At 43.9% G+C, this 60,446-nt stretch overlaps 1 protein-coding gene across 1 annotated transcript; it reads right to left on the reverse strand.

Annotated features, from left to right (window-relative positions):
* Positions 1-3,013: 3,013 nt before the first annotated feature.
* Positions 3,014-43,707, reverse strand: ACP3 (acid phosphatase 3). The gene is made up of 11 exons (XM_037519841.2): positions 43,551-43,707; positions 36,549-36,644; positions 34,738-34,824; positions 33,991-34,143; positions 29,324-29,422; positions 26,520-26,612; positions 24,410-24,542; positions 21,420-21,502; positions 19,367-19,470; positions 15,460-15,629; positions 3,014-3,915 (listed from the first exon to the last, which is right to left on the reverse strand). Exons 1-11 carry the CDS (start codon positions 43,668-43,670, stop codon positions 3,797-3,799), a joined length of 1,257 nt encoding a protein of 418 aa, XP_037375738.1. The 5' UTR covers positions 43,671-43,707; the 3' UTR covers positions 3,014-3,796.
* Between the last annotated feature and the right edge of the window lie 16,739 nt (positions 43,708-60,446).

Raw genomic sequence — 60,446 nt, forward strand, 5'->3', positions numbered from 1 at the left:
ATGAAAACCCAGTTAAGGAAATGTTGTAGCTGTGAGCCCAAGAAGGTAGGTTCTCTAAGTAACTCAGGACCACACTCCTTGTGTCAAGTAATGGAACCTGCTACAGAACCGATTTTTTGAAAAATAATTTTTGAAACTGAAAAGTATATTTCTTGAAAATTGTTTTGAAAAATATGAGGGAAACTAAGGACCCTACTTCGTTGGGCCAAGAGTTGCAAATATAGCAAATGTTTGTGAGATTAAGTTAAATGGTATCCCTAGTGTTATGTCTGGTGTGTTTGTTTTTCCTTTCCCTGAATGCTTAACTATCTTTCTTTTACAGATTAAAAAAAACAGAAAAGCACACAGTTTCCTGTTGGGAGGGGGGCACGGGTGGGAGGGAGCAGACAATCAAGAATGGGCCTGAGATGACCACAATGCTGCAATTATTAAAAGGATGTTTAATGCAATTATCAAGATGTTTGTTGGGCAAAATGTTATTGATAACTGAACTGGCCACCCCTTCTCATCCACAAAGCCCTGTTTACGGACTCACAAGAATTTGAGATAAGCCCAGGGCATGAAATACATCCTAGTGAAATTTCAGGACTCTGAGATTAAAAAGAATATCCTAAAAGATTTAGTAATAAGTAAATAAAACAAGCAACGGTGGATTACTTACATTGGAATGAGAATCAGACTGATACCAGACTTCACACCAATAGTCCTGTAGGCTAGGAGACAACAGAATACTGCATTTAAGTTCTGGGGAAGTGATTTTCAGCCCAAAAATTTATACCTAGCCTATTGGTAGAAAGTGTGAGGGCAAACTATAGACATATTTGGATAAGCTTGGATCAGAAACTTACTGCTCATGCATCATTTTTAAAAACATTACTTCAAGATGGTGAACAAAAAATATCAGGGGAAATCATGGGATTTAAGAGCATTGAAAGATGTAAATTTTGGGATAGTTCATAAAATTCATGCTAATCACTACCAGAATTAAGACCAGGATGACACTAATGATTAGAAGTGGGTAGAAAGGACTATTACTCTGTATTTTATGCTCTTCTGTATTATCTGTATTTTTGTTTTGAAAACAATTACTTACAACAAAAATATTAATAAAAAAATTACAAGACACCCCCTCTGTTGTGTGTTCTCAAATTCCATCTTAAGACATTAATAAGAGTACCTGTCTATACAGTTTAGGATCATTCTGGAAAAAGTCTAGGGAGATGCTGTTCAGACAGGTTTATACTCCAGATGTTTCAGAAAAATATTTTATCAGTTCAGCACACACACAAATATAGTAAGATGTAGACACATAAAAAGATGATTTTTATTTCTTCACAATAATCTGGAAATAGATCTTACAAATTATAACAAGGACTACATATTTCTACTTTAAAATCTCATCACTTACTAGCATATGTTATTGTAGTTTCATTAATGACAGAATGGGCTGCTTTAGGGAGATGGTAATTTGTCCTTTGCTCTTAGATGTTTTTCTCTTTCTCATGCTGAGAATGTAGTCAGTTCTTGAAATTCTTCGCTTGTGTGCCTTATAGCAGGAAGTTGCCAGGCAAGAGAGACAATTTATAGGGCCTCCCTGGTGGCGCAAGGGGTTAAGCACAGTGCTGTGAAGCTATCCACTGCCTCTGCAGCACTAGTTTGATCCCCAGACAGCCAGGGAGCTATCCACATGGTGCAACAGACCTCTCCTGTGCCTGCTGCTCCCCTCAGCAGTATGTTTTCAGTCAATCTGCCTGTTCTGAATTCTTTCAACCCTGCACCTTTGGCCTGTACCCCAAGTCTTGTATGCATAAATAAATAAATCTTTAAAAAAATATTTAAAATCTAAAAAAAAAAATCTTAAAAAAAAAAAGAAATACAACTAATAGGCTTTTTTTTTGCTATTGCCTTGGCTCGTGAGAGGTAAATGCTTAGACTTAAACAGGTGGAAGCTGTGGGATATAAGAGGAAAGGAAGATTCCTGAGACTAAGAAATGGGGTAGGGCTAAGTGGTGATTCAATGCTGGGCAAAGAGTCCAGGTTTGCTTGCAGATATCACCCCACAGGTAGGAGACACAAGTAGACTAGTTTGTAAACTCCAAATGTGGGACCAATGGCCAATGATAGGGTTGAACCCTATCCACCTTCAGAAGACCACATGGGAATGGACAGTGAGTTTATTGGGGGCCACCAATGACAGCAGCCGAAAGGACCCCTATGTGACTTTTCCCATCCAGTACATTCTGGAACCTTTAATAGTACCCAAGTGGGTGAGGAATGCTATCAATGAATGAGATTGAATTCCTTACCATCCAGATGGCTGGAGGCTAAGTGCAGAATAAAGTTATTTACAGTAGATTTCAGGCTGCCAACAATGGTACCATTCATGAAGGTGTCTCCTTGGGCAAGGAACAATCCATAGCATAAAATGAAAAAAAAAAATAACTTTTACAGAATATGAGACCTAGATGTGACTTCTATTCTGAACATCTAGCTGAAATTCTTCATGTCTAGGATATGAAGTCAAGGTTTAAGATTTAAAAGAACTTGTTTCAGGTTGTTTGCATAAAGTCAGCAGAGTAGAGGCTGTGGGCCATGGCCTTTCAGCTACTTTCCCTTCTACCTTAGCGCTTGAAATGTTCAGCTCTATATGTAGCAATTGAAATACATTATTATTTCATTGTGGCTATAAGTCTTGTTATAGTTAATGTTCTCACTTTTAAAATGAAATAAAGAAATCAGGGCCTCCCTGGTGGCGCAAGGGGTTAAGATGCAGCACAATAAAGCTATCCACAGCCTCGGCAGCACAAGTTCGATCCACACTAGAGAGCTACCCACATGGCGCAGCAGACCTCTATTGTCTCACCCGCTGCTCCCCTCAGCAGTGTATTTTCAGTCGATCCGCCTGTTCTGCTCTACACTCTGTCTCTGGTGGATCCTTTCACCCTCCACATCTCAGACCTGTGCCCCAGTTCCTGTATGCATAAATAAATAAATCTTAAAAAAAAAGAAGAAATCAGAACCATAAAAATATCCAGCTCTAATAGAGGGGATAAAAACAAAACCAAGCTCTATGGATTTTCTAGTTACACTCCATTCAAGTAATTGTGGGGAAAGAGGTCTGAGATGCAGTAGAACACCTGACATTAATTACACCTTCTGAAAATTAAATGTCGCCTCCTAAGTCTTTTTCAAATGAGATAAGTATATGTGTATTTGCTAGTATATGGACATATATCCAACAAACTGCTAGCTAGCAACCAAACACAGGGTAGAAATTTCTTTGCAGAAAAATGTGTGTTTGTATTAACCTACTTCATAGCCAAAGAAGAGGTTTATTTATGCCTTCTGATTGGGTGTTAATTCTTAGGAATCATTCTACATGATACTACTTCTAGTCTAGTTTCCCCCACTATCCAGTTTTCTTTAATCTATGTCTTTGTCACACCTTGTAACTTCTTTTCTTCTTTGCAGGCAGAAGGCTGATTGGCATTTAGCTTCTTATCTCTCTCTTTGCAGAAGAGCTACATTCTAGCTGCATGAGAAGCCTGTGCTACAAGAAGTTCAAGGACGAGAAGACCTGTCTAAATTGCCTGGGTGCTCATCTATCAGTCAGTCAAGCACGGTCCCTGGGTCACAGTGACATAGATCTTGCTTTAGCCAGACTCAAGAGCAGAGGTTGGTGGAGGGGTGGGATGATGCCCACAGGGGAAAGCCTGTCCTATGAGTGCTGTACCACCGAGAGACGCTGCATTGCAGGAGGCCGGCCTGGCTTGTCTGCCCTTATTCAGCCATCTGTTCAAATGTTCTGATAGGATTCTCTCTGATAGCAGGGCCCACAGCGAATGAAGGTAAATAGCAGCAGCACGAGGACACCGGACACCATGCCAAAGGCAACGGCAAGGATGATCTTTAGAACTGTGGAAAAAGAGGAAATGCATTAATGTAAAAGTAGTCCATTAAGAAAATAGGAAGGTCACACATCAGTGTTGCTTTCAGCACTAATTGTAAATTTCAGCAGTATTTCTGAAGCAACCTTGAAATCAGCACAGTGTGGTGGAAAAGAGCACTAGACTCGGTTCTGATTCCAGCATGACCTTTGACCTTAGGGCCTCAGAGCTTCCACTGGGAAGGTAATCGATTGAGGTATTTCTAAGGCCCTCTTGCAGCATTGCCTTCATGCATTTTTCTACACTTAAAACGATCCATTGTTCATGATCTCGGGGTCAAAGAAGATTCTGAGTCCTTGACTGCAATCACTAATTGGGTTTAGAAGAAATGGAGTATCATCTTTGAATCTGGTTTTTGTAAATATCTTTAGAGAGGAAACTTGGAGTGTATATTAGCGAGGGTAAGCGTTTTTTAGGATAATAATGGACTATTGTTACCCTGTACCTTTCTGCCGGCTAGCTCACCAGTTATGAAACAGATCTATGGGGCTGTTTTCTATGAGATGCTATTCATTATGTCACCAGGAATATTACTATGCCCATACAGACTAGTCCACTGTAGTGTCACATCATTGTCTCAACTCTACATGAATGTCTCACCTTCATTTCAAGAATATGGTGTTGCGGTATTGGTTTTGCTCCCTGGTGGTGCAGCGGTTGAGCAGCGGTTGAGCACTGGGTTGTGAAGCTGCCTGCGGCCTCGGCAGTGCCAGTTCGATCCCCGGCTGCTCCCCGGCCACTGGAGGAGGGTCCCGCATGGCGCGCGCAGACCTCTCCTGCCTCGCCCGCTGCTCCCCTCAGCAGTGTACTTCAGTCCTTCTGCCTGCTCTGCTCCCCGCTCTGGCTCTGGTGAATTCTCTCACCTTCCCACGCTTCTGACTGTACCCAGTACTTGTATAAATAATAAATAAATAAATCTTTTAAAAAAAAAAAGAATATGGGGTTGCTTGTTGACTTAGGTGCCTGGGAGCAAATATCTCTCTAACCCAGGAAGTTTTGTCTACACAACACTATTGCTCCATGGAACACAGTTGAAAGTCACTGATACAGTCTCAACTATCACAAAAGGAGTCAAAAGGAGTAATGTGAGAAGCAGAGAGCTTATATAATTTGGCTAAAGTTAAGCAGATTAACCTTGGCCCCATGGCGCACATGAGGTCTTATCAGTTTCAAGGTTTTAAAACCACCCACCTATTCACGAATGACTTTCAAATCAAAATCTCCCCAAACTCAGTACTCTTATAGTCCACTGTGTACTCAACCCTTGGATGGCCAATGAGCATTGCAATCACAACAAGTCCCAACAAGTCCCATCACTACTTCAAATCTGCTCTCTGGTCAACTGATGAAACTTCCTTATTCTAGTGGCTCAGGTGAAAACTCACCTGACTCTTCTCTCTCTCTCTCTCTCTCTCTCTCTCTCTCTCTCTCTCTCTCTCTCTCTCTCTCTCTCTCTCGCTCACATCCTTTACCTAATCTGTCAGGAAATCCTGTCAGTCCTACCAAAAACTGTATCCAGAGACCACTGACAACTCTCCTTCTTTGGCCTCACTCTCCCCAATCATGCTGTGCTAGGGTTACACCAACACCCTCCTGACTTGCTTCCCACTTCTATCCTAACCCCCTACAGTTTCAATACAGCAGTCAAATAACTTCAAGTCAAGCCATGCCATTTCTCTAAGTAAGTCCTCAATAAATACTCATTTCACTCAGAATAAATGCCCGAGTCCTGATGATAACAGCTTCTGAGGTTCTTTGTCATTTGGCCTTGTTAACCCCCTGGATTTCTTCACCGACCACTCTCCCTTCAGTTATTGTCTTTTGGCCACATGTGCCTTCTTGCTGATGCTCGAACATGCCAGCACATTCCCCCTTCTTAACCATGGCCAGGATCTCTGCCTCAGGTAACTCCATCACCTCTGCTCAAGGCTTATCCTCTCCATGAGGACAGTCTACTTAAAATACCTATCCTCCACCCACCCCCAGCTTGGCACTTGTTACCCTTGCCTTCCAAAGAACTTATTTATTATTTTCTTATTTTCCCACCTTCCCTCTAATAGAATGTAAGCTTCAGGAAAGCAGGAACCTTTGTGGTTTTGCTCATGAATGTAACCCAAGCACTTACAACAGTATCTGGCTCAGAGCAGGCACTTAATAAATTTTAATAAATTAAAAAATTAATGATAAAACTGTGTTACAACTCTTATCTATTATTTCAGAATGCCTCTCAGCATTATGAGTTAGTGAATATTAATAAAATTAGATCCTGGTGGCTGGATGCCCTAGCATACAGAGTTAATGTAAAGTTGGAGGGAAATAAACAGAATCGAGGAAGGAAGAAAAGGAGTAAATTAGAAATGAAAGGAGAAGGCCGAGATGATGATTCTTAACAATTAGGTTCTTTTATGCTGACTTTCTGCATTTGGAATTTATTTTCAATGATTTTTTTTTCAGTATTTTAATTGGCTATGTTGTCATGAGTTCCTACTCTTTTTCTTGTCTAGACAGTGTGTACATCCAGGCCAATGTGTGCTGGGTTCCAGAGATCCACAGAACCCTGCTCTTGAGAAGTTCATAATCTAGTGGGAGAAGCAGATAGACAATAGCAAAATAGAGGTGTGAAGACTGGAACAGGGAAAAAGCTGCAATTAACACAGGGTGTTCCATTTGGAAGAGCATTTGAAAAGTCTTCTGAGAAAATGAAAAGATTTGAATGGTCTTTAAGGTGAACAAGAGTTTAAGATTTTTTTCCTTGAGACAGAACGAGGTAGGTTTGGGATATTAGCACCTGGATGAGGTTGGAGTATGGGTTACGGTGAGGTGAGACCAGATATGTGTTGGGGCCTGAGTTTTATCGGGTCTGTTTTCTCCTGGTACAAACGGAAGTCCTCAGCAGTTACCACATGTGTAAGTGACATGAACTGTTTATGCTAAACAATAATACAAACAACCAACCAAAACACAACAACCCAAAACTGTGGGAAAAGATGGCATGGTAGTGATAGATCTGTTAGGAAGGTATTAAAATGCCTTCAAGGAGCCTCCCTTGTGGCACAGGGATTAAAGACAGCGCTATCAAGCTATCACCAGCTACTGAGCACGAGTTTGATTCCCCTGCCAGCCAAGGTGCAGCAGACCTCTCCTGTCTTGCCTGCCACTTCCCTCAGCTGTGTGTTTTGGGGGATCTGCCTGTTCTGTTACCCACTTTGTCTTTGGCGAATCTTCTCATACCTCACACCTCTGGCCTACATCCCAGCACTTGTATACATAAATAAATAAATCCTTAAAATTAAAAAAAATGCCTTCGATAAGATTGCATTGGAACTCTGGTCCTGAGATTACAGATGAGAGGATTTAAGATTCTCCAGAAATAGACTTGATAGGGTTTCTGACGGACTACATATATTGGCAAAGGTCAAGGATACCCCATGGGCTCTAGCTTGAGTGAACAAGAAGATAAACAGGCTGTGAATTGAGACTGTACATTAAAAAAAGGGTCAATTTAGAGTAGAGGAGTCCAAAAGATTGATTCAAATATAGGATTGAGATGAATTTTTATTCATATATAATCAGTGGGAAAAAAAAAAAAACAGGCCTAGAATTCTATATGTAGATGTGGAAATAAGGGCTATGGAAACAGAAAATGGAGCCTGGGTAATACTGGCTCTTGGTGAGTGTGGAAGGAGGAAACCAACAGGACCCTGGGACACAATCATTTGGGGGCTGGTAGGAAATCAATATCTCTCTCTCTCTCTCAGTTTTTAAACTATATGCTTCCTTGCACTGTAAAAGATTTTGTGAGTTTGACAAAATAACTTTCTAGATCTGAGGGTGAGTAATCGGTTGCATCTTACAGCTAAGTGGTCTAGTGCAGGAACCATCTACTGCCTGGGAACACGTGAGCTGCTATAGGCGGCGAGAATTGATCCTACTTTTCTGAAAATGATTCTGGCCATCCATTTCCGAAGCCTCTTCCTCTTGCCATTAACCCTTAAGTCCTGTCTACTCTTCTTTTCTCATTCACTTACCCTAGTCCTTGGACTATTAGAACTGCCCCCCAACTGTTTTCCTTGCTGTCAGTCCCACTGCTTTCCAGCCTACTCTCCCCACTGAAGCCAAAGGGGTCTTTCTAGAACAACAAGCCAGTCACCTTGTCTGTCCTCTGCCCACATTGTTAATGGCCAGAACCACTCAACCTGACCTAGGAGACACTTAATGCTGCCTCTCGGGCCCCTTTGCATTCGCACAGACAGACTTTTCCGGTTCCTAAATGTGCATGCTGTCGTTAACCTCTCTGCCTTTGTACCTTTTCTCTTGCTTGTAATTCTTTCCTCTCCTCACCTTCATTTGCCTGGTTAATTCCTTTTTTTCTTCAGGTTTTGTTTAAACATCACCCCCTTTAGCAGCCTTCTCTGACCCTTGGCCTTAGGCTAACAGCCTCTGCTGAGTGTTTTCTGGCTCTGTGTGTCCAGAAACACACCAGACTTAACTGCCAGGGCCCGTTTAGCTCCTGTTCTCCTGGCATGCTCCCCACCCCCTGCCAAGGTCTATGGTCACACCAGTGTAATCTTCTGGCCTCTTTTTCCTCACCTGCTACATAGGCATAGTGAGTGCATAATAGGTAGTCAATGCGTATCTATCGTTTAGTAAATATTCACATACTTAGATGCACGAATCCTGTTTTGGGGAATTTGGGGAATTTGTCCTAAGGAAATAGTTCACAAAACAATGCAGGTTGGAAAGGGAATAGGATATCTGGGAATTAGGGCATTGGGGAGGTTGGGTTTGAGGCCTCACTCTCTTGCTTGTGGCTTGTCACTCTCCCAGTTTAGTTTTCATCTCTGTAAAATGGGGCCATTTATAGCTACTTCACAGGAAAAGGAAGAGAGTCCACTGAACTAGCTTCTGATGACTTTCAAAAGGGACATGTCATAAAGAGATGAAGGATGAACATCACTTTGCAGAATAGTTCAGGAGGAAGAGGGAGACGAGGAAATAGCGAATGTACATTATTGGTTTAAGAAAATCAGAATTGAAGAGCATGAGATGGCACAGGCACTGAGGATGCTTTCTGATGAGAGAAGATTTGGACACTTTCACAATAGAGGGGATGGTGCAAAGAAGAAAGCAAAGCCACGTTTTGGAGCTTTAACTAACACTTAGTCCTAAGTTTCAGGACTAGATACACGAAGTCTCTCACACACATGAGAGAAGGAGCTTGGTCACTCAGAGAGGAACAAGTGGAGGCAGAAAAAGCAGGTTAAAGCCGTATTCTGAAGTTGTGACTGGAAAACTTGAGAGTTTTTGGTCAACTGTCTTGCTCTTCTCTGGACATCTCATGAGAATAAAAAAAGCCAGATGGAATTAGAAGCCTGGGGAAAATAACAAGATCTTCCTATAAAAAACAGACCCCAGGAAGGATGAATGCATTGACCGGACAGTGCTGAAAAGTCCTGCCAAGACTGAAATAGAAAGTTCGACTTTCCTAGTTGGAAATGGTGACGGTAAGTTTCCTCTCCACTCGGCATATCAGAGTGGAAGACCATGAGGTTGATCTGATCTAGAGTGGGATACTGGTGTGGTGGGCAGTTCTTGAGGTGGACCCTTATTATGCTGCCTGAATTGTCTAGGTTGAGGGCAGGAGTGGGAGTACAAGAGTGGCCCAGCGTATACCAAAGGGAAACTGACAATAATGGCAACAAGGATGAGTAGAAGCTATTAAAATCAGACTCATCTCTGAGGGAAGAGAGGTGAGAAACAGGTGTCATGTGGGCTCTAAATAGCAATGGCGGGACAAGGTGACTATGCTGAATACAGAGGCCAAATAACAGACATGTTGGTATAAACATATGTAGATGTCAATGAGTGGGTCTTATAGTACAGTCACATTTGGGGTTCATTCATAGCTTTCTATCTCTCCTATTTATTGAATAATTGAGTTCTAGGTTTCTGACATCTGGACTCGACCTTGAGGAAATCAGACTAAGTCAGGAGGGCTGAACATTTATTCAATTAGGAAAGAAAAATTCTTTTTTGTATTACATCCTACTGGCTAAAGGTTCAAGGAGGAAAATGGTATGAATTGTGTGCCTTTAAGAAACTACTGGTTGAATATTGGGCATGTGTATACATCACGTGGATTCTCAACTTTATAAAGGTTATAAAGGGAATCTAGAACTTTCCACCCAAATCTCCCTCCTAAAAAAATTGCAGTTGGAGATTGAGGTTAGGGGTTGGGAGAGTCCTGGAGAAGCTAGTATGGCTCTGTTAGTAAAATTTTAGAAATAAGCATTTTCTAAAAAGTAGAATTGTATTGGGGCCTCCCTGGTGGTGCAAGGGGTTAAGCACTGCACTATGAAGCTGTCTGCAGCCTCTGCAGCATGAATTTGATTCCCGGCCAGCCAGGGAGCAACCCACATGGCGCAGCAGGCCTCTCCTGTCTCGCCCGTTGCTCCCCTCAGCAGTGTGTTTTGGTCAGTCTGCCTGTTCTGTTCCCCACTCTGTCTCTGGTGAATCCTCTTACCCCCCACACCTCTGGCCAGTACCCCAGCTCTTGTATGCATAAATAAATAAATCTTAAAAAAAAAAAAAAGTAGAATTGTATTCTTGAATACAACTTGAATATAACTTGAATTCTTTTCAAGTTAACATGGTATAGACCTTAGTCTTATAATGAATTTTCCAGCAAAGGTTCTGTTATATTTAATTGATATGAGAATTAAATTAATTGTGTGTACTAGCACTAGCTGCTAACATTGCTTATAGGGGTGGGTAGGACTCTGGGGGTAGCAATACCCTAAGGAGTAATGTTGCTTGGTATATATGACATGTCCTGTACTTGTGGTTTTGTCCTGCTTCCTGTATTGGCTTCCTCATGACCCTCTAAATGTCTTGAATTCAGCTATTTTTCAACAAATTACAAAACTGCACTAGTTAGAGCTATTTATCACATTTATTTGGGCATCCTATACTCTAATTCATTAAACTTGGTAGCCCCACAAAGGAGTCATTCAGCCCTACCACCTTCCCAGCTTCACGCAGCTCTATGGTGTCCCTGCCAAGGTGAGCGATCTTCCATCCCAGCAGTCACTTCTTGTCCCAGAAATTTCTCAGAACACAGTCTCTTTTCTTAAACTGTTTATCTGCTGCCCTTAGCATCATTCCTTCATAGCATACATGTCAAATCTAATCCTTTTTTCTTTAAAGTTCAAGTCTTGAATTCACTTTCTTGGGGACCCTTAACAAACTTTCTAGGAGTGAAAAACATTGATTTGTCAGTACAGTGGATCTAGAAAACAAAAAGTCAAACCTCTTGGTTGGTAGCATATGCTGATTTCTGAGGTAAAAATATTCCCACCAGGATACCATGATTAATTGCAAGCTACCAAAGGGAAGTCACTGAACTCAGAATTGGGAAGCAACACACACATTCTACTCTGGGACACCAATTCCTATGTTTTCTTTTTATTAACATTTTGCTGCTTAAATATATATGTGCTGTATATGGATGATGAATTGTTGATACTGATATTGTGTGAACAAGATTTCTATAAACACACTACAGGTAGATTTGATAAGAGGAGGTGACACACTGGCTGTGGAGGATGAAGGAGTAGGTGGGATGAGAAATGGTTCCCATGTTACTGGATATTGCTGCTAATCAAGATAGAAAAGAGTAGGTGCAGGGAGAAAAATGTAACTATACATTCATTGAACAATTACTGAGAACCAATTCATGCCAGACACAAGTGTATTTCAATGAGGAGGACAGATATAACAGGGAACACAATGGGTCAAATCCTTCCTTTTATGGAGATGACATTTTCTTTTATTAGAACTGGCTCTGTAAGGGGCCTCCCTGGTGGTGCAAGGGGTTAAGACACAACATATGAAGCTGTCTGCAGCCTCTACAGCACAAGTTCAATCCCTGGCCAAGGAACTACCCACATGGGGCAGCAGATCTCTCCTGACCCACCCGCTGCTCCCCTCAGCAGTGTATTTCAGTAAATCTGCCTGTTCTGTTCCCCACTCCGTCTCTGGTGAATCCTCTCACCCTCCCATGCCTCTGGCCTGTACCCCAGCTTTCATATGCATAAATAAATAAATTAAAAAAAAAAAAAAAAAGAACTGGCTCCATAAGTAAAATCTGTAGGAATATCTTTGGATTCTGAATTTCTGCTGAGTAACTACTCTATCCTATCCTTTCCAGCTTCAAGCCACTAGGACATCTGACAAATGCCTTTCTAGTACATTGTACCACACTACAAGAAACCGCAATCCAAATGGCTTCGAAATGGTGTAGTTGCCACCTCCTGCAGGAAGCCTTCCCTGATATTCCTGACTGCCTCCTTCCCTCTAAATCTAGGTTAACTCTTGTTCTTATAGCAACCCTTATAGTCATAGGACATAATTCTTGTTATTCCGTACAATATTGATCTCTTATCTCTTTGCTTCCTCACTACATTGTAAATTTCCCAAGGGCATTTTCTGACTAAATTTCCCAAGGGCATTTTCTGACTAAGTACTGCCTTAAGCAGATGAAACAGTCATCCATCAAATTAGTCTCAATCTAAAGTAGTAAAATCCAAACTAAATACATTTTTCCTTTCTCACTTTTTAAAAAAATTGCATTATTTTTATTGAGGTTACATTGATTTACAACACTGTATATGATGTAAGGGCATATCTTCAGATATATGTCACCACAACATACCCACAAAAGCACCCTAATCCTCCACCATAGTCCCCTGGATCACCTCCCCCTTTGCTCCCCATCCCCCACACTCTCCCTCTGGTGGCCTCAATTCTGCAGGCAGCTTTCGAGGGAGGGTTTGTTTCAGCATAGTTTTGTTCTTTCCTTTGTTTTGTGTCTTTCTATTTCACATTTGAGTGAAACCATCTGATATTTGTCTTTCTCCTTCTGACTTCTTTAGTTTACTATAATCCACTTCAGTTCCACCCATATTTGTTGAGAATGGCAAGATTTCATCTTTCTTTTTTGATAGCTGAGCAGCAAACCCCTGGGTATATACACCACATCTTCATTTTCTGTTTATCTGTCACTGGGCACTTCGGCTGTTTCCAGAGTTAGCTGTTGTAAGCAGTGCTACAATGGACATAGGAGTGCAAATATCCTTCAGATTAGTACTTTTATAATCTTCAGCTAGTGCCTAAGAGCGGAATCTCTGGATCACATGGAAGATCTATTTTTAATATTTTGAGAAGCACCCATACTGTTTCCCATTGGGGTGCGACCGTCCACATTCCCTCCAAGGGTGTATGAGAGTTCTTTTTTTCCCCACACTCTCACCATCGCTTTTTGTTTTTGGTCTTTTTGATATGGGCCATTCTCACAGGCTTGAGGTGGTGCCTCATTGTGGTTTTGATTTGTATTTCTCAGGTGCTAAGCGGGGATGAACATTTTTCTTGTGCTGGTTGGCCTTCTGTTTGTCTTTTTTAGAATCTATTTAGATTTTATGCCCATTTTTTTTGGATTGGATTATTTGCCTTCTTATTAAACCATATGAGTTCTCTGTAGACCTTGGCTATTAGTCCCTTGTTTTGTATGATTTGCAAATATTTTCTCCTATTCAGTAAGGTGTCTTGTTATTTTAATGGTAATTGCTTTCATTGTGCAGAAGCTTTTTCATTTAATGTCATTCCATTTACTTATTTTTACTTTTGTTTTCCTGGCCATTGTAGTCAAGTCCCTAAAAACATCACTGAAGCCAATGTTGAGGAGTATTTTGCCTGTTTTCTTCTATGGTTTTAGGTCTTGCATCCAAGTCTTTAATCCATCTTGAATTAATGTTTATGCACGGTGTCAGAGAGTGGTCCAGTTTCACTCTTTTGCATGTGGCTATCTCCACAAACTAAAAACACTTACAATGTAAAATATTTATTTAAACCAGTCAAGTCATTTTACTTTATATTTATATTTTCCCTCTTGTTACTTAAAAAAAAAAAAAAGTATAGCAAAATAGAGGCTCTAAAACCTGTCCTCTAGGAATATTATTCTAATTAAACACACACGTTTCAAAATTCATTATAGAGGTAATGTTTTTGAATTTCCTAGTGGTGACATTATTCAATATTTTACATTTGGATCACTGCTGGAGGAAAATTCCATGCATGGAAGAAAAAAGAATTATTAGATGATGGATCCAAGGCCAAATATTTACTTACAAAAAATGATACAAATAAACACATCAGTCGATGTGTCAATTTTCCCAGTGCTGTGCTCTAGATTCTGCCATCCAGCAGAAATCACCTCCGGGAACCATTTCATCTTTATCCACAATGGCAACTCCGCACACTGTTTCTAGACGTGTTATATTGACAAGACTCAAAAGAGAGCCATTGGAACATAATTTCTTCTCATACAGAGGGTAGTTTCAACAGGATCTATGAGCTTGCTTAAGGTTTCTAAAAAGAACAGCATCAAAGCCTCCCAGATTCCTCTGTCTTCAGAACAGATAATATAGCTACACTTGCAATAATCCAACACCTCTCGGAGGCATTCAGAATCATCCCATCTTTCTTATGTTGTTCCTGCTTGATGAGTATTGCTGTGCTCTTCCCCTCTCAAGTCAATTTCAAATCCAACGTCTCTAGCCATTAACTTCAAGAGAAAGCCCACATGGGGCTCTCAGCTCTGCCATGTCATGCCTGAATCTCTTGCTCTCATCAAATTACTTATTGCTAACAGGCATGTGCTCCAAGAGCTGTTATGTATCATAGACAGTGTTTTGGCAAGTTTGATTTTTGTTTCTTCATAAATCACATGAATTTTCCAGGACCAAAGAGTACAAAGGGGTATTTTTTTTTCCCCCAGCTCTGCCAGTCAATATGTGGTACCATTAGGATACAAAGAGAGGGTATGAGAGTTCCTTTATGGCTGTGGACATTCTCACAGTGGCAGTGGTATTTCATTGTAGTTTTGATTTGTGTTTCCCTGATATTCAGTGTGATGAGCATTTTGCTCAGCTTCCCAGGGTAGATGGTTTCTCTAGTTTGCTCCAAAGTAGCTAGTTTCTTTGCCTTCCCTTGTGAGAAGGTGGGAACAAATAAGTTGTCCTTGGCCCACTAGCCTAGGGTTAAAGTCTTCTCTTCCTTGCTCTCACTCTCAGTTCTGTATTTTGTTTGAAATCTCTTTCAGTTCGGACACTTGAAGAATCACCTCACCCAACCCTGCTCACACAAAATCTGAGCATCCTTGAACAACAAAAGGTCCTGAGTAGCATCGCTATCAACTTAAGTCTGAGCTCTGAGTGTATCTTAGCAATGAAGAAACCAAGTCAAGGTATACAGCAAGTAGAGGCAGGGCCACACGAGAGGTAGGAGTTACCTGAAGTTGGGGGTCCCTGAAACATACAATTATCACCCAAAACCCAATTTTCTCAAAGCCAGAGGACACGGCCATGTTTTACTAGGACAGCACCCTCTGCTCTGAGAGCATCCTGCTCTTTCTGCAGAACTCTGCCTGCATGCTAATGCATAGCCTTCCGAGTACCTTGGTGCTTGTTGCTGGGCATACACTCTGTGGACCAGTCTTGTGGGATCACAGAGGCAACAAGATCAGCGAACTTGGTCAGAGGACAGCTGTGGGTGCAGCCCGGCAGTGTGAGGGGATATGGCTCGTGCCGTGTCTCATTCAGATAGTACATCTCCACTGAGTAGCTCCTGGAGAGAGGAGGAGAGGAGAGCAGAGGAGAGAGCTCTGTTAGTTCTGTGTTTGTCAGGTTGTCCCTGAATTTTTCCACTCGCCTGTAACATGTCCGTTGAAGGACCCATGGAAGAATTTATGAATGAGTAAACATTAGCCAATTCACTTATGGGCATGAGGAGACTGGAGCAGGATGGACAGAACAGGAGGGTGGAATTTCCTTTTTTTTTAAATTATTTATTATTTATTTGTTTGTTTTTGTTTATACAAGCACTGGGTACAGTCAGAAGCGCGGGAGGGTGAGAGAATTCACCAGAGCCAGAGTGGGGAGCAGAGCAGGCAGAAGGACCGAAGGACACTGCTGAGGGGAGCAGCGGGTGGCAGAAGGGGTCTGCGCGCCATGTGGGACCCTCCTCTGGTGGCCGGGGAGCAGCCGGGGATTGAACCGGCGCTGCAGAGGCCGCAGGCAGCTTCGCAACCCAGCGCTCAACCGCTGCGCCACCAGGGAGGCCCCTAGCATATTATTTTAAACATTTGTACTTAACTAAAAATTAAATACATTAAGAATGTTTTCATTGATCTTATCTACAACATTAAAGGTTTATGTACTTTAGGTGGCAAAAATCTAAAACTTGGGCCTCCCTGGTGCTGCAAGGGGTTAAGTCTCAGCACTATCAAGCTATTGCCAGCCACTGCAGCATAAGTTCGATGCCCGGCCAGGGATCTGACCCACATGGCACAGCAGACCTCTCCTGCCTTGCCCGCTGCTCCCCACTTTGAAATACACAGCAGTGTATTTCAGTCAGTCTGCCTGTTCTGCTCCCCACTTTGTCTCTGGTGAATCCTCTCACCACCCCCATCTCTGGCCTACACCCCAGTTCTTGCATGCATAAATAAATAAAAATAAATCTAAAACTCCTCTATTTCTATGCTCTCTTTCTTTTCTTCCAGGGGAGAGTGTGATCATCTTACTCGTGGTCATCTAATACGCAGACATCTACAGTATTTGTTAATTTAAATACCCCTTGTTCCTAATTTAAAAGCAAGTAAGTTGAAAAAGATGTCTGTGACATCAGTAACTGAAAGACGGTAGTTAAGCTGGCATACATTCAAATAAGTGTGATCATTTTAGGATATTAAATATAACCCCACAAAGACATAAATAAAGGGGCCTCCCCGGTGGCGCAGCAGTTGAGCGCTGGGTTGCGAAGCTGCCCTCAGCCTCTGCAGCTCCAGTTCGATCCCCGGCTGCTAGGCGAGGGTCCCACATGGCGCGCAGACCTCTCCTGCCACCCGCTGCTCCCCTCAGCAGTGTACTTGGTCAGTCTGCCTGCTCTACTCCCTGCTCTGGCTCTGGTGAATCCTCTCACCCTCCCGCGCTTCTGACTGTACCCAGTGCTTGTATAAATAAATAAATAAATAAATCTTTAAAAAAAAAAAAAGTTATTGCTGTCAAGTAGCAACAGTTTAAAAAAAAATTTTTATGCTATGTATACTTGTCTGTAATTGAAAACAAAGAACTTAAAAGAAAAAGATAATGAAAGCAATGGAACTTAAACTTTTGATATTTCTCTGGACTGTTAAAAAAATTCCAATATCCTACCTATGAGTGACTTTTGGTTACTTTCTTTGTTTTTTGTCTGTTTACATCTCTCCGTTGAAAATCCCCCCTCTGGATTCATCACATGGTTTTACTCAAGGGGGTGGGGAAAGGGAGGCTGTGGGACAAATGCTGCATCATCCTAAATGAAGCCGACTCAAGATCAGAGACCTCAGAGAGGCGGGAGGTGCCAGTGAAGGGGGAAGCCTCTTTATCCTGTCCCCAAAGAGACAGTGTTTGCTCCTGGAGCTGATCCTGGAATTTTGGCTGGATCATTACCTCCGGGCCGGAGCAGCTTTCCAAGAAGCAGACATAATTGTGATGCAGAGAGCACTACATGTCTATTATCTCGCCTTCGCTTTTCTGTTCTGCCAGACCACTCTCCACGCTGTGGCTATGGTTTCTCTGCTCTGACTCTAGACTTTCGAGAGCAAGGCTCGCTATGACCTCATTTTAGTTCCACCCCACCATGCCTGGCGCAGGGTCAGAGGGTCAATAAATACGACCCCACCCTTGCCTAACTCCCAAGACTCACTTTCTCTGTAAATGTTGACAGCGCTGGTTAGAATGAGGCCTCTGTGCTGCTGTTTTCCCGCTCTGCATGCTCAAAGGGCCAGAAATATACAGCCAGGGATATAAAATTTTCAAAAACAAATACAGGGACTCATGTTTAAAAATTATGATGCATTTTGGGCCTCCCTGGTGGCGCAAGGGGTTAAACACCAGACTATGAAGCAATCCACAGCCTCTGCAGCACGAGTTTGATCCCTGGCCGGCCAGGGAGCTACCCACATGGTGCAGCAGACCTCTCCTGTCTCGCCCGCTGCTCTCCTCAGCAGTGTATTTCAGTCAGTCTGCCTGTTCTGTTCCCCACTCTGTCTCTGGTGCATCCTCTCACACCCCACACCTCTGGCCTACACCCCCGTTCTTGTATGCATAAATAAATAAATCTTAAAAAAAATAAAAATCATTATGCATTTCAAGATGTTGACAGCAGAACATTAAACCAAACATGGGCTGTTCTGGCACAGGGTCCTGGGGACTGCAGAGGTAAGTGGGCTCAGCCTGGGCTGTTGTGACCCCTTGAGAAGAGGGCAAAAGGAACCTCCCCAATTAACCCAGAAATAAGATTCTGGGGCCATGGCCCTAACTTGGCTCCTTCCTGGCTCTTATTTCATCAATTAAAACTGCAAGGTGGTTCACCAGAAATAAATCCTTCTCCTCCTCCCGGTGAGAATACCATGTCACAACAGGTACGCATTTCTGCTATGACCTCGGCTATGGTGGCCAGGTCTGCCCAGGCCTAGCAACCCCTGATGTTATAGACTAATGAGGACATTGGGTCACTCTCACTGCTGTCTTTCTAGAGCATTCAAGCTGAACCTTGGTCAGCTGGGAAGGACCACGCCAGGCCACAGAGTCAACCCTGCTCAGAAGTTGTGCTTAAAATCCCTGAACTGCTAGGTAGGAATCACCAGAAGCTGCATGGATCTGTCTGAACTCTTTAACTAAAAGAACATTATTTTATAACCATTAACAAAACTTAATTTTTCCCACGGCGTCTTCTGTTAGTTTTTGTTTTAAGAGAACAGGATGATGTCTGCATACTTCTTAAACACCTTCATTTTTTAAAATGTAATTTCTGTCATGCAGGGAGGTTTTCAAATTTGCATCTAATGTCTAAGTACTCTTCCCAGTAAAAGTCTTATGAAAACAGGGCCTCCCTGATGGCGCAAGGGGTTAAGCATAGCACTGTGTAGCTGTCTTCAGCCTCTGCAGCACGAATTCAATCCCCGGTTGGCCAGGGAGTACCCACATGGCGCAGCAGACCTCTCCTGTCTTGCCCACTGCTCCCCTCAGCAGTGTATTTCAGTCAATCTGCCTGTTCTGTTCCCCACTCTGTCTCTGGTGAATCCTCTGACCCCCACACCTCTGGCCTGTACCCCAGCTCTTGTATGCATGAATAAATAAATATTTAAAAAGAAAACAAAGGAAAAACTGGCAAAGGTATTATTACATGCTACCACCTTGCCCAGAATATAAAACCAGCCAGGTAGGTAGACACAACAACCCTTAAGTCAACAATGACAATAATAAAATCTACGATCTCCATCTACTGATCCTAATTTTGAAAAGTACCTCTTAGACACTTACCCCTTGTGAAGATACAACTCCATTATGTGGCAGGAAGCATAGGGAGGGATGAGTCCGTTGTAAACCTCTAGCGCCATCTGCAGGCCACTCACAGTAGTGTCATGCTGCAGGGATTTGACACAAAATTGGTTTTGATCTTTACCCGGGTTCAGATTTACATTCAACAGGTGTGTACTAAGCATTTGTAGAACACCAGGAGGCTTCTGACTCAGTTAAATTTCCCATACCCCAATGAATTAAACAGAGAGGGGAAGAACTAATTTTGGTTGAGTTTCTGCTGTGTGAGGGGCAGTGAGGTTTATAAACATATCATTATTTCCTTTTAAATGCTAAAGAAACGGAAACGCAGAGAAATTAAGTAATTTACTTAATGTCATATAACCACAAAATGGCAGAAGGTAAATTTGAGCCAAGTCTTCTGATTTTGTCCCCTGCCTTTTCCCAGTAGAGCAGCTCTCTGTTTTAGCTTGATTTTCATTACATTTTAAAATGTTAGAACACATTAAAATTAGATTTTTTTTCCTATAGTTTACAGTCATCTGTGATTTTCAACTTGGAGAATAGATGAGGCTATAAAGGCATAGAGAGGACAAAATGTTTGGCAGTAGAGAGTGTGACTTAAACATGGTTGTTAGATCTTTATCTCCAACTGGCTGGAAGACACAGAGGACTGGCTTTGCCAGTTTTGCCACCAGTTAGCCACCTACTTTTAGAAAGTCCCCAACCTCTATAGCTACAAGATGAATGTTACATTTGTGTGTCTAAACTATAAGGCAGGGCCCTCCCTGCTGGCCTAGGGGCTAAGCCTCAGCACTATCATGCTAGCATCACTGTGGCCTGAGTTCGATCCCTGGCCAGGGAGGTGACACACATGGCACAGCAGACCTCTCCTTTCTTGCCTGCTGCCCACCTCAGTAGTGTATGTCAGTGGATCTGCCTGTTCTGCTCCCCATTCTGTTTCCGGTAAATCCTCTCACCTCTTGCACCTCCGGCCTACACCCCAGTTCTTCTACACAATAATGAAATCTTAAAAAAAAATAAACTATAAGATCATGTACACATATTCAGAAAGAGGTTAGAACCAATTTACCAGAGAAAGAAGAGTTTCAGGTTGATGAATTACCAGAATCAGAAGCTAGATTATAACTAGAAAAATTGGCAGTCAACTCATTCTAGACCTATGTCCCTCCAGGAAGCACTATACTCTCTTCCCTCCTCCAGTCTATACCCCTTAGCATCCCACATAAAAAGCAAACTTTAACTATCTCTCCCATCTCCTTAAGGGTTGGAAACAAGGCTCTCTGCAGACAAACCACATCTGAGAAATCCTCTGTCATGGAGAAGTGGGTGGGATGTGAGCTGGCACGCTCAGCCCCTCCCCTGCACACCCCAGCCTCCGCGGATGGCCGCCCAGTGCATGATCCGCCCAGGCCTTCTCCCCCACCTGTGTCTCTCTCCCTGCTTCTGTCCCAGATGGAAGTCTTCTCCAAGATCTCGCTCTGTTCTTTCTGCTCCCAAATGTAGCTCCACCTTCAAGTTGTAGCTCCCTTTGCCTCTTCTATCCTCTGTCCCGTCTGGAGTTTCCTGCTCAGATGCCCCTTGGCATGTCAAACCTAATTGTCTCACGGTCACCTGCCTGTTCCAAGACCACCTGTGCTAGTGGCCCCACCTCCTCCATCCATGGAGACCCGACACATCTCCTTCAGCTGACAGTTCCTTCCACGGCTCTGCTCTACACCCACGTTCCAATTTGCCCCCACACCCTGCACACTTGACTTGTCCTCTTCTCTCCTGGCTTAAGTTTGGTACAGAGTGATTTTCCCTTCTCTAAATTCTTCCCACCTTGCTTTGTATGGCATTCCTGTTTACCTAGCTTCTTGTCAGTATTGGATGATAAACTGCTTGAGGCGCAGAACAATGTACTTCATTTTTAAAGTTTTATCTGCCATCTACTGGGTGATCAGGAAACGATGATGAAGAAGAGGCCGTCTCCTGTCCTCAAAGTACTCACACACTTGGACAAAGGAGGCAGAATGGAGCCAGAGATACTTACGGCAGAATAGATAACAAGTTTTCGGCGGTTTATTGGCTCAGTGGCCCTCTTCATTTGGTTGATGATTTCCTTGACCAGGACGCCTTAAAGAAGGACAAATCAGTCATGAGCTGAACCCAAGATGAGCTTATTTTTAGTTCACAAGCTTTTTGTTCATCCTACGGAGCAAGTCTTTCTGGCATAATTCTCAAGAATTAAGAAGAGAGGAAAAGAACTAATTTTGTCCATACCTGCCGTGAGCTAGGGAGGCCAGGGTGCTGCATTCACACATGGGATTCCAAAAGCTCAAGTTAGAGGCTCAGAACTTGGACATGACTTCACAGGGCTTTTCTCAGACTGTGTCAGTCAATGCCCTTCTCTAAGGGTGGCCTGATATGACAGCAGGCGCCTCTCTCTCCACCCTTGTGGGAGGCCGTGGGGGACACAGCTCTCTGGATGTCAGTGTAGGCTGTGGATTAATCTGGGGACCATTTTTCTGACTGTGATGATAGTTCTAAAATAGCATTCAGGGTTTTCTTATGTGCATGCTCACGTGTGCGTGTGTGTGTGTGTGTAGCAGGTGGCTGAGAAGAGAGTATTACTGAACAGGGTCACCCCTAAAAGCAATGGAGGAGACAGAAGTTTTGGCAAAGGGCAGAGGGACGCTGGTCAGGTCTGGAAGATCTCCTAGACTGTGTTTTCTCTGCAGGATTGTGTTCCACACTTCATCACTCATCAGGCACGTGGTTGGCACATCTCTTTATCTAGCCAGATCTGAACAACAGGCTGAGCTTGTGATTTGGCAAGAATCACTCAGGAAATAATCTCCAGTCTTATCAATAGCTGTGGACTTCTCCAGAAAACAGGTATGTTCACACAGGTGCCAGTCTTTGAATCCAAGACCCAAGAGGACACGTTAGGGAATACTGATGGATAGAAACTAGTTTAGTGTACTCATCAGATGGGGAAACTGAGACCCAGAAAGGGGAAGTGACTTCCTCTTACTACAGTCTCTAGTAACCAAAGGAAGTATAAGGAGGAAGCACGAGCAAGTTGCTAGAACAAACCCCACATTTTACTATATACAGACCTGCGCGTCTAGTGTTAGACCATTGTCAGCTTCCACCTGGTTCTCCTCATCCTTTTCTTTACTAGCTCTTGCATTTAGAGAAGTGCTTTGTAAGCTTAGATATATGTATGAAGTTATCTTGGGATTTGACTAAAATGCAGGTTCTGATTCCCCTGGTCTGAGGTGGGAACTGACCTTCTTTTCTAGCCAGATGCTGGGTGATGTGGACACTGCTGGCACCAGGATTGTATTTTGAGTAACAAGAGACTGAACTCCTGAGCCCATGTGACTAGGTTGGGAGACTAAATGGAGAGCCCCGCCTCCACCATCTAAAGGGGTTTGGAGCTGGTGAGGCCCAATGTCCACCCTGCAGCCTCTGCTGTGTAGCACGCAAGGTAGGGCTTGGCCCTACACACAGCCTGTCTCCTGCTCTAGCTCCCCCCGACACAGGTTCCATCTGGGCTCGCCCTGGATGCTCTGCCTTGTTCCCAACCCTCTGACTTCACACCTCACTTGTTCTGCAGCTACAGCTCGCCCGCTATCTGTTGGCTGCGTTTGTGACGATCACTGACTCCCTTCCGATTGCGGGTTTGAGCTCTTTCTCCACTCTGCTGCCCTGAGAGAACATCCTCCAAGCCTAGTTCAGTCCCCAGGGTGTTTTGCCTTCTGGGTTTCTATGAAACTTGTCCTGATGCTGTCATGAATAGGGTCTGGCAATCGTTTGGGTCCCGATGGGATTGTACTGATTTCCTCAAGCTAGAATCCCGACTTGAAAGCCCTCGTGTGGCTTAGAAATATGTCATAGTGGGCCTCCCTGGTGGCACAGGGGGGTTAAGATGCAACCTATGAAGCTATCCTCAGCTGCTGCGGCACAAGTTCTATCCCTAGCCAGGGAGCAACCCACGTGGTGCAGCAGACCTCTCCTGTCTCGCCTGCTGCTCCCCTCAGCAGTGTATTTTGGTCACTCTGCCTGTAAATGTTCCCCACTCTCTTTCTGGTGAATCCTCTCACCTCCACACCTCTGGCCTGTACCCCAGCTCTTGTATGCATAAATAAATAAATCTTAAAAAATAAAAAGAAATGTGTCATAGTGACATCAACCTGACATAAGGGACTGCCTTTTGCTCTTCATCCTTAGTTTTAACATCCTCACTCACCCCTCCAAAGCCGACAAGCTCTGTAGTCCTGATCTGCCCACCCACCTGCCCTAGCAGACTTTGGTATCTTCCCCATCCTGCCTGGTCCTGATTTCTCTCTTCCACCCACCTATTGAGATGCAAGGGTTGGGCGTCCTCTTGCCTGGGTCTAGGGTGTCCTGTATACCAAAGGGCCAAACCCAGCTGAGAAGGGGCATCATTGAGAAATGAATGTCTTTGAACATCAATGGGAAAACTGATTTGTGCCATCAACTTGCCAATTGCCACATGCATTAGTTTTTAGGGGATAACTGAATTTCAAATGATGTTTAATCAATGTTAGCAATAGCCACCACCCAGGGTTTTGGGAAAACTGTTAACTTCTGTGATACCCCCCACTTATGAAATTCATCCTATAGGCCACTAGGCACATTTTCATGATGCTCAGATGCAAAACCTTGATACTTTGATCTGGAAAGGATGAAAAGTAATATTCAACTTTGCCTTAAGCTTTTATTTTCCAGGTGGGAAAACAAAGGCCCAGAGTGAATAATATTGATGATTCTAAAATCACAAAATGTTCATTGACCATGCATTATGTACAAGGTAGTGTTATCCTTAGTCTTAAAAACACACAATCACTTTAATCCTCATTGTCTGTGAAATGAGTGTCATTCTCATCTTCACTTTGCAGAATGGAAACTGGGGCAGGAATGATTCAAGGACTTGTCCAAGATCACATAGTTGATGAGTGATGGGGCCAGGACACAGACCCAGCTCACTGAAGACATCCTTGGAATACTTACCCCCTTGAAGTCTAGATTTCTCTTTCTGCTTGTAAACTCCATAGAGGGACAGGAGGGACAATTCTGATAATTCTTTCAACTTAATCATGGCGTCCTTGGTGGCCCAGGAGGGTAAAGTAAAATTGTGAACACCCTGTAGCAAAGAAAAAGAAAGCAAATGTGTATTTGTGTGTTTATTTCTCAGTGTCCTAACCTCTTTGATCTCAGAGGGATGACTAGAGCCAAATCTTTCTTGTCCTGCCATTGCTTTCTAGGAAAACTTTACATGGTAATAAGGAGGGGTATTGAGTTTCAGAAACACCAATTTGCCACTTCCTACCAAGTTCATAGCTTGTGATTTAACTCTAGAGTGACCTGTATTTTCAGAGTAAGGATGCAGTGTGGCAAGAAGGCACCTCATTTCTTTGTGAAATCTTTCTATTAACCCTGGGGGAAGGCAAAAGCTGACAGGTGTGTGGATATTTCCTTAAAAGCCAAATAAACAGCTTGAAAAACAACTGGGAAAGGTAATATATTTCTGAACCTTCTATCAAATTCTAGGTTGCTAACTCTTGGGGAGAATCTGTACCTTGTACATAGCAGGCACTTGGTAAATATTTGTTAAATGGATGAAGAGCTAGACAGCAGGGCAGGTAGAGAGCTTCTGCTACTCTTTAATATCTGCTATGAAAATTAAGATTCTTTCAGTTTCAAAGGCAGAATTCAGAGAGGGAGATCATGAAGAGGAGACTGAAGCCAAGTGATGTAGAGGGGAGAGTTAAAAAGATACCATGCACTCTGGCCACATTATGGAAGAACTTGGAGATGACTGTAGGAAGGAAGGAAGAAAAAAGTCAAGACACACCCAATATGAGTTCTTGTGTCCACTGAGTACCTACAAGGCTAACAGATTTTCTGAGAAACATATACAATGATAAAATGGAAATATTGGCAATGTAGCTTGTGCTGAATTACTGTGTCATCTAGGGTGGCAAACTGTTATTTGTTACTGGGAAGGAACTAGGAACATAATTGCATAATTCCCCCTGATCTCAGAATCAGAAAAGAGCATATGAGGCCCCCGTGTGCGTAGCTGTTGCCCCTGGACTCAGCAAGGTGGTTGAGAAAACAGGACTACAGCGAGCTCTTTTCAGCCACAAGGTGGAGCGTGGTGAGTGAAAACCACGTTTGTGGCTTTGAAAAACTCAATAGCAATTTAGCCACAAGGTTATTCCGCATGCATTGCACAGCAAGGAAGAGAGTCTTTCCTGACAAGCCAATTTCAATAGCCTGGCTTAAAGTTGGCTTGCTTATTTCTATATATATCCCGAAAGCAGGCAATTTTCTTTTCTCTTTTTGCACAATACCATTACTTTTTCCATTAAAATCCATGACAAGAACCCAGCATTCCTGAGTGACTGAACAATAAGTAAGCAGCAAGACACAGAAAGAAAAGCATTTTCTTTTTTTGCTTGCAATTTTCCAAAGGGTGAAAACTTAGGTAATAGAAGTTGGAATTTTCAAGATAACATGAAGTCTTGAAGGATGTTTCAATGTCAAAGAAAGTATAAGTAATACAGCTGCAAAAAAGCAAAAGAAAATGTATTCATGTTTCAAAATTGGTGTTGTTACTGGGCAACCCCAATGGAAATGTGTTGCCTGACTGTGGGTCCTCACCCGTGCACTTGAAAGGAACTTGCAAAGAGACTCAACTGTAGGTATGCACAAAGGGGTAACATAGGGTTTATTCACAAAAAGTGGAAATAAAGAAATGAATAACTCAGGGAGCAGGAGAGATAAATGGGTGAATGTGTTCTACCAGTTCTGCTGAGCTGGAACCCTCACAGCATGCTGAATGCTGGTGAAAAACCAGGGAACCCCAAAGTCCACATGTCTGGTTATACACCACACCTGGCTGCTTAACTCCACCCTCAGTTCCCAGCTGCCCTCCCTTCGGTGGTGATGACATTATGGGATTTATAGCCCTTGGTGGGTTGGATCTCTTTGGTCTGGGGTGGGAGGGGGTCCATTAAGCCTGTTTGTTGAGTTTGTTCAAGACATACTTTCCCCCCAGCAGCGTCAGTTATAAAATCAACTGCAAGCTAATTTTTGATATTTTTTTCCCTCTTACCTCACAAAACAAAGGGTCGTAGATTTTACTCCAAATTCCAAAAAGGTCCTGGCCATGATATCCTGAAAGTTTGGGCAAGGTTTCCATAAAATCCTGAAACACACACAGAAGAATAAATAATTTTTTAGTAGGGTTCTCAACTTCATCATTATCAATATTTTGGGCTGGATCATTCTTTGTTGTGTGGGGGGGGGGCTTGCCTTGTGCATTGTGGGGTGTTAGCAGTACTCCTGGCCTCTCCCCACCAGCACCAGCTTCATCTCTAGTCCCTCGGTTGTGACAGTCCACAAACTTTGTGCCCAAAGTTCCCTGAGGTATAAACTGGCCCTTCATAAAGAATCCCAGTTTATAGAAAAGCCCACATAATTTAGGGATAATATCAAACTGAAGAATGGATCATTTCTCATAATTACATTAAAAATGTGGGCAAAGGCTGGCTTACTGCCAGGAGTCCCTGGTTTTCCCTGGAGCCAGACCTAAGTGCATTGCCTCCAATTCTTTTTGGGATCAGATGAAGGTTAATTCACATTGAAATAAATGAGCAAGGAAAGCTTGCCTCCAGCTAAGGTATCCCAGGAAAGCAATAGAAAGAGGACTTGGTGACTGATAGTGTGACATTTGGATGCAAATGCCCCTCAGGTTCTGGACCAAGGACCAGATCTGCTACTCAGCTGTCTGCCTGATGAAAATGACAGCAGTTTCTGGGAAATGGTTTGAAGATACTGTTTGTCTGATGGGTAAATTTTCTAGGAAAATATAAACTGCCAATAGTAACACTAATAGATTTCCATTAAAGGGCCTCCCCGGTGGCGCAGCAGTTGAGCGCTGGGTTGCGAAGCTGCGCGCGGCCTCTGCGGCGCCGGTTCGATCCCCGGCTGCTCCCCGGCCACCGGAGGAGGGTCCCACATGGCGCGCAGATCTCTCCTGCCGCCCGCTGCTCCCCTCAGCAGTGTACTTCGGTCCTTCTGCCTGCTCTGCTCCCCGCTCTGGCTCTGGTGAATTCTCTCACCCTCCCACGCTTCTGACTGTACCCAGTGCCAAAGACAGTGTCCCAAGCCAAAAAGCAAGAAATACCTGGAAATGTAATAAAGATCTGCCCAAAAAATTAAAAAAAAGAAAAAAAAAATAGATTTCCATTAAAGAAATAGAATAATTATTGAAGACCACCCCTCTAAAACAAAACAAGAGCTGCAGCTGCAGATGATTTTATGGGCAAATTCTACCAAGTTTTTCAAGAGCCAATCTTTCTAATGCTGTTTTAACTTTTCTGGGGCATCAAAAAAGGAACTTCTGAAATTCTTATAAGAACTAAGTATAATACTGATACTGACAAAGAGTGGTCAGGAAAGAAAACTATAGTCCAATTCACTTTGAATGACAATGCAAAAGGTCTACATAAAATAATGGCAAACAATTCAATATCATGTTAAAAGAAAGTGGCTTGATTCTAGAAATAAAAGATCAGCAATAGTAAATCTATAAACATAATTAATCTTAGTTATTAACTGATTCAAGGACAAAATGCCAACCTTATTAAAATGCCAACCTTTCAAAAAACTAAGCAACAATATTAATAAAACTCTCAAGAAAATAAGATTGATGGTTTGTTCCTTAACTTATAAAACTTTTTCTATTTCAGCCAAAAGTCTGCATGTTTAATAATCTTTTTGAACATAATTTGATAAAATTTCAATTGCCCCAGAATTTCTACTTCTGGGATATTATTCCACAGATTCTTAAATGATTTAGATATAAGCTATTCACACAGACAGTGTAAAAGATTGGCAATGGCCCACATTTCCATGGAGACAGATAAGTTAAATAAATTACGATAAATCCATAGATTCAAATACCAGTTATAAAAAATGAGGAAACTTTATGTACTGATAGAGAAATTATTTCCAAGATTTTTTTTTTTAATGAAAAAACTCAAGATGTCCAACCCTATGAATAGTATACCTGGCTTGTGTAACTAAAGGGAAAACTACCAGAATATATTCATATTTATTTGCATATGCAAATAGAAACTGGAAGACAACATAAGAAAATAACGCAAGGGGTTGGTTACTTGGGGCATCTTGGGACACATATTTTGACTTTTGGTCATGTGAATAGATATTATAGATTCAAACTATTATTTTAATCTTTTTTTAAAAAGATTCATTTATTTATGCATATAAGAACTGGGGTGTAGGCCAGAGGTGCAGGGAGTAATTGGATTCGGAGCAGAACAGCAGATCTACTGAAATACACTGCTGAGGGGAGCAGGCGGCAAGGCAGAGAGGTCTGCTGTGCAATGTGGGTAGTTCTCTGGCCCGCTGGGGATTGAACTCCTGCTGTAGTGGCTGGCCATAGCTTGAGAGAACTGTCTTTAACCCCTGCACCACCAGGGAGGTCCTCAAATTATTATTTTTAAAAGTACAAGGCATTGTGCCTACCTCTGTAGACTTCTGAAAATGGGAATTTTATAAAGTAGAAGTATAAAATAAGAAAGACTATCTTTCTTATGCAAAGACAATAGTCCCAGGTGCTCAGTGTGAATAAGGCCAGGTCATTTTAGACTTGTACTGATGCTAATCCAGCCACACACTCTTGCTGGTTCCTCTAGGGAACTGGGTATCAGATCTAAGGGACTGGCTTCTCTCTGGCTGGTGCCCCCAGCATAGGAAAGGGGACCTGGTAGATGAATGATGCTCATTGAAACATTTACAACCAACCAACAGACTCCTCCTCCCCTCTCCACACACTTAGGAGGCTGGAGCTCCCACATCCCTGCACATCCCCAAATCACACTATTTTTCAACCTTATAAGGAACTAGCCTCTCCTGGAATTCCATCGAGGTCAGAGTCTCTTTCTCAAGTTCTTCAAAACGAGGACAGTGCTTGAAAGGCAGGTATAACAACTGAGGGCAAAAGAAAAACCATAAATCCTTGATTAGTCAGAAGGAGGACTTTTTTTTTTGCTAAAGAAGCTGCAGCCATATTTTAGGCTCATGAGGTAAAAAGTGACCCGAATAAAAGATTCAAATGTGACTTGAGTCAAATGGAAATTCTAAAATGAAGGGGAAAGAGATAGATGGTTTGTAGGTCTTAAAATAGTAGGATATGTACCCAGAAGTGAATACCATTTTATTTTCTTTTGTGTATTCGTCTGAGTAGGACTGTGCTGTTGATCAACAATCACACTTCCTGGCTTTCCATGCAATATGATTACGGTTCCTCCTGCTCCTTTCACTTCTTGCAATGGATTTGCAGCTATATGCATGTGTATTCATGGATATATATGTGCACATGTAACCCCTGCCCCCCCTACACACACCCCCCCCCAGTACAGAGAAATGAGTTAGAAGTTCTGGAAAGAATCTTAAGAGATCAATTAACCATTTGTTGCTTTATTTTTGCAAATTTTCAGCGTGTTAAAATAACAGCACCTGTTCACTGAATAGAAGTATATATTTAAAAACCTATTATGAGGACAAAGCAATCACTTTAAAGCAAGTTTAAATGTGATAGTCGGGCCTCCCTTAACTTACAAGGGTAAGTTAAGACACAGCACTATGAAGCTATCCACAGCCACTGCAGCATGAGTTCGATCCCTGGGCCAGGGAGCTACTCACATGGCGCAGCAGACCTTTAAAAAAATGTGACAATCTTCTATAGTTGTAAGTATAATCTGCTGCTCAGTGACTGCCAAGTTTATTTTTGTTGCTCTCTTTTCCATCTGCGGCTAGTCCTGAGTTTCTGACCCTTGGTGAATATCACTTCATGCTGGTTTCTCTTCTTCCTCAAATTTAACATGAAACTGAACTTAATTTCACTTTTAATCATTTCCCGTGTCCTCTCTTTTTCCTTTTGTTAACAGCAATATTTATCATCCCACAACATGGACCTCTGACTTTGGTTTGCTTATTTTCAAAATATATCCCAAACAGACCCCTTTTCTTTATCTTCATTGTCCCCTCCCCTCTGGGCCACCATAACCTGTGCTTCCACTAAGTGGATCCTTGGCATCTGCTCTTTCTACCTTCACCATTCACTTTCTGCACAGCAGCGACACCAATCCTTTTTATGTTACTCTTACACAACACTAATCTTTCGAAAGCATCAACCAGACCATGCATTCTGTCCTTTAAACCTGCACTGGTTTCCAGCTTACTGGGAATAAAGTCCAAACTCACAGTGAGCCCCCAAGGACCCTCTCAGCCCTGTTTTCCCTCTGCTGTCCCTCCTGCTCACACCTCTCCAGCAGCACGGGGGCCTCCTCGCTGGCCTCTCAAGGTACAAGCTTGGGGGCTCTGCCAGATTGTCCCCTGACTGGGACACTCCCCCCACAGCATCCCATCTTGCTTTGTTTCCTCTAGGGGACTCATCACAATCTGAAATGATTTTATTTAGTATTCACTTCTTTTCCATGCATGTCCTAGAAAATAGAAACTCAAGGACAGCCAGGATCTTGTCTATCGTGCTCACTGCTATATTGTCGGTGCCCAAAATAGGGTCTGGCATATTAGTAGCCACACAGGAAGCATTTAGAAACCCAAGTTGCTTCCTGCCTGCCATTTCAGGGGCCAAGTGTCACCGCATCTTGCTTTACTTTCCTTACTCTCGCATCTTTCACCATCTAATTTCAGGCCTTTGTTTCCTCATTCTCCAAAAGCTTCAACAGTTACTCTCTGGGGCTGTCTTTTCCTTCGGAGACATCTTCAGACAGATGCCGCAACACCTTACCACGTGTGAAATCTGATGAATATGATATGCAGGTTTCTGTCCACCGCTTTATTCTTAACTTCCCTGCGTGGCTTTCAAATGTCCCCTTTCTGGACTTGGGCTTTGTCAGCCCTCTCTAATCCACCTGTTGAGTCAGACTGAAAACAGAGTGATCATCTAAACACCTGCTAGGCATTTTGCAGTAACAGAGTCTTCAGCATTTCTGAATGAACCTGGCTTTCATGCATCCCTAGGAAGGAATTAGGTGGATGCTAGGTGGAAATTGGGGTGCAGAGAAGTTTGTTTCTGAAGCAGTAGTTGGCTCTCAGCCCTAGGCTTTCCAACTTCAAACCCCACCCTCTTCTACATCACACTTGCAATCTCCAGATTTCTCTATCATATCTGGATTCTCTCATCTGTGCCCAACACAGCTTTTCGGTTTTATTTTCATTCTTTCTGAATATGGCGCTCGGACACAAAAGCACTCTGCTTGGTCACGCTCTGCCCTGTTTCCAGGCTGCTTCCTTTCCTCCTGTCCTCTGAGGTCTGGGTCAAGTTCCCTCTCTCAGTGAGAACCTGAAGGCTGGCCCTGGGGGGTCTCATTCTCTGAACTCCTCCTGTACTGTCTGCTTGTAGGTGAAATCGCCCTGTATTGTTCTACCCACTCACACACGCAAATCCTCTCTCATCAAACAGATTACAAACTAGGGAAGAGACTTGACCTCCTATTTCTCGTTTCTCTCTATAGCACTTAGTCCAGCTCCGGGAGTGACTTTGTGTTAACTGATTTTGCTAGAGTTGGGGGAGGATATTAGAACTGTTTTTACCTTAGTGGCAGGTGACTGCAAGCCACAGGTAGGTCATTTTGCCTCCCTGCTTCTCTCTCTCTCCTGCCTCTTCTCTTTCTCTTCTTACAAAGCTGATCGCTTTATTACCTAACTTTATGATATGTTTCAAGATTAAGGGTTAAACAGGGGCCTCCCCTGGTGGTGCATCGGTTGAGTGCTGGGCTGCAGGGCTGCCCGCAGCCTCTGCAGCGCCGGTTCGATCCCCGGCCGCTGGCGAGGGTCCCACAAAAAAAAAAAAAAAAAAAAGCGTTAAACAGTTCCTGAGTCTCCATCAGCTAAACTTGTTGGCACTCTCTAGCTCTCAGAAAAGGTTGCGGCTGAGGTGATTTTTTTTCTTTTGGTTAAAAAAATATTCACAAACTCCTTTCCTAAGAACACTGCCAACCAAAATACTACACTGTTGATTCTATGAAGGAAAAAGACATAAATATATCATCTTATCTTTTTGGGAAACACCAAAAAAATGGGCTGGGTAGATTTATGGAGAGTGAGGTGGACAGGTTTGGACTGTTTCTATAAAGCATTTAGGAAAATTTCTCAAGTTGCCAGCTGCAAGTTAAGTCAAAGTTCTAGGAGTGGGCCTCCCTGGTGGTGCAAGGGGTTAAGTCTCAGCTCTATGAAGCTATTGGCAGCCACTGTGGCATAAGTTAAATCCCAAGTGAGGGAGCTGGCTCACATGGCGCGGCTGCTCCCCTCAGCAGTGTATTTCAGTCAACCTGCCTGTTCGGCTCCCCACTCTGTCTCTGGCAAATCCTCTCACCCCCTCCACACCTCTGGCCTATACTCCAGCTCTTGTATGCATAAATAAAATAAATCTTAAAAAAAAAAAAACAAACCAACAAAATAAAGTTCTAGAGTACTGGCAAGGCAAAGAGACAGTGGTCTACCCCGGAGGCCACTGGGCAGTAGCTGGGGTCCGGTGGTCACGCTCAGCCTCAACCACAGACTGATGAGATGCTCACAATGTGACTGCAGGGGCTCTGGGAAGGACCCTTGGTCCTTCTTGTAGTCTTAGGTTCCACACCTGAGACAAGTATTTATTGCTATATAAAAAAAACACCAGTTCCTCTGAAAAGGGTAAAGAGTTCTTGGTCAGTCCCACCTAGCATAATGAATTTCAGACTTTCTCTGTACTGGGCCCTGTATTTGGGCAGCTTGTTTTATGGCACTGGCTCTCTGCTGGAATCCCTGCTTTGGCTTATTGTAAAATACTGATGCCTGGATCCCATCTTCTGAGATTCTGATGTGTTGGGGGCACCTTGGGCAGCTATTTAAAAAAACTGCACCAGGTGATTCAACTATGGAGGTAATTTTGAGAACCACGAGTTTATAGGGCAGGGACCTGCTCTGGTAGAGACCCCAGTGGTGATGCTCCTCAGTTCTGGGGCTTCGGCCCATTTTGCTTATTTGACTTCTCTGAGCCCTTAACTCCCTGGCTGTGATAATATTGTTTAGTTAAGGTTGTTGGAAAGGGCAGTACAGCGATGCATTGAAAGTGCTAGGTAGTAACAATGCTCTCAAATCATTTTTTTCCTCTACCTAGGAGTGGGGATCTCCAGGGGGAGGGGAATTTTGCAGATAACAAGCTCTTAGAATATTCTGAAAGGAGGAAAAACTTGTGTGGGACAGCAAAAGCCAATGAACTAGAGGCAGGAAACTGGGAAGAGTGTGTGTATGGACACATGGAGACAAACTGCCAGCAGCTGAGTGAAGAAACAAAGTGGACGATAAAGATCCAAAGAGAAATCCCAGGCCTGCTCTCTCTGGCCCAGAAATTCCACATTGTCCTTTACACATGTATTTAGCAAAGAGTCAAAACTGCAGAGCCCAGTGTCCGAACCTCCAAATCTACAAGTGCCAGCAGCCTACCCTCCTACCAGGCCTGGTGCATCTCCCATTTTTTCGAGAATACTGACCCGATCTTCAGCAAGTGGCACTGTGTGCACCGGGATGGGCTGCCAGAGTAGGTGGGGATTCCAGATGCTGCTGTCTTTGGGGGGAAATAAGCCTGCAAGGTTTGCCATAACACTCATCAAAGTCCGGTCGACATCTGTGCTTCGGACATAAACCTAGAGCAGGAAAATCAAAGCAGAATCCAGCTGAGAGGATCTGTGGGTTTTTTCCTGTGGAGTTAATAGCATATTTGAGAAAAGGGAAGACACCCACCAGAAAAGATTAGCAGACGCTATGGAAGCTTCGTAATCATAACATGTTATAGGAGAGGCAGTATTACGAGCATGCCAAGAAATCAAATAACCTGGTCTGCCGTGCACTGAATGGACAAGAGACTAGTTACATGGTGATTACTTGCCTTGCCAAAATATTTATGCTTGGCGTCCATAAAATTTGAATTTAGTCATATTCATAAGCTTTGGGAAACAAAATCATTGCAAAAGGAGTACATTTGTTTTTTTTGTTTTTTTTTTTTTTTTTGGGACCTTCGCCAGTGGCCAGGGAACGAGCTGGTGCTGCAGAGGCTGTAGGCAGCCTTGCAGCCCAGCGCTCAACCACTGCGCCACCAGAGGAGGCCCAAAAGGAGTACATTTGTAAACACAATCTCTGACTTTCCTGACTCAGGAAACAGGCAAAGCCCTTTTCCAAATGTAACATTATGTTAAAATCTTCCAAGGGACAGCATGCACACTCTACACTTCCCAACTTGCCTGTTCACGTTTGTAGGACTCATTCAAGAAAACTCCATATCTTTTCCTCAGATGCACTCCAAGTTCATATTGTTGCTGCATGCCCACCTGTGGAAACAAGTAGAAGCAAAAACTAGTGAGTTCTGTGAATCTTATCCAAGGGTGTCATCTCTCAAGAATGTGCAGCGTGAACAGTGGTGTACTTTAAGAGATCCATGACAACACATATTAAAACGGAAATGAGAAAGAGCTATGATCTGGAGTCTTGACTCCCAGAGAAAATGCACTCATCTTGATCAGTACTTAACATCGAGTCGTGCACAGTGCACAGGCAGTGACTGATCTAAATGAGTACTTCCTCTTTGCTGTGGTAGAGATTTCTGGGCTTCATCTTTGCTGGAAGAGCAGTCACTGAGCTGGTCGACCACTTGGGGGTTTTGTCTAAGAAATTCAACCCTCTGATAGAGGTGGGGCATGAGGAATCAGCAGGTCATTTTCAAACTCTGGGTGCAATGATTTATTATTTGCCCAGTTTACTTATGCCTGGTTCATTAAAAAAAAATAATAACAAAACTTGTTACTTGAAGTGTGGGCTTTGGTTTAGCAGTATTAGGATCACCTGGGAGGAGATTACAATTCAAATTCTTTGGTCCTACCCTTGACCTACTGACCTACTAGAATCTTTGGGGATAGAGCCTAGGATTCTCCCTGATTTCCTAGGAGGCCTGAGGGCTAGAGGTTGAGTTTAGTTGCTAAAGGCGAATGAGTTGATCATTCACGCTTATGGAATAAAGCCTCTGTAAAAGCCCAAGAGGAAGGTGCATTGGAGGGCCTCCAGGTTGGTGAACTTTTGGAGATTTGGGGTGAGTGGAGCCTGGATGGTAGCTCCAGCCTCTCCCCCATACCTTGTCCTATGCATTTCTTCCACCAGGCTGTTCATTCCTTTGTAATAAACTGGTGAGCTGGTGAGTAAACAGATTTCTTGAGTTCTGTGTGTCCATTCTACAATTTAATGGAATTTGATGTGGGTGTCCTGGTATTATGCATTCTGGGTTCTTGAGTTCTCCGAGAAATAGAAATAATGTAGATTCTAGTCCTGCAGGCACCAAGCAAGGTTTTATGAAAACGGACGCAGTTTAGCATAAGGGAGTCAGCATCAGGGACAGAGTCTGTGTGTTGCTCCAGGAGAAAAGGCTAGAGTCTCTGTTTAAGCAGTTTTAACTCAGCATATTTAAGGGGCTCGGTACTTAGTTCTTCCCATGAGGGCATTTCACCTCTCAAACTCGTGATCTCCTCGTGCCCATGACCTCTTGCTATCATGGATTCTCTACCAGATACATCCAACTGGAAAGAAATCAAATTGGGTATCAGCACTTCCCGAGAAATCATGCTTTCCCGATCTTGCTGGTTCAGTTTACTGATTACAAAATTACTTTTTTGTCCTCAGGTGAAGCCTGAGCAACTCCAGGACTGGCTTATGAATATCTCTTGTCTTTCTTCAGCATCTCTAAGTTCCTTTATTCTTCTGTGGTCTATGCTCATCTCTTAGGCTTTAGTAAAGTCAACAGGGTAAAAAAAAGAGCAAAACAGGCAACTCTATCCAGTTTTTCCTACACTTCCCAGTCGGAGAGGTGACTTGGTCCAGATCAGAACTGATCAAAAGTAACCCTGGGTACCTCTCGTTTCATAATCAAAAGGCATTTTAAACTTAAGATTCCAGTAGATGTTCAGAACGCTTTGTCAGATGTCAGTAACGAAAGTAGTTACGTGGTTTCAAGGAATTACAAGCCCCACAGTGCTCCGTTCCCCTGAGATTCATCATCAATCGTTACCTGCGTGAGCTGGCCAAATCCTTGCGGCCACGAGGATTCCTTAATGGGGTCGTTTGGAAAGGTCTGGATGGGACTTCGGTCTCCATGTCTGAACACCTGCAGACAGATCGCGGCTGTATATTAAAACTTCACTAGATGTTTTGCCTCTGCTCATCATAATAGATTTTCCTCTAAACCACTGGTTCTCAGCTTTCTCTTTTTGTAACTGAAACACATCAGATTTTTTCAGACTCCAGGCAATTGTGCAAACTACTTTCCCAGATCTGAGTAACTGTAGGGTAAGTATAGCATCAGGCTTTTCTGCCCTCCTGCCATTAGATTAAATGATGCCTGATGGCGGACACCTGGAGTGGGGTGTGGGCTTGCATAGGTGGGTACACCTGGGCTGAGACTGCGCTCATAGGGCGGCATCACGGGATGCCAGAAAGCGGATCAGACCACCAGCAGAGACCAAGAGAGAGAAGTAGAGGCCACGAGAGAAGGCTGGAGAGCCCAGAAAGAGTGAAGACTGGCCGGGGGCTGGGTGGCCTGCCAGCCTCCTGGGCCCCCTGGCACCCCTGCCTGCTGCATACCTGATAAAACCCAATAAAAGCCTGCAAAAGCCACCGAGGACTCCAGGACCCTCCTTCACCCATCTGCTTGGGTCATAGAGCACCTGCACTGTGCCCCTCCTGCTGCTTCAGTAACTAAAGTTGTTATATGGTTTCAATAGATCATAAATCTACCTTGTTTATTTTCCAGGGTTTCTCAACCCCAGTACTTGTTGGATCCCAACCTCCAGAGCTTCCCAGGTAGAATCTGAAACCAGCTCCCTTATAAGGAGGGTGGAGAGACACTCAAGAAAGAGGCAGTACACTCCAGATGGATGGGTGGCCATTTTAATGAGCAAAAGAACTCAGTTTCTACACCAGGCCCTGCCAAATCTTCAAAGTTTATATAGAGGTCTCAATTGTGCTCAGTCACATACTATCCAATTGGTCTCAATGCTATATTACCACCGCAACAATGTCCTTGGAGCACTCCTGGAGGCAGGGGAAGGAAGCAGAATGTACACTGTGGGGAGGAGAATAAAGAGGAGGGACAGGGAGTGTAAGGCGCCTCCGATTGCCTGGGTTCAGTTTGAGAATCAACCTGTGGTCACGCTTTCTTGCTGGCCTCTCCCAACAGCGCTGTCAACATCTTGGGCTGGACAGTTCCTGTGAGAGGCTGCCCTGTGTCTGGCAGCCCTGGCCTTTGCCCAATAGAGACCAACATCATTATCCAACCGTGAGACCCAAAAAGGTCTCCAGATGCTTCCAAATGTTCCCTAGATACAAGAGCCACTGGGTTAGGCAAAGAGATGTCAGAAGGGGAGTGAGAGCATTCACCAGAGACAGAGTGGGGAACAGAACAGACAGACTGGCTGAAATACACTGCTGAGGGGAACAGCGGGAGAGACAGGAGAGGTCTGCCTTGCCATGTGGGTTGCTCCCTGGTGGGCCAGGGATCGAACTCGGGCTGCAGAGGCTGCAGATTGCTTCACAGTGCAGTGCTTAACCCCTTGCGCCACCAGGGAGGCCCCTGTAGTAAAGTAATTTACAATGCTTCCTCCCAGCCTATATAAACACAAACACTACTCAGTTTTTTTGGAACACTTGCTTTATCCTAGAAGTTGTGCTAAGTGCTTCTCATATTTAATCCTCTCATCAATTCTACAGAGTATGTACTGTTATTATCTGCATTTCACAAATGAGTAAATTAACCTTAGGAAAGCAACCTGCTCAAGGTCGCACAGCACATACATGGTAGAACAAAGATCCAAACACAGGCCAGGGTCTCCAGCGCCAGCGGTTTAATCCCATCTGAGGGGCTCATCTCTAGATGAAAACACATTCCTTAGCATCCCGTCCGCTGAAGATGGATAATCTGGGGTTTGGGGAGTGTCTATGTCAGCTCTATTCCAAGTGCTCTTCTCCTCTAAGACTAGAAGTTCAGTGTGTGTGTGTGTGTGTGTGTGTGTGTGTGTGTGTGTGTGTAGGGGGAGGGGAAGTGTTGCATCAAAGAAACAAAAGCCTGATGTAAGAAACAATCCCAAACATCACTTAAAAAATAAAACCAAAGATTTTAGTGTATGCAACTGAGGAACAGATGGCCTGTGGAGAAACAAAGGCGATGCATTTACAGACGTGTGTTTTAAGGAGCAGGGACTGGGACCTTACCACGGCTGTGAGCTTTCTTACATTCTTACTCTGTCTTAAACGTCGAATCAATTGAAGTCCCCTACATTTCAGCAGGTTTCAAGGGTTTCCAAGGCAGTGGCTCAGCACTCTGTGAATTCATAGAAATTGCATAAAACCACCCCTACCCCAAGTGCTGGAAAACAGAGTGTGTGTGTGTGTGTGTGTTTGCACATATATGAGTGCCCTCTAGCACACAGGGCATTTTGAAACTTCTGGAGTTTGGCCAATTGGGCTGGAGCATTGGCCCAGGCTCTTTGAAGTCTGTGGTAGGGCAATTTTCTTAAGTGCTGCTCTGCCAGATTTATATCCTCTGTTCTCGGTTTGGTGATCGTGTTCAATGAAATTCTTTAGAAACTAAAAGGACAGGATGAGCAGCAGGACTATTGTCAGTTGCCAGCCTAGGTGGTGATCACTGTAGGAAGACATCCAGGATGATGACAGGCCTGATGTCTCTGCAACCCTCTCTTGTTTTACAGATGCCTGTCTCCTGCCATCTGTTGCTTCTCCCAAGCCCCCTGAGGACAGGTCCAGCCACACTCAATGATGTGTAAAGAGCCCCGATCGCCTCATTTTCATGATAGTTAGCACCCCCTCCCCTACCTCTTCACATTTTCTTCCCCCTCTTAATCAGAAGGAGCTTTTAAAAAAAGGAATCAGGGTTCATATCCCCATGAAGTGTCCTTCTCCGGGGAGTCAGCTGACCAGAGGTGGAGCATGCACAGTGGTGGCTCTGGTGAGCAGGTGTTGGGGGGGGGCCTGTCCGGTCCCCCTCTCCACACAGTGGTCAGGTGTTCTTTGCAAAACCGTCAGCGGAAATAGCTCTATTGATTGCTTAGAACTCTGGAGTGTCCTCTCACCCTATTAAACCTTCTTCTCTGTGGAAGAACTGACAGCTACACAAGAGCAGAGAAGTTCATAATGAGGCCCCAGGAGGCCACCTCTTGCTCCAACCATGATCGACTCGAGTGTGGGGAGTGTTGGTGCTTGTTGACCTTGTCACTCTAGATACTGCTGCCTTCCCACTGCTTTCTGCATAAAATGCCTAGTCCTTCCCATGGCCTGCAAGGCCCTACCAGCTCTGGCCTGCCCACCTCAATGTTCTTATCTTATATTCTTGCTAAACATGCTTGTTAGCCACAGGGGCCCTCCTGTTGTTCCATCCAAAACATTTTTGATCCAGCCTCCAGGCCTTCGTATCCTGCCTGGAATATCTTGCTTCTGTTGGTGCATATTTATTCAGTGGCTAAAGTCAGGCCTGTCTTGACAGGCCACATCTGCCAGAGGCCTCCCTTGACCAGTACAAAGTAGCTCCTGCTGGGGCTTTCTCGCACTGCATAGTTTTATTTTTATCCCTGAGTTTTGTGTGTGTGTGTGTGTGTGTGTGTAAGTATATGGCGTCTTCTTTCCCCATAAACTCCCTGAAAGCAGAATCCTTGCTGTCGTGGTGCCGCCATACCCCAACAGTGCCTGTCCTATAGCAACACACACACAAAATGCTTGTTTTTTTAAATGTATTTTTACATCATTTTTCATTTTTGCACAATGTATGCATTTTCATCTTAGTTACAATCCCTGTACAATTCCCACCCACCATGAAATGCTTGTTTTAATGAATGAATTTGCCTTCCACACTCTGGAATTTACCCATCCTAGTGTAGACATGGTGTGCTTGAGATTTGGAGGTGATTTCCATCCAGACTATCTTTGACTGCATGATTAGTCTTGAAGAGTGAGAAAAGCTTATACTTCCAGACCCAACACCCCATTTGTGTGTAAAACTCTGGTGTAACAAGAAAGGATTTTCCTCTCTGTCTGAGATGACCTGAGATGAACCTGAGATGAACATGTGTTTACCCCTAAGTTAGGGGAGAGAAAATGCTTTAAAATGGCATTTACTGAATTATGGATGGAATAATGATGTAGGGGATTACAGTCGTAATCCCTAGTAGTTCAGTAGTTGTGTGTGATCATTTAGATAAAACAAGATTGGCCTTAATGGGTAACTGTAGAAGATGGTCGGTGGGGACAATGGAACCCACCATACTTATTATTCTCTCTCTCTAAAGTTAAAAAAATTCTCTATGGGTTTTCTGTGCAAAACTGGGGAGAAAAAGAGGATCTGGATTCTATAGTCAAAGGTTAGGAAAGACAATTTTGATATTTAGAAAGACAATTTTGAACGCCTTGAAAACTAAATACATATGCGAACATTAAAAACATCTAGGAGTTCTGTACCTACGAGACCATTGAACACAGTTTACAACAGGAGACATATTTAAAAGATAAAAAAATAAGAGTTTGGGGGAAAAAACACAGTTCAATCTACCTTCTGTTGCCAAAGCTTATTTGGCGATCGAAATTTTATTTTTAACCGAGCAGTGCTGCTAAGAACTTTTAAACGAGAATTCCACAGGAGGCTCTTGGCAAACCTGTTCTAAAAGATCAAATGGTGACTGTCCCTGAGCAAGAACAAGAACCAACAATATTTTCCTGCTCTTTCTGCCAAGAAAAGCTTTTCAAAAATGGGGACGATTTCTTTTTCTTGGATCACTAAGAAAGAGCAAGGGAACCACCTACTGACTGAGGCACACGCTGAGCACCTGTGGGGTGACTTTAGGGCCATGTGCTAGACTGTATGCACACAGTAGGGACAGATTATGTCTAGCATTTAAGGGCCTGGTTCTGGAGTTACACAGCTTGGGTTCAAATTTTAGCCATATGGCCATGGGCAAGTGAGCCCTCTTTCTTCATCTGCAAAAGAGGAAGGATAAGGTTCTTACAAAATCATGTAGAGCAGTTGCTAAATTGAGCAAACAAAATTTGCCTGGAATGTATGTACACTAAACAGTGATCACTGTTTATCTGAAATTCAAATTTAACTGGGCATCCTGTGTTGTTCTGGCAAACCCTACTTCATAACATTGTTGGGGGGATGATGTGATATAATCCATGCTGAACTCTCAGTGCCTGGCACACAGGACGTGCTCAGTGAACTGCTGGATAGTGTCATTAATAGTACTGTGTCAGTCAGAGACACCTTCCTTTATTACTTGTTTTTTTTCAGAGACATATTTCTTACAGTTCCTGAATACATGTGGAGGGGAAGGAAGGAACTCACCATAGTCTGGTAGCTGAGAAAAGTTAACCTGGACCTTGTAAATCACGAAGGAGAGAACCAACCACGTGTGGTTAACTGAGAGTTCTCAGTTAATCCTCAGAGAGGCTCACCACTCAATCAGGTAGTCCCAGGTTTCTGTGTGGGCAGAGCAATCTCTGCAGAGTCCCTGCAACTACTTAAAGTTCATGTTGGTAAAGAACCCATGAAGATAAGTCAAAGTCTAACTCAATAGGTTGCCTAGAAAATGACAAGAGTATAATATGTTTTGTTTACTTCAGCACAGAAGTCTGACAGCTGGTGAATCATTTGTAAAATAATTGACTCTTGATCTGCTAAGGATTTACTAGACTGGGCCTCCCCAGTGGCGCAGCGGGTTGAGCGCAGCGCTGTGAAGCTGTCCGCAGCCTCTGCAGCGCAGGTTTGATTCCTGGCTGACCAGGGAGATTCCTACATGGTGCAGTAGACCTCTCCTACCTCGCCTGCTGCTCCCCTCAGCAATGTCTTCCATCTGTCTGCCTGTTCTACTCCCTGCTCTGCCTCTGGTGAATTCTCTCACCCTCCCATGCCTCTGACCTGTACCCCAGTTCTTGTAAAAATAAATAAATCTTTTTTAAAAAATTAAAAAATAAAGATATACTAGATTAAAAATAATGCTTTGCATAAACATGGTTATAAAATATTTCCATAGAAGGGAAAAAGGAGTTCTGAATACACCATGCTGAGAAAATAGTTACTTCATGTTTAACTTTTAAGAAAAAGGTGAGCTCCCTCCAAACTATAAAAATAAATTCTGAGTGTTTTTACAGGAAGAAAATTTATCTATTTATCAACATATTTTCACGATGTCAAATAAAAATTGTGAGGAAGACTGGAGGAGACCCAAACACAAGGAGCTGGTCAGAGGCAAAGAGAGATACTAAGTGAAGGTAAAAGAAGAAAGAGATTCAAAGAAAGTAAAAGATAAAGACAGAAGTTAAGAGATACAGCAGGATTAATTCCAGGACACATATGTCAAGTGGTAAATCCCCCTTTACTTTGTAAATCCTCTACCTGATTTTAAAACAATGCCATCAGTATGATTTTTTTCCCTGACAGATACTGACCACCCTTCCACCTTTTTTCATAACTTGCCACTTACACCATAGGTGGGGAAAAAACATGATTTTAATGGTTAGCGAAATCTATGTATCAGAAGTCAGCCCAGTGTGCTCACTAAGAGCCTAGGATAGTCTCACCTTTATACTTTAGAAACTGTATACAAATATATTTCCCAATTTCCTGATAAACCAGAGGGAAGGACTAGTTAAATACAGAAAATGACTGTTTTTTGTTTTGCAAAATGGTATCATTAAACAGGATGGTGCCAATTTAGCTCCTGGTGCTAAACATACAGCTGAGGCTTCTCCTGGCCTCTGTCTGGAAGAATCTGCATTCAAAGTAGTTGTAAAATAAGTCAACAAATAATATGGGCAAAGCAAACGCCCCCACCACCCCATCTTTTTGTCAGGACATGTTAAGTCTTCATTAGAAGAACTTGCAAAACTTGATTATTCACTTTCTGAGTTTGGGCTCCGAGAGATAACACAAGAGTGAAATGAAACCACCACAGTTGGTTTTCAGGCCATGCTAAGAACAGTTTTAAGGGCAGACAAACAAGCTACTCACCAAGGTCGCAAACTTGAGCTCCTTAGCTACCACAGTTCCGTTGAGCCAGAGGAAAAGCAGAAGCAAGATGCTGAGGTGAAACCTTGCAGCCCTCACCCAGCCTTGGGGGGCAGCTCTCATCCTGGGAAGACCTGTTTGAGGCAGGAGTTAGGAGGTGTTGCTCCCTGTGCCAAGGCATCGGTTGGGAAGCTATTTAATCAAAGCATCCAACGGAAGGAGGATGTGGGAGGGACTAGACTCAAATAGTAAAATCTCCAGGTGGCTTGGGGTGGGGCTTGGCAAGTGCCTGGTCAGATAAATTTGGGACTGGGTGTTGGAGATCACAGCTTCCTGGCTTAAGTTAGAACACTAAAACCCAGGATGGGGGAGAGCTTTGGCTGAAGGTCACAGAGCATTTAATAGACCTTTCATTTTGAGTTTACCTTTGTCACTTAGATGGGGTATGATACAGTGTTGCTTTGCGGCTAGTATTAGGGAAAGAGAGCTATCCCCAAGCTGGAAACTGCAGGCCAGCCACTCCTAATCTTTTGGACATCCAGAATTATAGGGAAAGAAATAGGAAAGGGTTGTAGGTACTGGTGTATTTTTTTTGGGGGGGTCCAATCCCCTGCTCAAACATGGCTCCTTTTTTCCTAAACTCTCATGTGACCTATGGAGATATTTTAAAGGTGACATAGAGTAAGCACTTTTATTTGGAACATTTTTAGTCACACCTTGAAATATCTGGGGCTCATCTGTGGTATGTCAAAATTAGAAGTACCTTTTCTACCCTGACACAGCTTAAGCACAAGAACAATAAAGAACTTAACTCCCTGTCATGTCAGTCACCAACGTTGGTCAGAAGCCTTCTATTCCGTGTGAGTCACCCCTCTCCAGCCGCGATCTCATCGGGGATGCCGCACAAGAAGGACAATCCTGACCGAGGGAATGGAGCTTTCCATTTTTCCCACCCTGCCAGCCCCATTCCCAGGCTACTGAGCACAGGATTCCCATGCAGGACTTCTGCCCCTCCAGCAGAGGGAGAACAGTGGTTTTGCCACAACTCCCTCTTTGGGGCATCGACTTACCTGTGACAGGAGGGTTCTGTTATGTGATCACAGGGTGCCCTAGATTGTGGTGTGTGGGAGAGCTGTTACTTCTTCTGGTGTGGGGAAATGTGTGGGAAGAACGCATGTGGTTAAATATTGAAGGGTGCTTGTGACCCTTGATTCACCATCACGTTCTCCACCTGCCAGTCCCCACTTTCAGGTTTTTTAAAAAGATTTATTTATTTATGCATATAAGAACTGGGATACAAGCCAGAGATGTGGGGGGTGAGAGGATCTACCAGAGACAGAGTGGGGAACAGAACAGGCAGATGTACTGAAATACACTGCTGAAGGGAGCAGCGGGTGAGTCAGGAGAGGTCTGCTGCACCATGTGGGTTGCTCCCTGGCTGGGGATTGAACTCGTGCTGCAGTGGCTTCGGGCAGCTTCATAGGTTGCATCTTAACCCTTTGTGCCACCACGGAGGCCCCCCACACTTTCAGTTTTAATGGGTGAGATTTTGAGGAAAAGGGGTGTGAATATAGAGGTTGTCCAGTCCAGAGCAGAGACGGAGTTGCCACACTTACCATTCCTGTATGTGCCAGGCCACCTGTGAAAGGAAGCTGTGGCATCCTAATGACAGACATGAACACTTTGACGTGATCAGCAGAACTTTTGATTGAATCACTTTTATTCCCCTGTGGTACTTCTTCCTTCATGTGTCAAGTGTTCAACCTCTAATTAGCATCAGGTCAGGACATTCTGTAAGTGGAGCAGGCTGGTTTTGTAGGAAAGCACACTCCCAGAGTGAAATTTGTATGTAAGAAACATAGTAGGGAGGCTCTCAGGATAGACAACAGAAGAGGGAGAGAAATAAATAGGGTGGGGAAGAGGAAGGAAGAACTCAGAGATCCTACTAGAGGCTCTGAAGCTGGGGGAGCCCTTTTGGAATTGAATTGGGACCAGGGAGCCAGGACTTTTGCCTGCCTGAGGTAGTCAATGAAAGTCCTGGGAGGGAGTGTGAAAGGTGCACGAGAAATGTACATACTTCTGGTCAAGGAGTTGACAGCTGAGTGATGTCAGCATATTCCTGATAGCTGGTGGAAGCAAATCCTCCAGTTCAAAAAAAAAAAAAAAAATGCCTCCACCAGCATTTCATCTGTTACGCAAAACTGCTTTTCAGTCAATTACTTATGCAGCAAAATGTTTGCCACAAGGAACACGATGAAACTACCCAGAACGCTTCACCAGGTAGGAAGACTATTAAATTCTGACTTAACGCATCTTCACCACTCTATTGTTTGGCTCTCAGTGTCTCTCTCGTGCCAACCACCCCACCTCCGCCACGCACCTCTGGCTTACACCCTGGTTGATGTGTCAATAATGTTGATAGTGTCAATAGTCAATATCAAGGCAAATTGTTGCATCAGAGCCTTAACACACTGTCAGCTGTTTTGAGACAAAATTTATAATAAGTTTGTTAGCACATGACTGAGGGGTACTCGGAGACCCCAAACTGTTAAAGGGTGTACACTCTCAAAAGGGGTCCAAGCTAGCCACGTGCACAAAAGCAAAGGAAGCATACTGTTCTTGTGAAAGATTTTTAATAGAATTAGTTTACATAGAGAAAGAAGAGAACAGAGGATATTCCTAATAAAACTCTGAATATTACCCCTCCAAAACAGCTTGACCTGAAGCCGGGCTACTGAGGCCTGAAAGCTTGCCATAAGTTTAAAGTACCGTCTGGGCCACCCTGGTGGTACAAGGGGTTAGGTCTCAGCACTATGAAGCTATCACAGCATGAGTTCAATCCCCGGCCAGGGAGGTGACCCACATGATGCAGCAGACTACTCCTGTCTCACCTGTTCCCCTCAGCAGTGTATTTCAGTAGGTCTGTGCGTGCAGACTATTTCAGTGGTCTGTTACAGACCACTCTGTCTCTGCCGAATCCTCTCACACACACCCCACCCCCACACCTCTGACTTGTACCCCAGTTCTTGTATGCATGAATAAATAGATCTTTAAAAAACAATAAAGTACCTTCTGGCAGGGAACCATGAGAAAAGACATTAAGCAGGTCCCAGAGAGCTGGGACAGGAAAGACTCACAATACACCATAGCAATGTCTCTCACCAATGTCTGCCAATGTCTCTCACCCACATATCTCTTCCAAGTAGCTCTGCTCTACGTGTCTCACCTCCATGTCTTTCTTTTTTTTTTTTTTAAGATTTATTTATTTATGCATACAAGAGCTGGGGTACAGGCCAGAGCTGTGTGTGGGAGGGTGAGAGGATTCACCAGAGACAGAGTGGGGAATAGAACAAGCAGATTGACTGAAATACACTGCTGAGGGGAGCAGCGGGCGAGACAGAAGAGGTCTGCTGTGCCATGTGAGTAGCTCCCTGGCCAGCCGGGGATGGAAATCATGCTGCAGTGGCTGGTGATAGCTTGATAGTGCTGTGTCTTTAACCCCTGCGCCCCCAGAGAGGCCCTTAAAATTCTGATTTTTAATCGTAAATTATTTTACATTCCTTTTTATTTGAAGTATCCAACTTACTCTGGTTTTCTCTATAAGGAGATGAAAACTTGGGTGTTATGAAATTGGGTTGGATGTTGGTACTGAGGCCTGGAGAATTAGAAGGAATTGAGAGTCTTTATCTGTTGGACTGAAAAGAGCTGACCTCCTGCTACTCATTGGACCATAACTGCATGCACAGGCTGCCACGTAAGCCTTCCTGCTTGACATAATGCTCCTTTTTTCACATTCAGGATTAACTAACCCGAGAGAACAGAACTGATAGTGACTCCTGCAAAGGAACTCTCCAGTATAGAGACAGTTTGGAACAAGTCTCGATTGTCTAGGGACTGGTTGGAAAACTAGGGGACATGTGTTTGTCATAAATGTGCTCCAAGTTTCTAATTACTAACGACGTATTGTCCCATCACTGCTTCACCTTTAATACAGCCGTGCAGATTGAATGCTGTGTTGGTTCGATTGTATTTCAAAGGTAAAGGTAAAAGCTCACAGCGTACGAAATTATTAACCTATCTCATTTTGTAGAAGTGTATATTGAAGGAAAGATTGTATGGAGATGTGCACTTTGATGGCAAATTTTGCTGGGTGATATGATTATAGGCTGTTTCAGTTTCTCCTTCTGCTTTTCCTACTGTCCAAATTTCTTACAATGAACAGATGTTTTTATTTAAATAAAAAATCTGTCAAAATGTCTAATATTAACTGCATGCTATTTTTCTCTTGACTATTGGTATAGTTACAGAAGGTGGGTCTGAAAGGCATAGCAGTTTCCAGCATAGCTCATTTTTTAATTCAGTAGGATTATTAAATCCTTAGGAGACATTTTTGATTGTTACAGTTGATCTGAAAAATTAATATAATGTCTTCATTTTATGTGATCTATTTACTATAATAAAATAATAATTCTAAATTACAGAGATAAACAAAGCACATTCACTTTGGGGAAGTATTTCCAAGTGAGGCAAGTGAAATCCCAGATGCTAATGATCACCTAGTATATGGTAGACTTGAAGTGCTCAGGAAGAGAGGACTTGATGCTGTGAGTAAGTCTTGCCCTGGACTTCACAGACATTCTTCCCTTATCTCTGAAAACCTAAGTCACTCTTGAGCAAACCTACCCCCAGAGCTTGTAGTTACCTTGTTCACACAACCTCAAGGCTTTGTTTGATTCCAGTTATTTGCTTCTTATCATCACACAAACTACTGTTTGTCTTCCACTCTCTCTATTCTCAATACAAACTCACTGTTCTGAGCAATGAATCTTCTGTGCAGCTTTTGGACAGGAACAGAACCTGTGGTCTGGAGTAGAGGGAGTTTCTCATGCCCAAATAATCTATGTTGGTTCCGAAGTTTGAGTGAAAAGAATACATGGCCCCTGTAACACATGCTTGCTCCTTGCTCCTAGTTATGTATCCACTCCCTACTGATGCTCCAGGGACATTCATCCAGCAATGGGCTGACAAACTTAATTATTAAGAGTTCAATGGCTTTATTTGTTTACAACTTCGCATGGTTTTCTGACTATTTTTGCATCACCATAGATTTGGAAATGGCCTTAAAGACCTGTTAGTCTAATCATTTGTCCATTCTCCATCTCTCCAGAGAGGGGATGTGGTGTGGAATTAAGGGGAGGTGTGTAGATTTTACTCCTGCTCCCACTGCATGCAATCTTTGTGTCTCTCAGCAAGCCCTTTGAGCTCATGAAAACTTAGTCTATTACCTATAAAATGGGGAGGTAATAATAGTGCTGAAATCATAGAATTTGGGTGGCTTTAATCAATAAGTCATGTAAATAATATATGTTATTATCCTAAACAATGGATCTCTTTTTATATTCAGTCAACAAAAATTTATTGAGCATCTACTATGTGCCCAGATCAGCTTTGACCTGCTAGGAATATCGCAGTGAATTATGATAACAACATAATAAAGCAGAGCAAGACCTTGTCTTCTTAGAGCTTCTATGAGAGTGGAAGAAACAGACAAAACTGAAACATAAATCTATCAAGTAATTTCAGAGAAGAATAAGTTCTATGATGAAAAGTAAGCAGGATATAGGGAAAGAAATAGGAGATGCTATTATATGAAGACACTAGGAAAGTCTTTTTGAAGAGATGACACTGAGCAGTGCCGGAGTCCAGCTCCTACCGGGGCCGGGTTGCCATAAAGACGAGATGGCATCGGCGAAGTGGAGTGATGAGGGGAGAGGGGAGATGGGGGAGATGAGGTAGATGAGGTAGTGAGGAGACACTGACACTTGATCAGGGTGCAGACATCTCCCGCTGATGGTCTCAGCGGAGCTTTATTTATACATCAGAAATTGTTATTTGAACATTACATCATGCAATCATGATTGATTTTACTTTTACATTGTTTCAGAAATTATTAATGATCATTAACAGTGCATAGTCCTTTTTTTTTTTTTAAAGATTTATTTATTTATTTATACAAGCACTGGGTACAGTCAGAAGCACAGGAGGGCGAGATAATTCACCATAGCCAGAGGGGAGAGCAGAGCAGGCAGAGTGACGAAGTACACTGCTGAGGGGAGCAGTGGGCGGCAGGAGAGGTCTGCGTGCCATGTGGGACCCTCGCCTGGCGGCCGGGGATCGAACCTGCTCTGCAGAGGCAGGGATCAAACCGGCGCTGCAGAGGCTGCCAGGAGCTTCGCAACCCAGCGATCAACTGATGTGCCACTGGGGAGGCCCAGTCCTTTTTTTTTTTAATTTTCCTAGTCTATGATTAACTTGGTCACTTGGTTACATTAACTTGGTTACATATTTTCCTAGGTGATGTACGTTATTCAGAAAATAGAAACAGGTGCTATACACAACTATACGTTCAAGCTAGGTAACTAAAACAAAGCTAAGCAGGCATTGTAAAATCAAGGGTGGCTTCCTATTTCCTATATAGAACCAAGGGGTGCCGGTGCCATGGAACAGTACGTGGGGTGTTTCTCTCCGACGATTTCGCCTCCTGGGGTGCCTCAGGGCCTTCTCTAGTGGGGACTTTTACCAGGCTTGTTCCATCAGTTCTATCAAGCATGGTTTGTTAGAAAACTCAGTGTTACTCATGGTATCTGACTTACAAATTGGAGGACATGGAGAAATATTGGGAATCGTTTGATTATCAATCATGTTGGAAGGTACATTTCTCAAACTACTGAAGTGTGCATACCGAAACTGGCATTGATGCCAACATTCATTGTGTTATTCTAAAGCTTATAGAAAATTTCCTTAGGGCCTCCCCCGGTGGCGCAGTGGTTGAGTGCTGGACTGCGAAGCTGCCCACAGCCTCTGCAGGGCCGGTTCAATCCCCGGCTGCCGGTGAGGGTCCCACATGGCGCAACAGACCTTTCCTGTCTCGCCCACTGCTCCCCTCAGCAGTGTACTTCTTTGGTCTGCCTGTTCTGTTCCCCGCTCTGGCTCTGGTGAATTCTGTCACCCTCCCGCACTTCTGACTATACCCAGTGCTTGTATAAATAAATAAATAAAATCTAAAAAAAGAAAAAAGAAAATTTCCATGATTTCAATAACTGCCACAAACAAATGAAAGGAAGTAGCAGGAGCCAGCTATGGCGTTTTCTGACTTTTCAGAAATTTCCCCCATGCCCGGACCTTCTCAGACAGCATGAGTAGCATGGCCCGCGCCAGAACAGAGGCCTGAATAAAATAAGAATGACACATGGTTGTTCGGGAGAAGAGCCCAGCTTAGTAGAAGAGCAAAGCGTAGTTTTGGGAAGATTATCTAGAGAAGAGTGAAAAAGATTTTATTTTTTCATTCTGTGTTTCCTGTTGAACTTTGTGCTTTTAGACTGTGGGTCTAGACTGGACCTCATGGGGGCTTATTTTACAGGGTAATACTTGTTGATGAGCAGATTGGGTTGAATGGTCCCAGGAGAAACATTGACAAACAATCGCAGCTGTCTTTGTGAAAGTGTAGCTGACATGCACTTTCAGCTCAAATAATTCAGGAAACTACTCAGATATTCAAGTGAGAGAGAGAGAGAAAGAGAGTGAGCTGCAGTCTTGTTCAGTCACCAAACAGAGAAGCCATTTGAGACTTCCTCAAGGCAAAACTGTTGCCAAAGTCTGGGTTATGAAAACACACCTTGGGCTTCTCTGGTGGTGCAGTCATTAAAGACAGTGCTGTTAGGCTGTCTCCAGCCACTGCAGTGTGAGTTCAATCCCCGGCCTGCCTGGGAGCTAACCCAGCTAACCCAAATGGTGCAGCAGACCTCTTCTGCCTCGCCCGCTGCTCCCCTCAGCAGTGTGTTTCAGTGGATCTGCCTGTTCTGCTCCACACTCTCTGGTGAATCCTCTCACACCCTGCACCACTGGCCTACACCCCAGTTCTTGTGTGCATAAATAAATAAATCTTTTAAAAAAGGAAAATGAAAACACTCCCTGACTCTACTGAGGCCAGCTCTGTAAAATGGGTCCTGATCCCATATCTGATCCCTGACAAACACTGATTGTACCCCCATGGGATACAGCATGTGATGTAGGAAAGGGAATCAGGTGAAACAATGAAAGAAGATGAGAAATCTGGAGTAACAGAGTCCCAGTGGCTGAGGACTCTTACGATTCCGTTTGTGATGGAAAATTGGAAATTAATATCAGCCCTTTCTCTGCAGATATGTTGTTCAAGCTCCTGTGTAGTTGTGCATTGGATGAGGTTCTCATTCTATAGTTTGGGCTCAGATATTCTGAACAAATAGTTTGCTATTGTCACTGAACAATGACAATATTGTTATAGTGATCAGGTCTGGGGGACCAGGTGACAGGTGCTGGAAGATGGGACAGTGGCAAACGTTTCACAATCTGTCTGCACATGCTCTTCTCTGCCTGCGCCTTCAGCTGGCTCTGAGTTCACTTCCACACCTGCCTTAAGAGAGCCAGCACAGGGCCTCACCGGTGGTGCAGTGGGTTGAGCGCAGTGCTGTGAAGCTGTCCGCAGCCTCTGCAGCACAGGTTCGATTCCCAACTGGCCATGGGAGAAACCCACATGGCGCGGCAGACCTCTCCTGCCTCGCCTGCTATGCCCCTCAGCAGTGTTTTCATCGTCTGCCTGTTCTGCTCCCCACTCTGTCTCTGGTAAATTCTCTCACCCTCCCGTGCCTCTGACTGTACCCCAGTTCTTGTATAAATAAATAAAATCTTTAAAAACAAAAAAAAGAGCCAGCCCAAATGGCGGTCTTTCTCAAAGTCTTTCCTGACTCCTCTAGGGAGTCACCCCTCCTCTACTGTCACCCCTCCTCTGTCCCCAGCCGTTCTACTCCACTCTGCTCTAACCTAAGGGCTTGCTCTGGCCTACCTTCCCTTCTAGCAGGTAAGCTGCCTCAGAAATAGACTGTACTTGCTTCTCCTAAGTCACCCCCACATAGTGGTCACCTGGCCAATGCTTGCACGCAGGAGTCTCATTCCCTAGAAAGGCAGCCATGCTTCACCAATTCACAGTGAAGGGACAGTCCAACTTGCTGTGGACAAACACCTGACCTTAACTGTTTAGCTGAGTGAACAGACCATGATGGTCTCTGGTTGGTAGCCACCATCTTTGTTACAGGAGATTGGATCTGCCAATCTCTCAGTCCGGTTAGAAGAAGCTTGTTCTTCTCACTTGATGACTAGACCTTAATAATCTCCTCCCCGTGACTTAATTGCCAACTGCTTTGCATAGCTGGTGCTATTGTAACACACTCACTTTTAAAATAGATCATCATCATCATCATCAAATCAGTTGAATCTTTATAGCTAGAAGGACTCCATCTAGAGCAAAGATGCAATTAAAAGGAAACAAAATTCTGCCTTAAAAAAGGTATTCAGGGGCCTCCCCTGGTGGTCAGCAGTTGAGCGCTGGGCTGCAGGGCTGCCTGCAGCCTCTGCAGTGCCGGTTCGTTCCCTGGCCACCGGCGAGGGTCCCACAAAAAAAAAAAAGTATTCAGGACCTCCTTTGTGGCACAGGGGGTTGAGGTGCAACCTGTGAAACTGTCCACAGCCACTGAAGCACAAGTTCAATCCCCAGCCCAGGAGCTACCCACAAGGTGCAGCAGACCTCTACTGACTCGTCCGCTGCTCTCCTCAGCAGTGTATTTCGTCAGTCTGCCTGTTCTGTTCCCCGCTCTGTCTCTGGTGGATCCTCTCACCCCCACACCTCTGGCCTGCACCCCAGCTCTTGTATGCATAAATAAATACATCTTTAAAAAAAAAAGGTATTCAGTTTTGTCATTTTGAAGGCTTGTCAACAGCAAACTATATGTTGAACTAAGGGTACATATTCTCTCCCTCCTTTTTTTCCTTCTTCCTCCCATTCTCCTTCCCTCCCTCTCTTTCTCTAAGTAGGTATTGAATACTTATATTTTTTTAAGATTTATTTTTTATTTATTTATGCATGCAAGGATTGAGGTGTAGCCAGCAGTGTTGGGGGCGAGAGGACTCACCAGAGACAGAGCGGGGAGCAGAACACCCAGATCTACTGAAATACACTGCTGAGGGGAGCAGCGGGCGAGTCAGGAGAGGTCTGCTCTGCCATGTGGGTAGCTCCCTGGCTGGGGATCGAACTCGTGCTTCGGTGGCTGCTGATAGATATCTTCATAGTGCTGAGACTTAACCTCTTGCACCACCAGGGAGGCCCATATTTACATTTTTTTTTAAATTTTTTTTTAATAGAGGTATGTTTTATTTATTTATTTGTTTGTTTGTTTTGTTTATATATGCACTGGGTACAGTCAGAAGCGCGGGAGGGCGAGAGAATTCACCAGAGCCAGAGCGGGGAGCAGAGCAGGCAGAAGGACCGAAGTACACTGCTGAGGGGAGCAGCGGGCGGCAGGAGAGGTCTGCGCGCCATGTGGGACCCTCCTCCGGTGGCCGGGGAGCAGCCGGGGATCGAACTGGCGCTGCAGAGGCCTCGGGCAGCTTCACAACTCAGCACTCAACCTCTGTGCCACTGGGGAGGCCCCCATACTTACATTTTAACAGTCCTGTTTTAGGCAAAGGAGATACAAGTGGATTCTTTTTTTCTAGGTGTTTGATTTACAAAAAGAGAAAGAAGAAATTTATAAAATTATAGTTTAGAATTTGTAAAAAGGGATAGAGAAGGCAAGCTGGCAGTTAGTGATTAGTTTTGTGCCAGTTGAAACAGAAAGCACTTAGGATAAAAGTTCCCATCAGGGGCCTCCCCGGTGGCGCAGCGGTTGAGTGCTGGGTTGCGAAGCTGCCCGCGGTCTCTGCAGCGCCAGTTCAATCCCCGGCTGCTCCCCGGCCACAGGAGGAGGGTCCCACATGGCGCGCAGACCTCTCCTGCCACCCGCTGCTCCCCTCAGCAGTGTACTTCGGTCCTTCTGTCTGCTCTGCTCCCCGCTCTGGCTCTGGTGAATTCGTTCACCTTCCAGTGCTTCTGACTGTACCCAGTGCTTGCATGAATAATAAATAAATAAAATTTAAAAAAAAAAAAAAAAAAAGTTCCCATCAGATAGTGAAATTCATTATTTCATTGCAGTACATCCAGATTTTATTAATTTGTCCTTATCAGATTCATATTTGGCAAATGAATATAAGATGTGGTCTCTGCCTTCAGAAATTTCATCATTAGATGAAATCAGAATCTTTTCACAAATGTAGAAAAGTATCTCATCAGTATCTTTTATGAGAATCTCAAGTTCTTTGCCAACATGATAAAAGGTTAGCGTTATGACGCCTATAATCATAAGCGGGACGAAACAAGGTCTCAGGAATATGACTTGCTTTGTCTGGACTGTGAATTCTCAAAGTGTGAATCCCAGGACAGTAGCATTATTTTCATTTGGGAACTTGTTGAAAAGGCAAATACTTGGGCCCTAACTCAGGGCTACTGAGTCTGAAACTGTGGGGGCCTCTGAGACACCAGCTGATGCCTTGCCAGCCTCTGTGAGATTCTAGTGCAGGTGAGGTGGGATGGGACCACTGCGCTGTCCAGCTCCTGGATGGTCAAAGTGTGGCCCACAGCCCAGCCTCAACCACATCCCTAGGAGCTTATTAGAAGTGAGGAATTTGGGCATCACTCCAGATCTGAATCAAAACTCCCAGGTGACCCAAATGCATGTGACATTTGCCATCCGCGAAGCGCTGCTGAAGGCCAGCTTCTACCTTACTGGAGCAGGGAGCCAGCACCAGCTCTGACTTCTCCCCTCTAGGTCATCAGGTCTCTGAAGCAGGAGACAGATTGCTCCCTCCCACCCCACTCTGCTCCTGTGATGCTCTTATGAACTGACATTTTGCAAACTTGGACAGCACCAGGGTTTTCCACAGAGCAGGCTCAGCTCCTGTCCACAAAGACCGAGGGCGGTGCCACTGGAAACATAGTAAGTTTGCCAGTAGGCATCAGATTGCTAGTAAAATTATCAGATTTCCCCCTTTTGTAAGGTACCATAAGTTGTGTGTGTGTGTGTGTGTTTGAGGAAAGATGATAAAACTTCCAGTGTAAGTGCATCTAGCAGACTTACAACAGAATGAGAAATGGGGGGGATTAGGGCTTTCTTAGCCTGGTATTACCTTGACATTCAGAAGGACCAAGACAGCCAAACTGATTAGTAAAATATCGTTACTCTTTCACGATGAGTATGATGAGGCCCAAGGGTACTGGGGGACCCTGAGGCTCCTGTCTTCTACACAGGAAAGAACTCATGGGGAGCCAGTCCTGGTGGATTAGAAATGAAGCTTTGCTGCAGGTGAGGAATACACTCCAGCATGAGTGTGGGCAGAGCCACAGGAGAATCACATCTTGGATCATAAGGCTACCCTTATAAATAGGCTTAGTTTCAGGGGGCAGAGGCTCACAGATGGGTTTTGACAATTTTTGCTTAGCGAAAGGGGCGGGAATTTACAGGTAGGGATATTAAGATTTGGCTAATTTGTTTAACAAAAACCACCAGACCCTCACCTCCCCTTAGTTAGATAAGATAGAAGTTTTATAGCTAGTGGTGCCCTTGTGTGAGATCAACTAAGGAGGTGAGTATCAAACGAGTAGGGTTTGAGTCACTTGGTTCTGAAATGTGCACAGCTGTTTTTTTAAAATACTGGAAGGGGGAGGTAGGTGCCTTATACCTGTTCTGGGACCTCCCTGGTGGCGAAGGGATTAAGTACAGCACTATGAAGCTATCTGCAGCCACTGCAGCAAGTTCCATCACCGGCCAGGGAGCTACCCACATGGCGCAGCAGACCTCTCCTGTCTCACCTGCTGTTCCCCTCAGCAGTGTATTTCAGTCCGTCTGTCTGTTCTGTTCCCCACTCTGTCTCTGGTGATCCTCTCACCCCCGGCACCCTTAGCCTGTACCCCTGTTCTTGCAGGCATAAATAACTAAATCTTTTTTAAAAATTCCTGTTCTGTCTCCAGTGGATAAGTTGATGTTGTGTCTATGTCCCCTCTGGCTACCTGGGTCTCCCTCTAGGTTCTTCTGACTCAGGACCCAGCACACAGCAATCAAAGTGGTCTTTCCTGGCCTATTTGGGGTGCTCAGGACATTCTTCATGGGCATGCATTTCTCCTGATATGTTGGTGTCCCAACGCTAAGGCTTGTTAGATACAACTTACAAGTTCTACATTTGTGAATGTGCTTAAATTCACTTGTAACCCCAAACTGATGCTCACAATGCTTTTATGGTCATCTGTGGCTATGTGCCCAGTGGGGAGAAATTGGACTTGCCCAACATGCATGGTCTCAGCTCCACCTTCTCAGCTCTCAAACTGCAAACAACTGTCCTCTTCACAGTTCCAAGTTAGTCAGTTCCACAGTGTTGGGCATTTTTCTGCTTCCTGTTGGTGACTCCACTGTTTAAAGTGGCTCTAGGGCACCGCGCTGAAGAGCTGCCTTTGTCCCCAAGTGTGGGGGAAGCGCCTTACTAAGAAAATGCTAGTGTGGAAGAGCTTCGCTCACACAAGAGTTACAGAGCTGCTGGCTGTGCATTCAGTGCTGATGAACCAACAGTACGGAAGAGGTCCTTCAGAAACAGACAGACCACACAGAACAAGCCTGGGAAGGGGTGATCAGGGGCTTGCAGGAACCCCAGCTTGCATTTCCCCTGGGAGCAATGGTTCCATATTCGCTAATTCAGTTGTGCGGGGCCCATGCAATGTGAATGATGAGCATGACTATATTTAGAAAACCGCCCCATGATATGGTTTATAAGTGTTTTAATATAATTTTTAATTCTTGATAGTTTTGCAGAAAATGAAGTTCTATAATCTAATTCCCATTGCCTTGTCAGTTTCAAGTATTTGCTGGGTGGGAACAGAGGACAGAACAGTCAAGTTGCTAGACAGGGAAGGCAACGCTACAGAAAATTCAAAGGCCAGCTCTTCCCAGGAAGACACTTGACTGAGTCAATAAAGGCAAGGGAGAGCCAAGAAGCACCTAGAGGGGAGAAGGTTATCCCCAACCTACAGGCAGGGGAAAATAGCCCAAGGAAAGGGAAAAGCAATAAAGGGGGGAAGGCAGACCTCTCCCCAACCTGTTGCTAGGGCTAGTAAAACTATACAGATCTCCTTGTTGAAATGCAAATACTGGGCTTTAAATTTCTGTAGCTCTAAAGAGCTCCCCAGGGATGCCAAGGTAGCTGATCCTTAGACACACTTAGTAGAAAGACTCCAATTTGCTTGCAAACTGGAAGATCATGGGTTAAAAAATTTGCTTGGTGCCACCCAAGAGGCTTTGATTTAATAAGGTGTAGACTTGGACAATCAGACTTTAAAAAGTGCTCCAGGGAAAGAACAGTTGAACTAGTGCTCAACTGTTTTTGACTGTTCGTTTGTCTTGTATTTTACATTTCACCAGCAGTTAGTGAAATCTGGAATTACCAGCCATGCAAGATGGCCAGTGAGTGGGGACTGGTGTCCTGGTGGGGGAAGGAGGGATTTCTTCACCCTGGGCTCTTGCTGGTTATGGGAGGCTGGAGTGGGTTGAGATGGAAAGGCACTTCACTGCCCACTAGACCTCCAGAGCCTGTAGTCCTTGGGAAGGGGGAGATTTGGAGATCCGTAATAATTGCCTGGCGGTGGTGATTTCATGTGCTAGTCCAATCATTAGGGAAGAGCAAGGAGAGAACTATCCTCCAGCTTCATGGGTCTTCTCTAGAACGCTTTTCTCTCTGCCTCTGTGATACAAATATTGACTTGAAACTTCCTCTTGAGAGAAGTGCCAGCCACCTTCTCCCACACTCTATTTGTACTGAAGTTGGAACTTACTTTGCAGCAAGCCTAACCGCACTGTTGGGACTTTGGGTAGTTGCTGAGCAATGAACTGTCTTCTCCTTACTGCCACTATGAAACAAAGAGGCTGATGGTCACAAAAGACCCCACATTGCAACCTTCTGTCTGACGACTCCTGTCAACCAATTGTAAAAAGATAAATGTATTTAAGAACCAATACAAAATTTCAAAATTAATTACCTTGCTTGATCTTTTAGAATTTCCCCATACACTGATCCTGCTGGAACACACCCAGATTGTGTAGCCCAATTGTGATCCCCATTATCCAATAAACACTTTCTTGATTACAGTATAGCCTTGTTATAGGGCAGCCCCGATATTGAACGGGTTGCCTGGCTGTGGGACCTCACCTGCGCGCTTAAAAGGGACTTATTAATACTCCACTACAGGCACACACAAAAGGTTAATAAAAGGTTTATTTACAAGTATAAAGGAAATAAGGAAAATGTACAACTCAGGGAGAAAATAGGGAAATAAAGTCTTTAATGCGTCCTACCCGATCCGACGACCTGGAAACCCAAAGGCACTTTCCGATCTGGCCGGACGCTCCGAGCTGGCCGGACGCTGCGAGCTGGCGGAGAGTCAAAATGGGGGACCCCTCCAAAGCCCACGTGTCTGGCTTTATACCAACCTGGCTGCTTAACCCCACCCTCAGGTCCCAGCCACCTTCCCTTTGGTGGTGATGGGATTTGGAGTTCCCAGTGTCTTTGGCTTTGGTCTGGGGTGGGGGTGGAGTCCACAAAGCCTGTATGGAATTAGCTTTAGGACATCGTTTCCCCCTAATAATTCCCCCACTTTCAACAAGCTTTGTCAACTTTATACAGGTCATTTCTTCCCTAAGCCTTAAAGTGTTAGCTAGCACCAGCAATACAAGCTACCTAGAGGTGTTGAAAGCAATCAATCACCCTCGAGTTGTTCCTGATTTTACAAGAAATGATTTCAATATACTAACACATTTGCTCTATTTCTAGAGGGAGGGGGTTCTCTTTATTATTTCTTTTTTATAAAATTATGAATATTATTGATGGTCATCAATAGTTCCATTTTCTCCATTGAAATGATGATATACTTTTCTCATCAAGTTTGTTGAGGTGGAGGATTAATGAAAGGAGTTTCGAAAGTTAAACCATCTTTGCATTTCTGGGGAAAATTCATTTTGTTTCATTATCCTTTTTATACATTATTAGGCTTGCTTGCTAGCATCTTGGTCATCATTTTTGCTTCTATAGTCATTGTCTAGGTACAATATAATAAGGCTAAAAACTAAGCCACTGCTCTCTGCCCAGCAGGTAGGTTTGGGACGCTTGAATACATAAGGGGAATGATAAGGTTGCCATGGGAATATGCCATATGACTGATCACCACGACCAGAGAAACCAGCCCCACTCCAGGAATATAGAAACAGAGTCCAGGACATGTTTCTGTGTCAAAGACCAGCCCCAGAGACCAGAAATCTTAGCAGATAAATGGTGCCCCAAGTTAGAAAGTCTGCAAAAACAAACTATAAAAGGGACCCTCGAATCCTCCTTTGTGCTCAGACTGCTCCTTTCTCCCTTGCTTCTTCTCTTAGTCGGGTATTTCAGTGAATCCACCTTTTGTGTTCTCCCCTTTATTAGTGAATTCTTTTATCTCCATGCCTCTAGCCTCACCCCTGCTATTTCTCCCCACTGCAGTCATGAGTGATTTTGTCCTGTGATTTTTTTTTTATTCATTCTTTATTTGTTTGGACACCAAAGAGTTTATGCTAAACTCTTTTATTTTTTTATTTTTTTTAAAAAGATTTATTTATTTATGCATACAAGAGCTGGGGTAAAGGCCAAAGACGCGGGGTGTGAGAGGATTCACCAGAGACAGAGTGGGGAACAGAACAGGCAGATTGACCAAAGACACTGCTGATGCGAGCAGTAGGCGAGTCAGGAGAGGTCTATTGCGCCATGTGGGCTGCTCCCTGGCCGGGAATTGAACTCATGCTGCAGTGGCTGCGGACAGCTTCATAGGTTGCGTCCTAACCCTTGCGCCACCAGGGAGGCCCATATGCTAAACTCTTTAAAAAAAAAAAAAAGATTTGTTTATTTATACATACAAGAACTGGG

Source organism: Talpa occidentalis, unplaced genomic scaffold (genome assembly GCF_014898055.3).
Source record: "Talpa occidentalis isolate TD23 unplaced genomic scaffold, MPIMG_talOcc4v2.1 talOcc4.10, whole genome shotgun sequence".
In the NCBI taxonomy this organism is placed as follows: Eukaryota; Metazoa; Chordata; class Mammalia; order Eulipotyphla; family Talpidae; genus Talpa; species Talpa occidentalis.

Excerpts from the sequence above, each read along its gene's own strand:
- ACP3 (XM_037519841.2), bottom strand. The coding sequence starts at position 43,670 with ATGAGAGCTGCCCCCCAAGGCTGGGTGAGGGCTGCAAGGTTTCACCTC. Across the intron at positions 15,630-19,366 it reads GAGTTGTATCTTCACAAGGG|GAGCTACTCAGTGGAGATGT; the intron begins GTAAGTGTCTAA and ends TCCTCTCTCCAG. Across the intron at positions 3,916-15,459 it reads GCCCAGCAACAAGCACCAAG|TTCTAAAGATCATCCTTGCC; the intron begins GTACTCGGAAGG and ends CTTTTTCCACAG.